The following is a 60,948-nucleotide window of genomic DNA, read 5'->3' on the forward strand; positions in this document are numbered from 1 at the left end:
CATGGGTTATAGTTTACATTTTTTTAATTTATTTATTTTTAAAAGATTTATTTATTTTCTTTATTTCTTTTCCCTCCCCCCCACCCCAGTTGTCTGTTCTCTGTGTCTATTTTGCTGCGTGTTCTTCTTCGTCTGCTTCTGTTGTTGTCAGTGGCACAGGAATCTGTGTTTCTTTTTGTTGCGTCATCTCACTGTGTGCTCTCCGTGTGTGCAGCACCATTCCTGGGCAGGTTGCACTTTTATTCACGCTGGGTGGCTTTCCATATGGGATGCACTTCTTGCGCATGGGGCTCCCCTACACGGGGACACCCCTGCATGGCACGGCACTCCCTGTGCGCATCAGCACTGCACATAGGCCAGCTCCACACGGGTCAAGGAAGCCCAGGGTCTGAACCGTGGACCTTGCATGTGGTAGACAGACGCCCTTACTACTGGACCAAGTCTGCTTCCCATATAGTTTACATTTTAGTTTACACTCTCTCCCACTCAATTATGTAGGTTATGGCTGTATATATAATGACCCGTATCTGTTGTAGCAATGTTACTCAGAACAATTCAAAATCCTGAAAATGCCCCCTTATTACACCTCTTTGTCCCTTTCCCTGACTTCAGCACCGCCAGTGGCCACTATCTCCACATCAATGATATAATTTCTTCCATTGCTAGAATCACAATATGTCTCTAGTAGAATACCAATAAGTCCACCCTAGTCCACATTTTATTCCCCAATCCTGAGGATTCTGGATGGTGATGCCCACTCCACCTCTAACTGAGAGGGGGCTTCAATCCCATATAGCTGCTGTATGGGACTCTCTTGCTTGCAGCTGTAGATTCTCTCGTTTCCTTGGTGTGGTGGTTGTCCATCCTCACCTCATTAGTTGTCCTGGTTGAGTTCAATGAACCGGAGAGTCAGTATTGCAGCTCTGCTGAGGCTCAGGGCCCACCTGGCACCTGTACAGCCTAGAGACTCAAGTCTCTTAGACTTATACCTACCAACTCCAGCACCAAATATAGGTTCAAATAAAAGGGACAGAAGAGGCCTGTGTAGAGAAGTACATCTGGGCCCAACTCTGTTACTCTCAGGAGCACAAACTCCAAAGTAGGGTCAACTGGGGAGGCACCAACCTCTGGAGCTATCTGCCATAACCGTAGGACCTAGGTGTCCCAGAGTTCTCAGGAGCCCTACCACTTGGGATAGTATTTACTTTGGCAGTCTATGAGATCCTTCTGAGATGTGCAAAGCATCACCTCTGGGAAGACCTCCTGACTCATTTTGAAGTCTCTTAGTCATATAAAGTCATTTGTCTTTACCTTTTCCCTTTTTTATTCAAGGTATTTTTCCAGTTGTGTTGCTTGTTGGTGTTTGGTAGTAATCTCTTGGTGCCAGGGAGGACTAGCAGTTTACTATTCAGAGGATTTGCTATAGAAAATGGTAGAATGGTACCAGTTAAGACACAGTCATTGTGAAACTAGGCACTGTTTTGTGAGATTTATTGCCTACTCTGCACCAAAGATGATATGAGCTGCTTTTTCTCCCCAAATAAAATTCGTGGGTATGGGAACCATGAGTCAAGATGGGAGCATCACCTCTGACTACTTTATTTAGTGACTCACTCTCAATATCATTGTTTCCTTTGGCTTACACTCTGAACTCTGCCATTCTAGAGAGAGTATTATTTAAAAAAATTCTTCTACCAAGGAAAAATTAATGATGTCATTGATTTGAAAGTTAAGACTTATATTTGGTCATTTCAAGTTTCTCATGCCTCTAGGAAAACATACGTAAAACCCAGTAGATTGCCTGGTGAATTTGTTTGCACTGCAAGGCTCAGTGAAATGGGTAAACAGGACACCATTGGCACCCAAGCAGGCAGGACTGCCAGAGCTCAGACCCATGAAGAATTCAGACATGGGTCATTCCACTGGGTAAGGAGCTTTGTCCAACTGAGGTGCTTGCAAATGGCACAGGGAGCCTGGAATCAATGATGGAAGAGAGAAGTCATTCGTGAGATTGTATAGTCAGTGATAGAAATGAGAACAAAAGCCTCTAATTGTATTTTCTTTTTTCCATGTTACATGATTGAAAGGCCTTTTTCTCCTCTCTTTACTTTTCCTCTTTCTTCCCATCCCATTGTGTACAGAGAATAGCAGTAGTTACACATTACTGTTAGTCTATAAGTTGAAAAATACAGGTTTACTCTAGAAATAGATGAGCAACAAAATATGGCCTTTGCCTGAGAGAATATCTGATGAAGTTAGAGAGAATAAACCAACCCAAGGAAAAAAAAACCAACAATAGAAACGTACAAGGATACAGCAAGGACTCTCATGAAATCATTGGTCCCCAAACAAAAAGAGCTTACTAAAAGGTCAAGAAGGGGCTTTAGACAGGTGCAGTGACCTGAGCTTGAGGGAGGAATCATTTTTTGCATGGAAAGAATGAAGCAAAAGAGCAAAAGCTGGAGGAAGTTGCAAGATTTATGCAGGAAGAATTAGGAGTGAAGCAACAGGGCTTATGTTTAAGAGCCCAACTTCAGGTTGGTGCTTTTCTTCCTGGAGAAAGACCAAATTGTAAGAGACCCAAAATATCCTTATCCTTTCTCTGTGCAAGAAGCATGTTTGCAAAGTCATCAAGTTCTCTGAAACATCTTTTTAATATACTTGAAAAGCACATTCTTTTCTTCTCTGCATTTTAATACCACATAATCTATTTTAAAGTCCTCTAGACTCCTAAAGAAAATCTCTTGTCACTCTCAGTTGCTAATACTGTCTCATGAGGAGGAGGTTTTATTCAAACCTAATAAAAATGCAAAAGAACAAACAATAATGTTCTGCTTTCCATTGCATTTCCTTTCACCCAAAGTTCTTAAAGCGCTTTGAAAATATTAATTCTATCTCAAAATAGCTGTAATATAATATGATTATAACATTGTTGCTTTTTTTTAATCAATGAGAATAAAGCCAAGCATGATGTAACTATTGACTCAAATAAGTGAGGTTCCAAGTTCCAGACCAAGAGCCACTACATTGCTCTACAAGCCAGAGCAAAGAAAGAAAAAGAAGTTAAGGATACAGATCTGGTACATAAAAACAGGCAGATCCTAAGATTTTTTTCTCCCCCTTAGAATATAAAAGACCCACTTAATATTCAGTGTTTCTTCATCTATGAAACAGGTATAATATCTTTGGCCTGAAGGCAAGAAGAGGCAATGACTGAGGGATATATGTGTGTCACTTAGTCACCTTAAGGAAGGGCATAAAAAGAATGTTTCCTATTTTCCCAAATGATTTTTCTTTTGCCGACAAGCTCTTTTACAAACACGACAAATTTTGGCAAGATATATTTTTCCCCAATAAAAAGGAAATGAGCTGTATTTGCCTGAACTAGAAATACAATTTGTCTCTTTTACCATTACTTCTATCTATAATTTAAAATCAGCTCACACCCTCTAATTTCCAGGAGTAATGATAGGGCAATTAAAGCCCCACTCCTCTATGAAAAGGCTTCCTTTGCATCCATAGTTCCCAAGCGTTTTAATCTGAGTTTGTTTACAGAGCTCTCTTAAATTTTCAGAACAGTTTCACAGTTGGCAGAAGGCAGGAGGGTAGGTAGACTTCACACTGTAGCAGCAATTCTTCCCAGCAATGACAGTGTTAAAATGAGTAAATGAGGTCTTTTTAAAATAAAGAACTCTACGAAAGTGACCAGTTAATGAAGGGCAGTCAAATCCCTTCATCCCTTGGCTAATTCACTTGCCCCCTTTTTTGACCTAAAATAAGCCATCTAATCCAAAACATGAGATTTTTTCCTGGGCTGATGAAGCCACAATTTGTCACTCAGATCATTTAGTGCTACCTATTGCCATAAGTCACTCTAATGTAGTGCAAAGTCATGGTTATGACATTTAGGGTTTTTGGGTAACCAATTTTAGTGAGGAATAATTTCTCCTGTTCAGTTAATACCTGTTGGTGTAGAAAGGTAATCCAAATGTCACTGCTCCACCTCTTTATTGTGGAAAAAGAATAATGGACAACATCTGCTTTGAATATGTTTCTGGGGAAAAAGGCTTGAGGTCTCTCCTTTAATCACAGAATGATCGTGAGAACTGAGAGAGTATTCAGAGGCCCATGTACCTCCAATATTCACATTGTCAACAGCAAAAGCCGAGAAACTCTGAGTATAAAAGATTGCACCACCATACCTGCACACATGCATATACACTTTTGCTCAAAAAGGGAGAAAATCATCCAGAGTAGGAAACAGCACACAATATATTTGTTTATTGCTGTGCTTTAATTAGCAGTGTCTATAAGAGGAGATTTTATGGATATGTTTTGTTCCTTTGAGCTTTAGCTTTGTAGACAGAGCTGGTGGGAAGCCCTGCAGGACACTCATAAATGGACAAATTTACAATCTAGCCTCTGTAAAGTGCCCCAAGCTGCATCTCATCCAAGTTGCCTTTGTGCTCAGCTCACCAGGGGGGTTGGGGTCAGAGCTGATGACAGCCTCCAACGCATACCACTTGCCTCCCTCCAATGAGGATCCGGCTTTTTCCATTTATCGGAAGGCTGAAGGCTTGTTTTGATTTCTTAGCTTCTTGTTTTGCTGAGATGTCTAGATATTTATTTTTTCTCCTTGTAGAAGCATAGACCCAGACTTCTCTAGATTCAGAAACAGAAAAATAAACAGAAAATAAAGCAATACAATGTGATCCCCTCTGGGTTCTTACATCTGCTTTTTCCTGTTGTGTTTTTAATTTGGTCATTCCTCTCTACAAATTTGCAATGGACCAACGTTTAAAGTAAACAAATACAAACTGGCCTTCTTTTAAATATTAAGTCACCTACTGTAATATTCAGCTCTTTTTAGTAAAAAAAAGTATTAGATATATACTGAATATAAAGCCAAACTTTCTTATGTCTATGTAAAAGCAGAAAGTAATCAGTTGTTTAAACTGATAGAAATTATCAAGAAAATTTTGAGAAGATCTCTATTTTCTCTACTTTACATTGGGTCCATTATTCATTGATGGTCAGGGTTATGTAGGTTAGACCACCCCCCAAAATAAATAAATAAATAACTCTCAGTGGCTTAAAGCAATAAATTTACTTATTAGCTTATTTTCCGTTTCATCATAGTTTGTTATGGTTCAGATGGCTGCTCTAGGTGGCTCCCCAGGATATGTGGAAGAGGATGTTACTAATTGTGTCATAAAAATTCTATGAATTCAAATGCACTTAGATTTTATCATGTGATCTTTTATTTGTATACGGACCCTACAAAACTCTGACCACTTTATATTTTTCTTTGGATACTGTGGTTTTTGTGTTTCTTTTTTTCTAGCAGGATGTTTTCCTCTAGATGGTATATTCCATATATTTATATATATAAGATATAAACATACATGAATATAAAGTATACATAACAGAGGAAAACAGCATTTCTCTATCATCATTTCCCAAAGTTTCTTTTAACTTTTATTAATTTCTATGTTTATATGTTTTTGATTAATTTTTAAAAAGCATACTTTACTTACAGAGCCTCCAATCCCATGTCCTCTTCACATAAGTAATACAAATTTTTTTCTGAAAAAGAAATAATTTATAAAGTAAAAATGAGCAGCATGGGAAAAAATAAGAATATGCCATAACTGAAGAACCGTCCTGAGTTGGGTTGAACATCACTTGAAGGGTTCATGGAGAATGCTGAAACCTAGTTTCAGAGATGTCTTTTGGATTTTGAAGTTCTGTGTTGTGCTGTTTTGAAAATAGTCTGGAAATAAGCAGAATGGCCTGAATCTTTACCATAGTCTGGGTACTTTGCCAGCTCCCATAACATTGATCCACAGATGTTTCTGGGTTTTTTGTTTGTCTCTTGTTTTCTGTCAGCCAAAGGGGTGCTGATGCGAAGTACCAAAAATCTGTTGGCTTTTATAAAAGGTATTTATTTGGAGTAGAAGCTTATAGTCACAGGGCCCTAAAGAGTCCAACTTAAGGTTTCGTCCTTACCAAACTATGTTGTCATGTGTTGAAGCAGGAAGGTTGAAGCAAGGGGTGACATGTGCAAGGGTTCAGCCTTCCTTCTTCCTCTTAAGGCTCCATGGTCCCAGCTTCTCCTCTCAGCTGTAGCCTGGCATAAGGCTCATCTCTCTTCCCAGGGCTCATTTCTTTCCTGGCTTAGCTGCTTTGTTCTCTTCACAAGGTCAGCTGTAGACTACCAGGTTCATCTCTCTTTCCAGGACGTCTGCCATGTCTATTGAACTGTTCTATTCTTCTGTGTTCTTCTCCTTTGTCTCTCCTTCCATGTGAGAGTCTGTTTTATCAAACCAAGGGGACAGGGACTCAATGCTGAGTCGCACTCTAATGGTTGAATCAAAACCCTAATCTTATTATAATTTAATCAGATGTCTCAGCTGAATCAAATACAATCACAGAATACAAAACCCCAGAGGAACAGACCAGTTTACAAACATAATCAATCTCTCCTTTTTGGAATTCATAAATAATATCAAACTGCCACAGATGGCAACATACTATAATAAAAAGAGTTCAAAACTCTCTTCCACCACAGAGATATAAGCCAGCTACCCAATCACTCAGATTCTTTTTCCACCTACAAACTCAGAGGAGCTATTGTGATTTCAAAAGCAGATTCCTTGTAAGTCTTACCTTAAATATTATCATCTTACTTGAAAGACATCCTTATATACTTCCTGAACCCAACAATATTGGGTTCTATATTTCTATAGTTCTACACCAACCAAGACAGTGTTATCTCCATACCAATGTACAGAATGTATTTACAGAAACTTAGAGACTCTGGTCACATCAAAATCAATGACAAGGTGTTGGACACAATGTGGAAAAATCTATTTTGAGAGTTCATTGGGACAATAAAAGATGTCCACTAGCATGTTTCACCTTGTGCATATACCACTTGAACTGGCAACCAACTTTTTTAGTTTTGGCTGATCCCAGGTAGAGATGGAATATTTCCATCTACCCAGATCCTAGCCTATTCAAACCTAATCTTGCCCTACATTATCAATACTAACATCTCTACCTATTTGCAACTGTCTAGCCTCAATGAATGCCACCCAGAGAAAACAGATAAAGACAGCAGACAGGTGGTTAAACTCCTAAGCCAGAGGTGCCAGAGGGTATAAATTATATAGCTGACTCAAATAACAGTTATTTTAATGCCATCACCCCATGAAACACCATTAGAAACCCAACATAGTCTACAGAGACTGACATTATAACATCTTTACTTAGGTGTCTAGATGGCAAAAGTTGCCCAGTATCCTGAGGGTACCATCTGATGAGTTTTATTTGCAGTTCTTTCCTACACACACAATACCCATTACACAACTAACCTCTACTCCTTTCTTCCTCCCTTTCACTTCTCTCTACAAATTATCAAGGTAAAGCGCAAGACATTCCATCACCATGATATGGATTGATCATATATCATTATAATTTACTGGGGTAGAATTCTAAAGATGGAGATTTCAAAAGAATAACTTTCACCAAATACGTGGGAGTAGAGCCTTCTCTTCACACAGATAGTGTTAACAAGGTCCAGAGCCATTCACAAAGAAGAAGGCCTGTATATATGTCTTCTTCCCTTATGAATATTCCTTCATGCTGCTTATAAACTAGAGAGACAAATTGCTTTGTATCTCTTCTCTCTCCTCTTTGACATAGTGACTAGCCTGCTAACCAGGATGCTTCCCCAGTTTGAGAAAGATCTGGGCCTAGGAGAATAGGCTAGTTCTGTTCAAGGCGCTAGGGGAATTATGCTGTCTGTTTCTTTCACTCTACTCCCTCTACATCTATGGGATGTGCTGTAAAATATATATTGTTGTCTATACCATGTGAATGAAAACTCCTTCTGATCCTCTCTTTTCAGAAATGAATGCAATTCACCAGATTAATGTCTATTTACCGTGTGTCTGAGGCTGTGCTGGTAAACTGCAGGAGAAATACCACACCCAAGAGAGTTGCTACAATTGGAATTACTAATTGGCTGAGTTTGTGGTATCCACTATCATCCATCAGAATCCATGTGCTTTTCTACATGGTCCAGAGTAGGGAATTTTTAATAGAGATATGATAGTTAGCATCAACCGTGCATTCATTAGGCTTTTAAGGGCAGTTTTAATTTCTGTCATTTCCTCCAGGATGTGATATGGTGTTTTGTTTTGTCTTGTTTTTACTGTCCAAACTTGTTTTTTATTAATATATTTGAACTTTACAAGATTGTCCTAAAATACTATAAACAGAGCCTTTAGATAGTGAGAAAAGAGTAATTTAAAGATATTAACCAGATTAAAGTATGTAAAAAATCCAAAGATAAATACATTAAATTAATAACGATGCTAATGGTATTTTTATTGGGAGCTAGTCAGATAGGTATTCTCTGCTTAGTAACTACCAAAATTCTGGACACACAGAAGTATAGCAAGTATGTAGCATAATTGACATTGTTTGCACAGACATTCTAGATGCCTCAGAACATTCTTAGCAGTTAAGGAAAAGCTTAAGAGCCAAGTTCCCAGATGCCAGCCAAGGGTCAACCTTGCAAGCAGGCCCTTCTAAGGCAGCAGCCTTTCTTTTTTGCACATCAGGGCAAAAGCTTCTTCACCACTTACCATGTGACAATGTTTCCTCTTTGTATGACCATGCAGACTTGGCAAACTCTCATTGGAAAAATATTGTACAATGAGGCTTAGATGTTTTTCTATTGCTTCAAGAAAATTAAAGCAGTTGTTTCAATGAGAAGGAATAATATCTTGCTATGAAATGAGAAAATTTTGATGTTTGCTACTTTTCAAACTCTCATTTAGAGTCTAGCAAATGTCCAATTCTCAAGAATAGTCATGAGAAAGGAGGAATTAACATGCTAAGTCAATTACTATGTATATAAAAGTGGTAGGCCAGTTGTCTCAAAGTAGAAAATTTATGACTAGGCCAAGTGCATGGAGTCTAATTAACTACACATGAACATATTTCTGCCTTTTCCTCTAAATGTTGTAAAGGAAAGAGTTCTCCAATTCATTTCAATGTAAATGTATCAATTCCAGGTAATTCAGTCTCTTCTGGTACAAAAGTCTGACTATAATTCAAATTCTTCAAGATAATTCAAAGTTCAAATTTCCCGTTATAACATTTCTGCTTCTCAGTCTCTCCTCCTTCTCAAGGTGGTATCTGGATATCCTCGTGTAAGATCAAGTTCTCCATCATTGTGGTATGACTGGTGAGGCATCATCCCTGTCCCTTCAATGCTGCTGCCACTGAAGTAGAAACCTCCTGCTTAGGTATTTTGAACAGTGTGGTAACACCATTGCTGAAATCTGTAATTCTTACAACAGGCTAAGGTAGTGAGTTCCATGTGCAATATGTCTGCTTTGCCCTGGACCCAGGCCAAATGGGATAATGACCGTTTTCCATGAACTATTATGGAGTGATTCCAAGGTCTACAAGGATACTTTAGCCAAATCTAACTATGCCACCATCTTAATCTGGCAGTGTAAGAAAAGTTACTTGTTTCAATCAGAGAAAGAACTAACTTGGATCCACAAATAACCATGATTATTTAGCACTATATTTTAAGCCAATATTGTTTTTAACACGTGCTATTTAGCAAAGAAGATAAAAAGAAGAATGAAATCATGCAGAGACACAAAGAGAAATTTTTACTTAAAACTCTTCACATTTATGCCACTTTCCCCGGGAAAGTTTAATTCCAAATTCTACTTAGCTATTTTCCAAGGCAGAAAATGACAGAAGCGTGACTGAGGGAGAAAAAGATTAATACATTGATACATCCCATCCCTCCCTCCCTCCTTCTTGCTCATCTTCCACCTGCAAATCTGTCTTCATTGGAAGCTAAGAGAAGACAAGGGCATCTGAGGCTAAAAGGCCCTTTCACAGTCTTCAATAAAGAAGTCTTTACATCCTTCACATTTTTAAAACCATCATTGTTGAGAGGAAGATAAAGGAACAAACTACCTTTTTATCATATGGGGTAAATAATGGCCAATGTTTAATAAAAGAGACTTTCCACGTAATTATTTTACCTCATTTTTTGGTGTAGAGGTCAATTTCCATCTGATAATCAGTAGATTGGCCATCTACAGGGGGCAGAAGTCATCTAGAGAAAAAAGAAAGGTGGATCAGGAGCATCTGCAATTTAAAATGCTCTCGAGTAAATAGATAAGCTTTGGATGAATGGCTGAAAGTTTTTAAGGCTCGGTCTGTTAATATTTTGGAAACTCAGACAGGCTATGTGAGACCCTCTTCAGTCAGACGCTATCAAGCCATTCTCAAGACTCTAGAGCTTTTTTAAAAACACCATCAAATTATCCAGTTGTAAAACCTACATAGATCACAAGATTAAAATAATAGAGTAAGAGAGTGGTCTTGAATCCTGTATAATCTACCCTCTAGGAAGTGGAAAATGGCAGAAATATTTTGGTCACAGAAAGGTCCTCACCTAAGCCTCAAAAATAAAATTTTGTACTATATTTTATGTGAACAAAGAACTGCTATAGGTGAGTTGGTGCCCTGAGTCCCAAGAAGGGCATGAAGAATAGCCTAGGGAATATAGGAATAAGGCTCTGTTATAGACTGAATTGTATTGGTCAAAAAGGCATGTTCAGGGAAGTGGACTTGGCCCAACAGGTAGGGCATCTGCCTACCACATGGAAGGTCCAAAGTTCAAACCCAGGGCCTCCTTGACCTGTGTGGAGCTGGCCCATGCGCAGTGCTGATGCATACAAGGAGTGCTCTGCCATGCAGGGGTATCCCCCACGTAGGGGAGCCCCACATGCAAGGAGAGTGCCCCATAAGGAAAGCCACCCAGCCTGAAAGGAAGTTCAACCTGCCCAGGAGTGGTGGACGCAGCAAAATGATGCAACAAGGATAGACACAGATTCCTGATGCCGCTGACAATACAACAATAGAAGCGGGCACAGAAGAACACACAGTGAATGGACACAGAGAAGAGACAACTGGAATGGGGGGGGGGGCGGGCGGGGAGAGATATAAATAAATTAAATAAACCTTTAAAAAATATATATTAAAAAAAGACATGTTCAAGTCCAAACTCCCAGTCTTGTGAATATAATCTTATTTGGAAATAAAATCTTTGAAGAAGTTATTAATTAAAAGAGGAAGCCATACTAGATTAAGGTGAACCCTAATCTAATTAGACTGGAACCCTTATAAGGAGAGGAAATTTGGACACAGACGAGAGAAAGAGACAGAGAAAGACTGCCATGTAATAGAGGCAGAAATTGAGTTATGCCACCCCAAGCCAAGAACACCTTGGATTGCCTGCCCCCTCCTCCCCCCCAAATAGGAGAGAGGCATGGAACAGATTCTTCCTTCTAGTAGAAAGCAGGACCCTGCCGATACCTTGATTTCAGATTTCTAACCTCCAGAACTGAGACAATAAATTTCTTTTGTTTAAGTCAGCTAGTCTGTGGGATTTTGCTACAGCAAACCCGGCAAACGAAGACAGGCTTCCAGTCCTTCCTGCTCTAAATCCTCCCTCCTGAAGCCCATTCTTTTTAAAATAGTTTTAATGTACAAAATGTATAACATCCCTAGAGAGGCAGAAGGCCAGTGGCTCTTCTTACCTGGCAGGGATCTCCTTTCTGTACCCTTCTGCCTCATCCATCCTCTTCAAGGCTTTTTGGCCTGAAACTCCCAGCTCAAAGTTGAAGAGAAGAGGAAAAGAGGAAATTTCCCCCATTTCAAATCATGAACATAAATTGCTAATCAGCTCGTGGAGGAAATAAGGCAAAGCACGTCGTTTGGTGATTACAAAGCAGACAAAGAACATGCTTGTCTAATTGGGAAAAATACATGTTCCCTTGGAAGAGTGGCAAAAAAAAATGGGGGGGGGGGTTGGTCAATGACATAAGGAATATCGTGACTATCAGTCGGGAGAGAAAACAGTACAGTTATGAAATAGCATCAGCACTCATCCACCAAGGTGGTGACTTCAGAATTCCAACACTTGATGTGTTCTCTACTCCCCAGTCTGCCTGCCCCCTCAGCCCTCTGGACTCTACGTTGGGGGCCCTTCTGATCCTAACCGTGGAGCAAAACAGCTCTAAGAGCTCTGGGCAGCTCTGAGCTCAAGGCATTAAACTGCCATGCTGCATTTGGGCCTTAATTCCTGACAGTGGGTCCCACGAATTTCCAAGATTAGAGTCACTGACCTGAGACTGAACCCTTAATTGAGCCCGCCTGAGTATTGTTTTTTTGTTTTTTTTTTTGTATAGAGAAACTGTTTAACTACAACGGGAAGGGAAAATGAGAAGATGGGTGGGCAAAGAATTTAAGGAGTGCCTATAACATCTTAGATACTTTACATATCTTACTTAATCTTCATAAAAATACTGAACTTGACATTGTTTTATGCATTTTACATGCAAGAAACAGAGGCTCATTGAGAGATGAAGCCAAGCTTCCGATTCAGAACTCCAAACACAATCCTGTACTTTTCAGGACACCAATTTGCCTCCCTCTTATATTACCACAATTCTCATTTTCCTTCCAGGTTTTTTACGACATTCTCCTCACTCAAAAAGTGAGGAGATTGGAGTTAATTACCTCAAAGTTACTTCCCAACTGTTTCAAGGCTGAGGCTGGAGGACAGTCACATTCGTTCAACACTTGGAAACACCCTCCCCCCTCATTCTGGGAGGAGACAAAGCTGGGATCCGTGGGGGAGCTGGTCACGGGCTGCGAAACCAGGCAAGTGTGAATTCTAATCCTGGTGCTGACATTGACTTCCTCCTAATCCTCAGAGTCACTTTGTTTCTGAGTTTCCATCTATGCAACAAGGTTAATAGGACTCATCAATCTCCCAGGAGGGGGGGTTCACGTCTGTTCAGCATTTGTAAGGAGCTAAAGCCTCATCTCTGAGGCCTTGCCCCGGATTTACATGGAGGTGCCCAAAGAAACAAAAATCACGAATTCTGTAAAGCAAATTGTTGAAAACTGCACTTTTTTTTCCCAAAAATAATAGCATGTATTCTTCAAAGCTTGCTCTATTATCTAGAATATAAAACTCATTTTGAAAAGCAGTAGTTCATTAGATCAGACATTGAGGGCAAAATACATAGCTAAAGTCTAGTATTTTGAACATCTAGGTCACCAGATTATGAGAAGGCACACAGTAATAGGGGTTCTTGAATAATACCAGACATTTTGGACTTCTACAACCATAGGAAGGAAGGAAGGAGAGGAGGGAGGGAGGAAAAAATCTAATATCTTTTCATCCTTTTTAAAAAATGTTATCTTTATCAACAGAATGGTAGGTTTAGTTGGAACCCAGAATAATCTTGTGCATCCTCATTTAACTGATCAGTGTTTTTTGTTCTGGGAAAAATGGAATCTCAGTATCTACAGATGTGCTCAGAGTTTGAAAGTATAGTGGAAACCTCCAGTTCCTATACATTGTCTGTGTAGTTAAACAATTTGCCGGGTAAGCGTCATGTTCCATTCCTTTGTATAGATAATATTGTTTTCACATATGAATATACATCTATATGCATATGTTGATATCAAATATACTCCCAGACTATACTTGTTTAAACATCGAAAAGTTTTTCCTGACCTGCTATGATGGGGGAGCATGGAGAGCCTGAGTGAGCCAGATGTACACCTGGTCTGTAGTTCCTGTATCCTACAAATAATGGGAAGAGAAATGTTCTGCTGGTGCTCTCTGTCGCCTTCTATCACCAGACATTGATCACTTCCCGACTTCCCGTAGGAACTCTGAAAGTCTTCCAGATGAGGTGTTTTGTGTTTTTTTTCCCCTAAATCCTTAACTGAATTTGTAATTACATTTCTCAGCCTGTGATAAGCCAAAGGACTTCTTTTTCCCACCCTGGACTCCAATCTGACATCACATTAGCTATATAAACCACAGAGTTAAGCAAACAAAAGAATTTTTCATTTTCTCTTTCATTCAATAAAGCTCCATTTTCTGCAACCCTAGAACCTTTTGACCTGTGTCCTAATGGCACTGGTCACTCAAGGGCAGAAGTTCAGCCTCAGGTTAAGTCTGCGTGTGTTTCTGTTAAAGAGGGGGCCTTTCTGCTCTCACTTCCTGTTGTCCCCGCCTGCACAATGCAATAGCTCTTCTGAGATTACGCCTGCTAGTTTGCTCCATCGTCTGGAAGATAGGTTCAAAAAAGAAGTCTGTTTTCCCCTTCTCCTTCCCCAAGTTGCACAACCCTTTCTGTCTTGGCTGCAGCTGAGCTGACTTTAGCCCAGTCTTATCTTGGGAAAGTTGGGGGAATGCATGCTGTAATGTTGGCAGTTTCCCAGTTTGGATTCCCTACCACCTGTTAATCTATGAAATCTGAAAGTTGCATTAAAATGCAGTTTTGGTTGTTTCGAAGTGTTTGAAACTAATGGAAAACCACACATTTAATAACAGAAGCACCAGGGAAGAAACAAAATATATGGGGAAAGTTTGCACTTAAATAAGAATGTCACACGATTTCCCCTCCATATGATCTGTTTTCTCTTTTACATGTCACTCCCCCTACCTCAGGTACTACTGCCCAACTTCTATCTTGCCATCCTACCACTCTGTTTCCAAAAAAAGCACTCTAGCTCCCACTATTTGGGCAAAGCAGCTGCCTGGTTATGGGACATGCTACTGCATGCATTTATGTATGTACTCTTTCATTCATCCAACCATTCATCACTGGAAAGGCAGAGGGGGTTGCATGAGAAAAGGTCCAAGCTCTAGAGCATGGATAAATGTGGATACTATAAGTAGTTCAGTATGACTGCAACATAGGGTGGGACAAAGACAGGGACCTGGGCTGGAAGGGAGGTAGTGTTCACTGACCACTCACAATGAGGAGCTGTGGGAAAGGCCCTAGAGCTCTGCATCTTCCCTAGGCCTTCTCTGTGCTACACAAGCCATGTGGGCCATCACTGTATACACCACATACAAGTGTCCTCCAGAGGCCCCAGTTCTCTCACAATCAACTGGCCCCAAAAGAGACCATAAAAAGGATATTTAATTTGGTAACTCTCCAGAAATACTGATTTATTCTCCTTGCTGTTTCCCTCTCCCGACCCCCCACCCCCATGCCCATACATAGACCCTGAGACCTAGCAATGGGCATGTGATTAACTACTTGACCTCTGCTCAGCTATGTGGACAGATACGTTTATGCAATTCTTCCTTCCTTCTTTTCCATTTTTGCCAGGACTCCAGGCTATTTGTGTTTCTCTGTTGCACAATCTCTTGTTTTGCTTCCCCCATATGGTGTGACAGATCACTACAACAGATGATTATAGATGGCCCCATGTAGGAAGACTGCCCTATGGAGGCAGATTAATAATCATCCTGGAGCAGTGCCACATTCTGTTTTCCAGGGGCTAAACCCCAATGCTACTGAGGACAATATAAAAGACCCGTACTCACTTAATTGTGCAATGTTATACTTCCCCGTGCCAGCTGGCGATCAAATTATGAGATGAAACAAGAGGATTTACAATCCTTGAAATTGTATCTGAGCCTGTGTTGTCACAAAGGCACTCCTTACCATATGGCTTTGCAAGGTTCCAAGAAACCCATCAGGGCATCATGTCACTTGAGTCCCAAGGGTTAATTTCATCTTGTCTGTTTACTTCCTATTACAGCAAGAAACAAGATTCAGTGGAATGCTATCATTCCCTTTATTATTCTTTCTTTTAATCTATATCTTCTTCAAACCTAACTGGGTGTCTCCCCTTAAAAAATATAATTCTTCCCAGTCAGGCTTAGCATTTCCTCCTGTATATCTTTCTTCATACACCTGTTTCTTGTTCTTTATCTGAACTCTCAGACTTTCCTTGCCTAGGATTACTGTCATTGAACTCATTTTATTTTACTGTAAGCATTTCCAGAACTTTTTTTCCTAGAAACAATAAAAAATACCAGGCTTGAATGTTTTTCCCAATTTTAACTTAAGGCTCTTTGCCAAAATAGGAGTTGGGGGCATAGCTGTATTTATAGCTTTGTCTCAATGTCAACAGGAAAATAAACTTGTTATGTATCTCTCCCCAAAAGTTCTTCTCTACCTGTTTCCAGAATTCAGAAGCCAAAACTGACTCATTCAAAATGTAAATGGTTGATCTCAGGTTTTTAGAGGGTGTTATAGAAAAATCAATAAGTTAAATTTTAGGTACAAATCGTTACCATGGATTCATGAAAGGACATGTTGAAGAAAAGGAAGACAATGGCCAGTCTGGAGAAGAGTAAACACCTTTAACTGGATTTCATGGGTAAGTGTTGCTGAAAGGTAGAGCTGTTCAGAGAATAAGTACTTTTAGTAAGCAAAGAGATTTAAAGGGCAGGGGGGAGAAGAGATGAGAAATTAGAGGTCAAAGTCATGAATCATGAGTTGAACAATTCAGTCTGTCAGTAGAAGAGGAACGTGAAAAGACTATTGAAATTTAAATATTTTTTGATATAATTAAATAATTATTTGAAAACTAAGTTTCTCACAAAAGGACTATATTACAGTATATAATATATAGATATGTGTATCTAAAAAGATATATAGAGAAAATAGAAAAGTTTATTTTTTCAGAAACCCAAAGAAGGACTCCAGCCAGTATAAGCAGGTAGAAACAGAATTAACTAGTTGTACCCTACTGCCCATACCCTAATGCCTATGTCTTAGTGCAGAAGAAGATACACATCATAGACATATGTCATGATTAAAAGCACAGGATAAAGACAGAGTCACTGGGCTCAAATCCTGGTTCTGCCATTTACTATTTGAGTAACTTGGGGAAGCTACTTAATCTCTCTATGCTTCAGTTTCCTCATCTATAAAATGGCGATTGTAATAAGAACAGTACTTTCCAAACAATGATTTTCAGAACCAAGAGCACTTAGTGCATACTTACTTCAAGTAGTAAGCACTACGTAAGAATTTATTATCATTGTTGCTATTGTTATTAACATTGGACAGAACCAAGAAGCAAGAAGGAAATGTTACTATTTACCGTTGTAAATTCAGGTGGTTTAAGGCTAGTGATAGAACTCTACTTGAAGTGCATTGGGGAGAAAAAGAACCAAAGGGACAATGAAAGAATGGGGATGCCTTAAAAACAGTTTCTGCACACTTCAAAAAATTCCTATGGCTGGATACAACCATACCCTTTATCCCCACATTCATAGCACCTCAACTCCCTGTAACAGATGCTATAAATATAATTCACAGCACACATTCAAGGCTATATTTCTGCCACACTTCCAGAAATCACCTGGGATACTATCTGGTTTGTAATCGAATTTTTGAAAACTAAATTAGGCCCTAGTGACTACCACAGTATTGGCTCGACTCAGTAGAGTGACTCCATTAAGTGTCTAATATGGCTTTTCCTTTGGAAGAAAGGCAAAGATGAATACAACATAGACACAAATGACTCTAATACTACATGGTACAAGAAAATAAAGAAAGATTATATTTGGTTTGGAAATGCAGAGTAGACTTCACAAAGCACATGGTGCTTCAATTAGGGCTTAAAATGTAGGTAATATTTATAAAATAATATCTGCTATAAGGTTCTTTATGATTGTGAAAGTAATATGAATTAATTGTGGAAAAATACAGAAAAGTGCAGAGAAGGAAGTAAATTCATCCATCATCTCACTATAAGGCAGACAAGATTTTGATAAGCAAATATGGGCAGAAAAGTTAATGTGAAGGCAACAGCCCTAGCAAAGTCAGAAAGAAGGAAGCATGAAGTAAATTCCAGAAACATATGGTCTACCACACAAGCACAGCTAAAAACTGGAAAAGAGAAAATGAAGAAGGGATTGGGCAGACATGATGAATGCTAAGGTTGGTAGACTAAAAGGAGGGTGTTGGGGGCTTCTGGAGGACAATATTTGATGGAAGCAGTACTTTAGGAAGATGAATCTGGCAATGTTCTATAAGAAGGATTGCATGGTGGAAAGACAAGTCTGCTAAAGTTTTTACAACAGTCCAAGTGGGCTCATGAGAATGGAAATTGAATTATAGTAGATACTCAATGGAAAAATACAGAAAGATGTGATGTCAATACATGACTCTGGAGAGATATGATAACCCTCTACAAGCTTGTAGCAAAGTTAATTCTCTGACCATCACCCAAACAGATTTTCAAACAGATATGAGCAAGAAAGGCCCTGGATACTTAGATGGCTATAAAAAAGTTTCTTCAATAAATATGAGATAGGATTGTCTAAGGTATGATGCCATCACAAACAACCTCCCAATCTCAGTGTCTTAGAACAAAATTGACTTCCATCGAGGGTTACTGGGGTTTCTGCTCCATGTCTCATTACGCAGTTACCCTGACTGAGAGGTTCCATCCTCGCCCATACTGCCACATTCACTGCAGCTTGGGGGAAAAGAATGTGGTGAATCTTGCACTGGCTCTTCAAGAGCTCACTCACATTTCATTGGCTAAAGTGAATTCACCTAGCCATACATGACTTCAAGTGAGGTGGTGGGAAAATAAAATCCTCCCATGTGCCTGGAGAAGGAAGAACTAGAATATTTCTGAGCAGCCCTAATGGCATATTTTCTTCAGAGGTTTTACTTATAAAATTCAAAGATCAGTTTTATGTTTTCCCAGTCAAAGAAATATTTAAACTATTTAGAAGCAAGGACAATGAGTATAAAAGAAGAAACAGCCTTCTGCATCAGGTTTAAAGATAATATATAAAAAGTAATCACTTAAAAATGTTAACAAATGAAAAAAATTTAAGAGGAGGTTCACGAACACAGCCAGCTAAAGAAATTGCAAAAGTGGTTAAAATAATTTAGAGATATTTCCATCAACAATTGTTAAAATAAAAATGAAGTTCTCATACTTAAAGAAAGAAACCAGGGAAGCAGATTTGGCTCAAAAAATAGAGCGTCCATCTACCACATGGGAGGTCCAAGGTTCAAACCCAGGACCTCCTGACCCATGTGATGAGCTGACCTGCACACAAAGAGTGTCGTGCCATGCAGGGGTGTCCCCCTTGTAGGGGAGCCCCACGTGCAAGAAGTGCACCCCACGTGCAAGGAGTGTGCCCCATAAGGAGAGCCACCCAGCGCAAAAAAAAGTACAGCCTGCCCAAGAATGGCACTGCACACACGGAGAGCTGACGCAGCAGGGTGACTCAACAAAAAGAGACACAGATTCCCGATGCCGCTGACAAGAATACAAGTGGACACAGAACACACAGAGAGCAGACAACTGGGTTGGGGGCAGTGAGGGGAGAGAAATAAGTAAAAAATAAATGTTAAAAAAAAAAAAAAGGAAGAAGCCAGATTTCTTAGTTGCTCTCCTTTACAGAAACTTCCAAAGTACGAACTAGGATGGCAAATACATACACATTTTGTTCCACATTGACAATTTTCATAGTGTGAAAGCAAAAAGTTTAGGAGTCAGTTCACAAGGTAACCTTGTTCATGCCATTTCATGTCTCTAACCCCAATTTTCTCACTGTATTCAAGTTTTGAAACATGTATGCAACTATGTACAAAGCATCATATGAGAAGCTCTGAAGGATTCATAAGTGAATGAAGTTTCAGCATCTGTAAAGTTGGAAAGTCAGATAAGGAGACCTGTTCTGTATGTCCCAACTCTACCTGCCATGATACTATAATCAGCATCCAGTCAACTGGATCCCCAATCCCAATAATGCTGCGGGTCAGCCAAAATTATTCAAGTGTTGCTGCAAGTAGTCTGTGGACTATTGAACTATGAAGAATTTTAAGATCCACTACCACTGGCCTGGCAATCATTTTGCTTTTTCCAGGTGAATAAAGAGGTGAAGAAAACATGATAAAGAGTGATTGATTTCCTATCCTGCCTAAGAAATTAATTGCATATGAGAAGGGAAAAAATGGAAGTGCCATATATTACAATAATCAGGAGATATATTACCTGTCTAATTTTAATCAACTTTTCACTTATATGAATAGAAATTTAAGGATTGATTGATTAATTCTTTTTCAGTTTATATGTTTTCAAGTGATTTGTGATTTTTTTAAAAATGTCTTTCTCCTTTTCTTTTAGGAACTCCTGGCAAGTTGACATACATATGGTGAACATATGGCCTTCTTCTAATTGATTTAATTCAAAAGAGGACCCAGGGGAAAGCTCTGAGCACTATCTGTTGGAGAGCTTTGGGGAATGTTTATTTCAGAGTGAAGGGTATAAGTGAGATACCATATAAGCAGTGCAAATGAAGCAAATGGGAGAATACCTACACACGGTGGGAAGCATCAATGGTATAAATCGTCAGGATAAGTTTAACTCAAAATCTCTGGATTGGCAGAACAATATAAAAATATTTACCTAAAATAAGAAGAAGGAGAAGATCATAATGCTTATTTCAAGAGATTAGAGGAAAAAAATAGCCCCTTGCACTGAATATCCCCCACTTGTAAAACTGTCACTCCCCAGGTGAAACTGCCTTACCTAATTAGCCAGCACCACCTATTTAGAGATCAATTTGCTACATTCCAGAATGAGTTTATGTTTGCCTAATGCATCTTCCACCTGATAGAGATAATTCTGCAGCTAAACTCCTGCAGAAAAGATGGGGCAATGACTGCATTCCTACCCTACAGACAGCTATAAATAAAGCCATGTGTCCATTGTCTGTTTGCTCAATGGCTCCTGGATGATAGTAATTCAGCAGCAACAAAAGCAAAACCAAATTGAGTTCACTCTCTTTATTATCCTCCCTGGTTTGGCTCTAACAATAACATCTAAATACCTTGTCATTAGCTGATGACGACCTTATTGATTTGGAGCACTTTTATATCGTTAATATAGGGAAACAGGACTGAATAATAAAAATGTAACACCTGGTCATGCCCCTTTCAATGTTTTTGAGTTTTGCCCAAAGCCCAGTTTGCTCAGTCCTTCTGAGCCATGCATGGGAAATGTGAATAAAGCATGGTGCAGAAGCTGTTTAAGATGCAAATTCCCTACACTAATTTCTAAATGCCTAGATCATTCTTACCTTTTTCTTTTTATTCCCCACCAACAAATCAACTGGTACTTGAGCCTTCGTAGTTACTACAATTAGTTGCATAATTTGAATAGAAATTATACACTTAAAATTTCTGCATGGTCATGGTATAAATAACTCCTCAATTTAAGAATAGGAATACTGTAGACTTAGAATAGCGGTCTCTTCTGGATATCTTGGGCATCACCCTTCTTTGTGAATAGAAGCAGAATTGGAATCCAAATTTTTTAAGGCTTTTCACAGAATTCCCTCCAGAGCCATTTCAGTCTTTTCCCATGAACTTGTCTTTAGTCAATAGACAAGGTAATAATCTACTGCAAAATTTTCAGGACTGGATAGTTTCAAATATTCTTTTTCATAGGCCCTATCAGCACACTCAGGATCATCAAACCATGTGTCCTATTCTGTGTTTGAAAGTGTGACCCCAGGACACATTGGCAACAATTGAGCAGCATATGTTGACCAGGGTGCCACCTCTACCAGTGGCTGTGGTGTTGCACAGTATCTTGAAGGGAGCAGAAACACACTGTCCAGCAGAGCAAGACTGATGAGACTACAAGGGAATTCAACCCATACAAACCAGTGATTTTGCTTAAAATATCCCCTTTACTAAGGAAAGACCATTTCAGGTAAATATTTGCACAGGGAACAATTTACGTTCTCTCTTCCCCGTAAATGTCTCAACCTTTCATCAAACATCCACTTGTCACCTGCATAGATTGCAGGTGTTGAAGCCAGCTCTGTGACCCTGAAGAGCATTTTTGTCATTTCTGAGTGACCTATGCATCCAAAAATGTGCCCTACATCTACAAGCTGTTGAGCTTCTGAAATTTTCTCAAATGAACACAAAGCATATGACATGCAGCTGGCTCACATATCACCCCTAGTGTCAGAAAACTGCACTCTGAAGTGTTCTGGTTTTTCTCTCAGAAGACACCTGTCATGCTGGTTATGCAGTGAGGAAAGCATGGAGCTGGGATATCAACGACTCGGTCCTCTGTCTGACCTGGCCACCAGGACATGTGGATATAGGCAAGTTTCTTTGTTCCTAAGCCTCTGTTTCCTCACTTACAAGGTGAGGAGATTTGATTACATGAGATGTAAGATCATTCCCTAGTTCAAACACCTGTGATTATATGATTTTACTATCAGATGGCATGGTGGTAAATTACTTCAAGATGTAAGATGTTCTTTGGAATTCCATAGGTTATTAGATACCTTAGAGAATATTACTTTGCAGAAAATTATTTTTAGTACATTTTTAGTTAGAAAATCAACACACCTGCCCTCCGCTCTAACAAATCAATGATATTGTAAAAGATAAACCGAGGCAATTTGAAAGTTTTGTTCAAGTTTACTTAGGCAACAAATGATTCATGAATGGGGCAATGCCAAATTAAAAGTGGTAAGGAGCTCTGCCAAAGAACTAGAAAGGGAAAGCTTACATAAGGAAAACATAGAAATAAGTGAGGAAAATCTTCCTGTTGGTATCTAAGCTGCACTGACTTATTAGGCTGTTTCCAGAGGAAAGCATCTTCCAAAGGTGTCTGTTTCTGATTGGCTGCTGTTAAAGCTCCATTACCTGGTACAGCAGGCATTTACAGAAGGGGTGTTCCTCCCAAGCGCCAATGATGCTACTTGGGTTTGTGGTCAGAGATTGGCCAAGGCTAATCATCCCAGTCTAATGGCATCCCTTTTTTTTTTTTTTTTTAACAATTTCCCCTCTTTTGATCATCCTCTTAGCTCTAAGCAATTGACAAAACTTGGGTTTAGTGACACTCTCTGTCAACACTGCTTTATTCATATTTTGTCTCATTGTACAAGTCACAGGAGACAATGTCAAATTCATTAGTGGTATCCATGCTTTGTCATTCTTCTTGTTTCTGACTAATATGATGGTTTAAAGAAGGATAATTCCAAAAGACTGAAGGAGACTCCTTAGCCAAGGTCCCCACTTTCCAAAACATTTGTTGCTGGTTTGAAAAAAAAGGAGTTGGAAACAGGGAATTTTGTAGCCAGGTGGTCCATTCAGTAATTTTGTGCAATTGAGTTTCTACACTAGAAGTGCTTATCCAAGCCCCTGTCTCCCCGTTAAGGCAGTAAATACTCCAGGCTATTGAGTTGTCCAACACTGCTTGAACAAGAAGTCAAGAGACATTTGTTGGGCAGTGTGGTGGTTTGAAGCTGCATGAAATTTGCAATATATTTGAAATATATTTCCAGAAAAATATGTTTTCAAATTTAATCCATTCCTGTGGGTGTAAACCCATTGTAAGTAGGACCTTTTGATGAGAGTACTTCAGTCAAGGTGGGTCCCATGTCAGTTAGAATGGGTCTTAATCCTATTACTGGAGGCCTTTACAAGAGAATGAAATTCAGACACAGAGAGAGAAAGCCGTAGAAGCAAGAAGGTAAAATCAACAAAATTCCAAAGAGAAGGGAGAGACCAACAGATGTTACCATGTGCCTTACCAGGTGGTAGAGGAGCCAAGGATCACCAGCAGCCAGTCTTTGGGAAGAAAGCATCACCTTGATGATGCTTTGATTTGGACATTTTCCCTGTGTCAAAACTGTAAGTGTATTAATTCCCATCGCTAAGCCAAACCATTTCATGGTATTAGCTAGAGCAGCCTAGGAAACTAAAATGGGCAGCTATGGCTTTAGTGCAGAGGTTCTTAACCTTTTTAGTTCCATGGACCCCTTTGCCAGTCAGGTAAAACCATGAACCTCATAAGTCCAAGCTATACGGTACATTATTTAATAAATATATCACACCTGCACTAACACATGTCCACAAAAATAATGTTCTGAATTTTCAATTCAAGCTCACGGACTTCCTGGTTAAGAACCCCTGCTTTAGTGGTTTCATCAGCAAGTGCACCTAGGGTTGCAGATAAATTTCTAATCATGGCTTCACTAACATTAATTCCCATCTAAGGGAGAAGAGACCTGCCAAAGGAAACTAATTCTGAATTATAGATGCCCCCAGGTAAATTTCATTTTACTGATTATGAAAATGTAAAGGAGGATGCCAGTACTCAGTTTCTGATTTATTATATGTGGATAAAGGGGTTGTGAGGAGATCAAGTGCACACTGCTGAGTCATTTGCCAACTATTAAGGCAATTCAGTGCCCAGGCAAATAGGGTATTTGTTTTTATAGATCCTTCCCAAGTAAAAATTTAGCCTGGTGGAGTACATGTAATTCCAGGCAGGGTAGTATTGTTTATAGATAGATGCCAAAAGGCTTTCCTGCTACTTTTAAGTTGTCTTTTCCTTAATTTACCCTTGCCAATTACTGCAACCTTTTAACTGCTTTCTGGAGCTCTGAGAAAGATGGCTGTGCCAGATTTTTCTTGTTATTCAAAAATTAGGGGGGAAGGGGGGAGAACTCCAATCCTCAAACCCTTTTTATAACCACAGGATTTCAGTTGAGAGAAGAATGAATAATCAGGGATTTTCTGAGAATAATTGCTATGGACTTCAGAAAACCTAGAGTAAGCGAACACAGAATCCAGGTGGGTAGCCATTGCTGGGAATACTATCATCTGAACTTATTATCATGGGTATGTGGCTTTGGGAGTACAAATAAAGAGTTGACCAAAGTGTATTTGCCTTTTAAATTTTTCATACAATTGGGGTTTGGGTCCTGTAGTTTGACATGAGCAGTTAAGAAAATTTGTTGCTCAGGGATACAACAGGCTTACAGAAAGAATTCCTCATTCTGTCAAGGTATCTGTATAATTTTCTAGACCCATCATATCTAAAATAAGCTTACAGGCCCAAGAGAGGTTCAAACAAAGTAAATGTGATCTTGAGTGTAGTGTCCATACTAGACTTGCAATTATTTGTATAGTTTGATGAAAAGAAACTGAAGCATAATTAGTAATTGGGTGGCCAAATGGTCCCAGAGATCATGGATGGATTTAGTTTTGTTATGACAGATATAACACTCAGATTATTGCTGCAGCTATTGCTTGTGAAATCCTACTAACCACATTACTTTTCCAAGCATAGGTAGGGAATAGGAGAAAAGGGAAGAAGAGTACCTTAAGAGGAAAGTTAAGCATAGTGACAAAAAGGTACTTGATCCATGATCTTGGGAAAGCTGTCTACTTTGTGTTGTCATCAGTTTCTGGGGAACAGAATTCCCTGGCCAGTTTTACCTTAAGATCACTAGTAGATTAACAATTCCAGGAATCTCAAGAAGCCCTCTTAAATTGAAAGCTGTGAACCTAAGGTTCAAGACCTTGAAGTTTGGCTGTGGTGTGAGTAGTGAATAATACATGTTAGGGGCTCAAGGGCAGTCTTTCACTGGTGTCATTTCCAGAAGACCCAGTCTCCAGGCTCCAAGGCATGTGAGAAATCCCCATCACATGGGGGATCACAGAAGGCTTCTTTTGCCTGATGGAAATATTCTTGACATAATGCATTAGAACTTTACAGTATTTGGTTATATCAGAGTTTATTAGAGCAGGTTATGTATGAGGTTCTATCATCAAGGACATTGGTCTTCCTGTCACAATTTTATAAGGAATAAGCTTATCTTTTCCAACAAGAGTTGACCATATAGCCATTAAGGCTAAAGGAAGAACTTTAGGCTAGGGCAATCCTGTGGATTCTTTAATTTTCATTTTTATATACCATACCTTTCCAGATGATTAGAGATGGTAAGAGCAGTTACAGTGCCAGAGTATGTGAAAGACTTTAATAAGTTGCTTAATTAGTCCACCTATGAAGTATATCCCTTGATCACTCAATATTTAATAAGGTAGACCCCAAAACAGGAACATGTTTTCTAATAATTTCTTTGCCACTGTGATAGCATCTGCCTTCCTAGAAGGAAAGGCTTTATTCATGACCAAAACAGACCTACTATAACAAGTACATTTTGGTAACCCATAAAAGAGGGAAATTGAATGAAATTCAACAAATGTTCAAGTAGGCCAGCAGGTGGTAAATTTATGCCATCTGAGACTTAATGGTTTTTCCTGGATGGTGAGTTTGGCAGATAACACTGATTATAAGCCATTCTGGCCACCTTAGAGAAAATGCTTCACCAATATTTTTTATTATCTGAATCATTTTATCAATGATATGGTGGGTGGTGGAATGTAGAGCTTTTCGCAGAGATAAATTTTAAAGGACTCAGGAAGAACCGGGCACTATCTGGGCCCTCCCTGAGCCCTCTCGTTATCCTTTTATTTCTGTTTTTATTGTTCTAAATCAGATGCATAGCACTGTCTGTCAACAAATTATAAATTAATTTTCCTGGATCAATTTTATGGAGTTCATTCAAGAAGCACACCCTAACTTGTTCAGCCACTTGCTGAGTAGCTGATTTCACATGTCATTGAGCTACTGCATTTCTTTGATATTTACGTTCAGTTCTAAGGGTATGAGCCTCAATATTTATGATATCAATTTGTAAGGGCAATAGAACAGTAGACAAGAGTTCATCAGCTTTTGGCTCATTTTTTAAAAAAGTTCTACTAGAGGATAGAAATCCTCCCCATTTCTAGAATACACCAAATTCATAGACCACTCCAAATATGTATCTGCTATCAGTATAAATATTTACTGTTTTGTTATTGGCAATCCGACATGCTCAGGTCAAATCATAACTTGTCAGCTGAACAGACTTAAATTGGGGGAGGCTCTCTTTTTCTTTTCTCTCTCTTTTTTTTTAAAGACTTATTTTTTTTATTTATTTCTCTCCCCTTCCCCCCACCCCCACCCAGTTGTCTGCTCTCTGTGTCCATTTGCTGTGTGTTCTTCTGTGACTGCTTCTATCCTTATCAGCGGCACTGGGAAGCTGTGCTTCTTTTTGTTTCATCATCTTGTTGTGTCAGCTCTCCGTGTGTGCGGCACCATTCTTGGGCAGGCTGCACTTTCTTTTTGCCCTGGGCAGCTCTCCTTACGGGGCACACTCCTTGTGTGTGGAGCTCCCCTAAGTGGGGGACACCCCTGGGTGGCAGGGCACTCCTTGCCCACATCAGCACTGCGCATGGGCCAGCTCCACACGGGTCAAGGAGGCCCAGGGTTTGAACCACGGACCTCCCATGTGGTAGCCAGACGCCCTATCCATTGGGCCAAGTCCACTTCTCTCTCTTTTTCTATTAAATCTCTTTTTCTATTAAATCATATTGAGTTGTTAGAACATATCCTGCCTGATAATTTCCTCCGAAGTCTTTTGCAAATGATCCATCAACATAAAACACTAACTCAGGGGTTTTTTAGCAAAGTGTCCTTTAAGGAGTTGAGAAACTGCATCAACATACTTGTGGTCTTTTCTATTGTCAGGTAGAGGCAACAAGGTATCAGGGTTTAGAAAGTTGAAGCATATGGTGAAAATGTGAAGGAGATAGGAGTAGAATCCCAAAGAAGGTTAGTCTATTGGCAGAAAAATGTTGAATTTGTTCAGAATTGAACAAGCTTTTTACAGAGTGGAGAATCTATAGCTGTAGGTCACTGCCGAACACTAACTCCAAAGAGGTTTCTACCAATTTAGCTGCAGTTTATATAGGCTTAGTCAATGGTCTAGCTGTAGATTAAAATAAGCAGTGGGTCTGTTTCTCCCTACAGGATCTTGCCTGAGGACTTCTAATGCCTGGTTATCATACTTATGAAAAAATAAGGTAAATGGTTTGATATAATTTGTAGGCCCCAATGCTGGGGGCTGCTCTAGGGCCAATTTAAGTCGAAGAAAATTCTGTTCATGGTTGTCCTCCCATGGTAGGGGTTCTAGGATAGAATTGTTAGTAATTTCATAATGGGAAGAGGCCATTAGGGAAAAATTTGCAGCTCAAGACTGACAATATCCAGCAAGTCCAGGGAAACCTCTAAGTTCTCTTTTGGTGGTTGGTCTAGGGAAATTTTGAATAGCTTCTGTACTATCTGAGGAAGATGAAATGCCTTCCCTAATTAAGCCATCTCCTAAGTAATATACCTTTACTTTTGAGAACTGGAGTTTTTCTTTAGAGGTCTTGCGTATTTTGTAAGCCCATTGTTGTAAGAGTTGGCCTCTGAATCCTCTTTAGTGAGGGAACAAAGTAGCAAATCATTTACATATTGAATTAGGATTGAGTTTTTCGGAAATTTCAGGATTGTCATTCATGACATAAGACTTGGGAGAAAATAGGAGGGAGCCTCATTGAACTTCTGTAGCATCACTGCCCAAGTATAGTGCTGGTTTTCCAAGTAAAGGCCAACAAATACTGGCAGTCCTCATTAACTGGAAGACTAAAAAGGCTGAGCAAAGAACTATTACTGTGAATCATTTTGGCCCTGAAGACACATTGATAGCAAAGTGTTGGGGTTTAGAACTCCAGGAAATCTTGGTATTACAATGTTATTTATTGCCTGTAAGTCTTGCACGAACCTCCAAACTTGGCCAATTGACTTTCTAACCATAAGGATAGAGGAGTTAAAGAGGCTTGTGCAGGGAATCCCAAGGCCTTATTTAATCAAGTCTACAATTATTGGAGAAAGTCCCTGAATAGCTTCTGGTTTCAAACAGCAATTTTGAGACAGCTTTGAGGAGTCTATTTGAACTTTTGTAGGTTCAATGCTTTTAATTTTCCCTATTTTAGTTGAGGAAGAGGTCCACAAGGTACTGGGAGCTTCAGAAAGGTCTCAATTTGGGGAGATTTAAAGACCGACCTCATCATGACCAATTTTTGCCTGAAGGCATAAAGTAACTCAGGTTCTGGAAGGTCTGAAAATTCTATAGTTATCTCTTCCCCATAGGAGAATTTGATATGGCTCCCTAGCTTAGAAAGTAAATCTCATCCCAGGTTTATTGGATCTGTGTCACACAAAAGGAAAGCATGTTTTTTCTGTAATAGGCCCAAAAGTCATCTGTATGGTTTTTGATAGAGGAACCTTCTGGACTTGGTTGGAAAACCCCCCAAGAAACATTTTTTTACTCCAAGGGATTTTTGTTTGTTTCATGAGGGTGAGATTCATAATAGAAAGGGTCACTCTAGTTCCTATTAACGCAGTACAGAGTTATCCATCAATCTTAATGTTAGTCTCCCCTTGCTGGTTTAGGGATATTAAAGGAAGAAGTTTACCAGAGGATCCCTTGGAGCCCCTTCAGTATTGGCTTTGATATTGAGCACCAAAGTTTCGAGGGCCTCCTCTAATAGGATAATGGGAACATTCATATGACCTACATGGGTTTGTTGGATATTTAAAAGTGGGCATTCTTTCTTCCAATGTCCAGGCTGTTTGCAATGAAAACAGACATTTCTTGGTACTAGATTTTTCTGATTTGGTCCCCAGAATCTAGGTCAATAAGATGGTGCCGGGGGCAGTCTTGGTTCCTACATTACTGCAGATGCAGAGACATCAATTTATTTGCCTTTTAAGTTTTTTCTTATTCCAAGGCTCTTTGAATATGTTCTGTTAAGTTTATCAATTCAGTCAAGTGGCAGATTTCCAATTTAATTTGCTTTTTTGTTGTTGTTGTTGTTTTTTCAATCATACTACTTGGTTCAGGAGAAAGCCCATTGACAAATTGGAAGATAAAGTGTCTTTTATTTAATCTGGGACTCAACAATTATAGTCTAGAGTGTTATACAATTATATCAAGTCAAACTGTGTAGTCAGTAACTGATTTATCTTTCTGGATAATGGACAAATTTGTCTTTTGAAATAAAATTTTAGATATAGCCTCTAAGAGATCATTGGTTATTCTATGAGCTCTTTTTAATTCATTCTTTGATGTCCACCTCATTGTATCTTTAAGACCCCTTCTAGGATTTTCCTATCTTGCTTTGGTCATCCATTTACAGGCTTCTCCTGGCTCCAAGAGCATGTGTATGAATAGATGTAAATCAATCCAAAGTCACATGCCCCAATTAGTATTCTAAATTCTTCAGTAAATTTTTGAGGATCTTCCCTGGGTTTCAGAAGTTCTTTAATTATACTTTTGAGTTCCACCTTTACCATGGGTTAAAGGTGGCGGTGATTGGCACACTAAGATCTGTGGAGGATCTAACCTTAAGGAGCATGTATCTAATCTGAATGGCTTTCTCTTCTTCCTTATCTTCTAAATAAGAGGATAAATGAGAAAGATGGCTAGTAGATTCAGAGTAATTAGACAAAGGAGAATAAAGAGAAGGGGCTGAAGGCACAGGTAGAGTCAAGCCAGTTTTTCTACAGTCCTCATTGGTTTTCTTGGCTTCTTCTTGCTTAAGTTTTTCATTGGCTTTTAGTAAGGAGCCTCTTCATGAGGTATTTTGGAATCATTAATTCTTTTTGATGCCTCCATAAGCCAATTAAAAAATGTGTTCCATTGTTTTAGGGATATTGGAGATCTTTTCTTTTCTAGAGCTCCTCTCAAATGAATAACCTTTTCTAAACTAAAGCTTCCCCATCATGGCCATTGTAGCTCCAAGCATCTTTAGTATAAATCACCCATTGTTTCTAAGAAAGTACATGATCCCAGTCCATAATTCTTCAACACATGAGTAGCAGGAGTTCCAGAGAGTAGAGAATTATCAGACACCTTAGACAAGGAAGAAAATGATTTAAATCAGATCTTCTATGCCCCTCGCACTTTCTTTCCTTTCCAAAGGGTGAGTGTCTTATCTGAGGTCTGCTCTTGACCCAGTTCAGTTCTAACATGCACAATAAACTTTCTCATATCCAGGAGAAATTTACTTACTTCTGCTGCATGCAGTGAGAAAGCTTGAGTTTAAAATGGCTCTACTGGTTATTCCTTGATCTCAAAGCCCCTTGGAGGTCTCCTTCTGATTCCATTTCTGATGTTAAATTCTGCAAAAGATAAACAATTTTTAAATTTTGTTAAAGTTTATTTGGGCAACATGTGATTCACAAATTGGGTAGCACTAGCCAAAAACAGTAAAGACCTCTGCTAAGGGAATTGAATGGGAAAGCTTACATAGGACAAAAATGGAAGCAAGTTTTGATTGCATATGTAAGCTGCATTGCCTTATTGGGCTGCTCTGGTAGAAAGCTCCTTCCTAACATGTCTATTTCTGATTGGCTAGCATTAAAGGTCCATCTCCTAGTACAGCAAACTTTTACAGAAAGGCTTCCTCTCCCAAGAATGGATCATATTTCATGAACTTGTCAGTCAGTGATTGGCCAAGGTTAGTTAGGCCAGTCTAATGGCTTCCTCTATTTTAACAATACATTATGAACATCATAAACTACTGCGTGTCTTTTTACATGTGCAAGCATTCTATTGACAGTGCACAGGGCTTTTGTATACAAACATGCTCATTTGATTCAGCAGATCTATAATAGATGTAAGCTGGTGCAAGAGATTAGAGGAATTTATTTTATGATAACGAAGAATTGGAGAGAGATCGAAAATGGCTATTTCATCTGCTTGAAGCCAAGACTGAAGGAACTTTTCCTCTGAATGAGTGGAATTCATTATCCAACCCAGACAAGTGGCAAGATGCAGAGAAATGGCTTTGGAAGCCTCAAAGATAATTTCCTGGAACTTTCAGAACCACCTCAGAAGAAGGTGATTTACTGCCTCAGACCAAAAAAAAGTTGACCCTTCCTGACCAGCAGCTCTGGTTTAAAACCCACCACCCCAACGGGTGCTATCTACTGAAACACCAGGCAGACGTACCATGACATTCTTGACTTACAGGAAAAATAACAATATAAGAACTAATATTTGCATGACAACTTAACACTTAACAAAGCAATGTAACCTGCGCGATTCAAACGTCACCCAATAAAACTTAAAAAAAAATTTGCATGGAGCAGGTGTTTTCTTTTGTTTTGCTTTGCTTTGTTTCCTTTAAATTTTTTCTTAGCACAGGAAATACTAAGGGCACATAACAGATGGTAAAATCCAATTTTATCCCAAATCACAGAGCCTGACATGCTAGAAGCTTTCAAAATATTTTCCAAATTCAGTAACAATGAGTTATACAACCTGCACCTGTAAATCCAGGGCATGAACTGGAAACAGGCAGCCATCCGTCTACATTCCTTTCAGAGCTGTAAAACTGTTTTGGGACATGCTGAGGAGGAGCCTAGTCATGTTTCAGTGTAGAAAATACTTTCTAACATGAGAAAATATAGGTGGCAAACAGATGCGGAAAGCCATACTTCACTCCTCAAAAGATGTTATTTTGTCAGGAGAAGCTTTTTAATCCCCCACAGCTCTAGTGATATTTGCCTTCATTAGGGCCCATAGTCTCTCACCAGACTTTTGCCCAGCTCAGTAGACCCTCCTGGTAAACGAGGTCTTGCTACTCAGAAGAGACCCTGTAGGCAAGTCCCCTTACTCTACCATCCTTTCCCCCTAGCCATTCCCAAGTTTCTGTCTTGTCAATCATCCACCCAAGACAGTCTCCACATTCTGCCTTTCCTCTCTAGAATGTGACATCACAGTTGGCTTGGGTAAGTCCTGGTTTAGCCTGCAATCCTGGCATAATTATTAATACCACAGCTTTTCACTCTCAAAAGTGCCCCATTTTGGGGACAACTTGTACGGTGACCCTCTCTATCCTGCCTTCTTCCCTTCCTCCTTCAGCAATAAAATAAAATACTACCTCTGTATGAATGGCTACCAAACTATTCCTCCAGCCCTGCTCTCCCTTCCAAGCTTCAGGCAACCCTTTCCATTTCAGTGCTGCATTTCTATTTGGGGGTCCTTCTGAATTGTTCAACTCAACAAATAAATCAACTCACTTGCCTCTTTTCCATATACAGGTCAATTGCTCTTCTTGGCATTATTTTTTCTGTTAAAGACAGGAAATAAAGCTCAATATCTTAAAGATATTTTTACAATGGAATCACATTTCATTTCCTATATTTTCTTTTATGTCAAGACGTTTCAAACTCATCTTTTATTTTCCTTTCCATTAGAAGCATCTTTAGCACTAATCTCCTCTTTCCCAGACTCTTACACGTGCTTGTGCACAAATATTCAAAAATTCACTTATTCCAAAGAACTAGCTTTCAAGGCTTTGCATACTATGATCTCGATTTGACTTGACGATCTTTTTCAACTCTAATATTCCATGATTTTATGATTCTACATATCCTTTCTTATTTCTTAGTAGTAATCAACCTTGCCTTCTAGGACTCAGATGAATTATTCTACTTATAAGACTGGTTATGTTCTGAGAACAATCTGTAATTCCTTACCTTTGTGTCTTACCTGTGCAGTTTCTTTTTTTAAATTATTTAATTTAATTTATGTTATTTTTAAAAACACTCCCCTTTCCCCACTACTTCATTACCCTGGTAACCGCTAATCTGCTTTCTATCTGCAAATTTGTTATTTCTAGATATCTCTTATAAATGATACAATACAATTTTTGTCCTTGTGTGCCTTGCTTATTTCAGTGAACATAGTATTTGCAAAGTCCTTCCAAAATATAGCATGTCTCATGATTTCATTCTATCTTATGACCAAATAATATTCCATCGTGTGTATGTACCACATTTTGTTTATCCATTCCTCGGTTAATGGACACTTAGGTTGTTTCCAGCTTTTGGCCATTGTGGATATGCTGCGATAAACAATAATGTACAAGCATGTAATTCAGACCCTGTTTCTACTCACTTTGGGTATATACCTAGAAGCAATATTGCCAGATCATGTGATAATTCTGTATTTAACATTTTTATGAATTTCCATATTACTTTCTATAGTGGCTACATTATTTTGCATCCCACCAGCAATGCACTAGACTTTCAATTCCTGTGCATCATCTCCAATACTTGTTATTTTCTGTTTGTTTGCTTGTTTGTTTTAAATAGCCATCTCATTGTGCTTTTGATTTGCATTTACTTAATGGCTAAAGCTGTTGACCATATTTTCTTGTGTTTTAATGACCATTTGTGTATCTTCTTTGGAAAAATGTCTCTTCAAGTCCTTTGCCCATATTTAAATCGGATTGTTGCATTGTAAAATTTCTTTACATATTTTGGATATTAAACCCTTATGTGATATATGGTTTGAAACTATTTTCTCCTATTCCATAGGTTGTCTTTTCACATTCTTCATAATTTCCTCTAAAGCACAAAACTTTCTTTTAATGAAATCCAAGTTATCTATTGTATCTTTCATTGCTTGTACTTTTGATATGAGAACTAAAAATCCATTGCCTAATCCCAGATCATGAAGATTTGCCCCTTTGGTATCATCTAAGAGTTTTCTAGTTTTAGCCCTGATACTTAGGTCCTTGACCCATTTTGAGTGATTCTTGTATATAATGTGAGGTAGGAATCTAATTTCATCTTTCTGGATATAGATATCCAGTTTTCACACCACCATTTGTTAAATAGGCTATTCTTTCTCCACTGCATATACTCAGCACCTTGTCAAAAATCAATTGGCCAGAGCTGCGTGTCTCTCTTTCTGGGCTTTCAGTTCTGTTCCATCAATCTATTTGTATATCTTTGCACCAGTGTCACACTATTTGGATATAGTTTTACTTCTTCCTTTCCAATTTGTATACTTTTTCCTTTTTTTTTTTTTCCCCTTACCTAATTGCTCTGACCTGTGCCATTTCCTTCAGTCTAGAATATTCTCTTCTCCATTTTTATTGTTGAACAATTTTACTCTAACTTAAATGGGGAAGTCACTGAAAGGTTATAGAGGAGAACTGATAAGATCCAGCATAACAGGTCTACTATGGCTGTGACTGAAAATAGACCACAAGAAGCAATGAGCAGAAAAAGGAAGACCTAGTAGGAAGCTATTGCAGCAATATGTTGATATCGCTCCACAGATCTTCCTCAGATCCAAAAATGTACCTGAAACCTAGGGTAAGCTCAGTCTCTTATATTTTTCTCTCTGCTCTCTCTGACCACTCTTTTCCTCTTCTCCTACTTGCTCTTTATAGAGTGAGGGATGTGACACATCTGCATGCCCAGTCGTCTCTGCCCTGCACAGGCTGTAGCGTTTTATTCACCAGAGTTGAGGCATCCCATACAAGCCTCAAGTGGTTCAAGTCTTAAGGTTAGCCTCTATTTTGGCCCCAGGAGCCCCTACTTTATTCCCAAAATCCTTGAGGCTTTAGCGGTTTTCCTTTCTTCCTAGCAGATAACCTCACTACCTTACCTGGTAGCCATCAGTCTGCAAGTTAAACTCCAAAGCAATGCACAGTGTTAAAAGCTCCCCATTTCCTCGATATCCTCCAAAATAAAAGTATAGACAGCAATGAACAGGCGGGATAACAAAACAACAAAATGTGGAAATTACTGAAGTTCCAGAAATTCCATAGCACACATCTTTTTTTAAAAAAAATGTTATTTTAGAAGGTTTGGGTTGGTTCTAGAAATCATCTTAAAAGTTGGTCCATCCAAATCTGATGGATTTAGATGCTTTTACTAAGTCTCCAAACACCCTATTTACTGCAGAAAAAAACATTTTAAAAAAAACTCCAAATGACACTTTAAAAATCTGTCAATTTTAATTAAGAATATTGTACTTTGTGCATGATTTGACATATGGGCCCTACATACAACAACTTACCTTGTTGATAATATTAGAATGATAGTTGAATAGGATAGGTTCTGTGAACTCATAAGTCCAGAGGAAATAAATGCAGCAACATTATCAAGGTAGTATTTGCCAGAGCACTGGAGTCAATTTTATAATATAGATGAATAAAGATATTCTTTCAAGTAATATCCTGTCCCTAGAACTGACTATTTCAGGCCTTTTCCCATTATGAGATTAATTTATTAAAAATTATTTTTTGCATCTGAGCTTAGATCTATACAAATTTATTCACTCATCATTCAACATTTAACAAATCTGAGTTCCTAATATATGCCAATTTGTACTAGGCTCAAGGGAATCAATAGTAAACAAGACAGAAAATGTCCATGATTTCGTGTGTGTGTGTGTGTGTATGTGTGTGTGTCTCGGGGTGGGAAAACAGGGGAATGTACCATAAAATAAACAAGTCAACACATAAATAAGACAATATAATCTAGAATAAGTTCTATGGAAACAAATATCTGTGCAGAAGGATAGAGTATGGTATCCTAAGGTTGATATTAATAATAATTAGCATTAACATTTATTGAGTGCTAAGTATGCAATAGACACCATTCTAAGTTTAAGTGTATGCATATTCATTTAATCTTTACAATGCCCTATGAAATACATACTTAGTAGTATCTTACTCCTATTTAACATACCAGAAGTCAGAGGCACAGAAAATTTATTTAACTTACTTGATGTTGGCTTTATTGTTGGGTGGCAGACCTGGGAATTGCTCCCAACCTGTCCATTTCCAGAGTCTGGGCATCTTCCTGCCTATCAGTTATAAATGTAACCCAACATGACTGAGAGGGGAAAATGTAGTAAAATGGAATTATCTTAATGGATGCCATAAGTATGTTTCTGTCTCGCCCATATAGACCGGGAAATAATTTCCTGTGGTAGCTGATACACTATTCTCTTCTCCTGGAGCATAAAATGAGAAAGGAAGAAAAACAGGTGGATGAAGGTAGACTTGAAAAATTCACTGTATCCAAGGAACACTTTCTGGCATTAAAAAAAGAGTTCACTTTTGTTTTTAAGTAGCAATAATTTTAAATCAATTGACATAGTTTTTATCTAGTCATTTCATAGTAACATTGTGAACAGCTTAGGAGAGTTTATAAGTGATAGACAAATACATAAACCTAAATGATTGAAAAGAATAAAAAGTCTTAGTGCACTTCAATGTAATAATCACTAGCTGTCTATTGTATTAATGATGACAGGAAAAGAATTCACTGCTCTTTGAACGGCATAGTCAACTAACTTCACATATAACACATTACATTAGTGTCTTTTTCCATTTAGCTTTATTTCTTTGCCTAACATGCAGTGACCTCTTTTTCTTGTTTTGAAATGAATCGTTTTCCTTATGCACAAAAAAACTGATTTTGAATTATTGCTTACTTATTCTCTAAAAATGCTTCTATAGATTTGGAAAAATATTTGCTCCTAACACAACATGAGACAGTTTGATTAGTATCTGCACTTTGAGCTCTACTGATGATAGGTGCAATATAAAATACAAGGAAGTATATCATTATTATTGCCATTATATTTCAGTGGATATATGTAACTTTGAAAATACCAAAAATATTGTTGAATAATTTAAATATTGCTTTTTAAATACTGGTAATGAAGGTATAGGTTTAATTAGAATGCAGAAACAATAAAATTTAGAAATAGATTCAGGGGTATGGTTCTGAGAAGTCTACACTTCAATGGGCAGTCAATAAATTTTATTTAAACAGTGTTTTAAAAGTTGCAATCAATAATAATACACAGAATATATTTATATTTCATTTAATTTTACAGTCTTCTTTTACACAATGGGAGCAACTCTTCCATTCTTAAATATTCCACCTAAAACATCATAGTTTGGTTCCTAAGCCAAAGACTCTCAGGCTAATCTTACATATTTATATGATGATTTTACAGGCTGAAGGTTAGTCTTGAAAATTAATGTGATAGCATAGAAAATGTGTAAGCATTCAGGCATATACATATACCTTCCAGGAGCATGTGAATAAGCAATAACTTACATTACAAGGAGAAGAAGATTTTTGAAATATAAGGATACGAGAATATCATAAGTCAAAATAATCACTCCAGTATGTCAACAAGTCCAGAGTCTGGTGCATGCCAGTGGCAACCCTTATGTCCCATAAATATAGTAAATAGATGTGTGCATTCAGACCCACAGGCACGCACCGGTACCCCAGACTGTTGTGGAGATAGGCAACCCTTTATGTCTGCTCTGACTTTGGCTCTTGCAGCTGCTGTTTTCTCAGTGTTGTCTCCGGGGCAGTTTCCTGTTGCCATAGTTGATGGCCTGCCCACGCCTGCCTGGGCCTTTCAAGTGTCAACACTCCCAAGCCTGCTGCAGTGGTCAAATGCTTGTTAATGAGATATAGCAGCTGGGTAGGGGGGAACCACTGAGACGGATAAAGGAATGCCGCTGGTGCAGGAAGCGATGCCTTTTGAATCTTTTCAGCAGGGTGAAAGCTTTCGAATCAAAGAGGGTATGTTGTATTCATTAATAAACCCAAGTTCCCATGCAATCACATTAAAGCCAGCAGTTTAACTTTGCATCAGACAGGTGAATTTCCCCCCAGATTTTACCCTGAAAGACAATGAATGAGAAAACAAGGCTTTAGCTTGGGACAAAGCAGCACTTCCTCATATGTGGGTCTAACCAGACTGTTAAACCAAGCAAGGGTTGCTGCATTCTTTTTCAATTTATCCTTTTGTCCATTTATTTGTGTGTGTGTGCACACGCACGTGTGCATGGTTCAAAGCTCATAGCAACCACTCCTGCTCCCTTCTTTTCAGTTGTTCAATGTGATCATTTCTTTTCTTTCTTTTTCTTTTCTTTTTTTTTTTTACCTTTTAAACCTGAGTTTCAAAAACAGAATTAACAATTTAACAACCCCTTGTGAGGAAAAAATACATAGGCATGGCTGTCAGCCCACATGGCCTCTGTTTCAGATGGACTAGAGCTACCTGCCAGCACCTCGCCCCCCACCGGTAGCTGAGGTGGTTTCTCCAGGGAGCTGTGGAAGTGGACAGTGTTATGAGACAACTCCAACAGCAGGGAGAAGCCAAAAGGAAGCAAATAAACAAACATTGAAAGGCGCTACCTGGAAGGGGGTGCTGAAGATAGTGTTGAGGATAGTATTGTTACGTTTAAGTGCATTTGCTAGAAAGCTGGACTTTTGGGGAATGAAAATAGCCACAGTAAATCATATCATAGATGGATTATCTATTTTAAGGTTGTTTGAGAGAATCAAGAATTAAAGACTTCATTTTTCATGAGGGGTAGGTAACTTGGACCAACTGAGAAATAAAGCTGTTCTTTATCTCAGCTGTCTCCACTTTTTAAATCATCTTATAACTTAACTCATAATTCACCAATGCTATCTAAACACTACAAAGCAAAGACAGCCTCCACTTATTATCCTGATGACATTTTTACTGCAAAGAAGACTAAATTATCTAAGGAAATACAGAAGCAGGATAGGAGGGATATATTCTTCAAGGCACTACAGTTTTCAAAATATCCACAAATTGATTTATTTTAGGAACCAATTCTTATAAGGCCTTTATGGTAGAAGAAATGGAAATGTCATTTATTGGATGCTTGTAATATGTTAATTGCCAAGGTAGACACTTTAAATTTACATATACATAATGTACATGGAAAATCTATGTGGTAGTTTTACAAAGCTAGCTTACTAATAGGACCCTTAGTTGTGGAGAGATTGTAGCAACAACCCAAAGCCACAATGTGATAGTTAAATTTTTAAAATAAGAATGCTCTTTGATCTGCCTGCACTTTTTGTCTAGTCACAGTGCCTCCCTGGCTGGGCTGATTTTCACCATATCATCCTGACCTAGCAGGTGAGGGCTGATAAAAAATGAACAACCTGTTCCTCTTCCAGAATATTCAGTGCTGTATGTGAATATGTGTGTGTGTGTTGTGTATATGTGTGTTGGGGAGTGGGCAGTGAATTATTACTGAACCATCCAAAAATCCTAAAGAAAAATGCCACAGTGAGCATCCATGAAACCTGTGTTTCTATTAGCTATAAACTGGAAGTATCTGCGGGGTATGCTATATTTACTTACACAATTTAAAAGACACCCAGCAATATGCCTCTTTATGCACTCCATGATGGGATTAGGGTGGCTGGAGAATTGAAGATGAGGGAGAATCAGGTCCGTAAAAGGTTGGCAATTATATTCTACAGAGAGGATATCCCATCTCCTGAGTGCCCCTCGTCCTCCCAGCCTGACTTGTAGTGGGGATCTAAGGGAATTCTGCCCAGAAAAAGTCTGCCTAAAGATGGTAATCCATAGCTACTTAAAAGACATGCTCAAATGGTTGGTTTTTGAGAACCTCATCTTCTGCCTTCACCCCGAGTCCTGAGCACATCCAAGCGGCCACCGGGCCCTGCCTTTCCAGCCAGAGAGGGGGGTCAAACAGCAAACAGTCTGGCTCACCTGGGGCTGCCGGCCCTGCCCTGCCCTGCTGGAACTCACCTATCTCAAGAGCATCCAGTCCAACCCCCCAGGATGGTGACGCGGTGTGCCCACCAGCAGTCTACCACCCCCACCCCTCCGGGTGGAACACAGGAGCACATCTCCGAGCTGTCTGTGTGTGCAGCTCAGTCTTGTACTCTTTGGCCCGATTCCTCTGCCTTTGAATTCACGGAATCTTTGTAGTTACTTAGAAAGGCCCAGCCTGGAACAATGCAAAGCAAAATAAAAACTTCATTCCCCAGAGCACACGTGAGCTTAATGTAAGTTTGGCATTTGATATATTACTATGTTTTGTTTTGTTTTTTCTGCCTCCCCATGCCCTGCTACCACTTTACACCGTATTCTTTGTTTCTTTTGCTTTTTTTCTTTTTGACTAAGAAGGTTTTGACTTAAAACTGAAAAAAATTCTAAGTGACAAGTAAGTAGCCCCTTCTCAAATAAAACCTGCAATAACATGCCTGGATTACATTAAGGAATGCTGGAAGGGATCCTAAAAACCAGTGTTTGAACAGTCAACCTGACAGAATCCTAGGACACCATTGAAAGGACTCCTGTTACCTAACTGACTTAGAGCTAATCAGTGTAATCCGCATGACAATACCTTGTCTGACTCCAGGAACCTGCTGCCCTACCCAGCTGGAGTGGGGAAGGCCCCGGGGAGCCCACTGGGAGCGTCCCCAGCCTCTGCCGCAGTTATTTGACAGATGCTTCCTTACCTCTGGCGCTGCTTTTGAAAAACGTGGACCAAGAGGTTGCATAGAGGGAAATAACTTAGATTTATTAAGGTAAGCTTAATGTGGAGACAATAACAGAGAAAGCCACAGAAAGAGATCAACCGCTAATGTCCAAATCCCAGGAAACAAAAGAGCCGTGACAGTAAGTTTCTTGGCAGGAAAACTAGACTGGTCTAGAATGAAGTTTGGGGAAAATGTTTGAACCAGTCCCAACAGAATGAAAAATGTATCTAAATGACCCCTTTGATAGTTCCCCCTTGAACAGAGTGAAGACCAAATGATGGGTGAACTGGGGAATGGTTAAACCTTTTAAGGGTAACATACTTTCCTGTGGCTCCTTAGTCCATTTCTGAGACTTTGTCTCAAGACTCTTTCAAATATAAGAATGCAAAAATAGATTATCCGTGGCACCGGATCTGCCACCTCCAGCTTCTGGGTTGTATCAGCAGTTACCACAATACCTGTCTCAGCACAGTACCGGTAACTGTCTCTGTTTTTCAAATCTCCCTCCCACTCAGTAAATGTATCTCCCGATGTCTCCAGTCAACATTTAAAAATAAAAGAACACTTCTCTAGTGGGGTTGAAATTGTTTAATCAAAAGAAATGTACATACATTTACTCCCTGGCTCTGCTTCATTTCAGAGCTGGCTCTTGCCTATGAGAAGGAGAGCTGATAACATAGAATGCCACTCTCGTGTATATTTATATCCTGAGGACACAACTTAGGAAAATAAAGAGTGCTCTAGAGGAGAGAGAAAGCGAGGGAAAAGTTGAGAATTAGAGGTATAGTCTATGGTTTCTACATAATTTTGAATAAGTTTTCAAGTTTCATGTTGACTGAACAAGCAGATGGAAAATAATCTTCAATGGCTTGATTAGCAAGATGGCCCTGTTGACCATCAGTGTAGGCTGTGGTTAGATTACTCTTTCTTATCTCTGGTTCAAAGCTCTACTTCAAAGGACTATTATCAACTATTCAAGTGAACAGCAAAGCCTCCCAATACCTTAGAGCACTCAAGAGTGAGGAAAATCTGAAAGCATTCTTTCTTGGGGTAAAAGTAAGTTTATTGCATGTTGAGGAAAAGAGAACATGGCCGCTATTCTAGTCACAGTCCTAGAGTACCAATAGGTGAATAGGAACAGAATAAGTCCCAGGGTAGTTAAGGAACTTAATCAGAAATCAGAATACCTGAATGTTTGGATGACTCTGGGTTTAGCATTTTCTAAGCTGGAAAATTCTAAACATTGTATCACAACTTAAACCCTTAAATTTGTTCCAGTAATTGTCTTAATGATTCATTCATTCAAAGACTATTTCTTTTTTTTTTTTAAGATTTATTTATTTCTCTCCCCTCCCCCGCCCCCCCCCAGTTGTCTGTTCTTTGTGTCCATTCACTGTGTGTACTTCTGTGACCGCTTCTGTCCTTATCAGTGGCACCAGGAATCTGTGTTTCTTTTTGTTGCGCCATCTTGTGTCAGCTTTCCGTGTGTGTGGCGCCATTCTTGGGCAGGCTGCACTTTCTTTCGCACTGGGCACCTCTCCATAAGGGGTGTACTCCTTGTGCGTGGGGCTCCCCTACGTGGGGGACACCCCCTGCGTGGGAGAGCACTCCTTGCGCGCATCAGCACTACGCATGAGCTAGCTCCACACGGGTCAAGGACGCCAGGGGTTTGAACCGCCGACCTTCCATGTGGTAGCAGGATGCCCTATCCGTTGGGCCAAGTCCACTTCCCAAAGACTATTTCTTGAGCTACTTTTATAGGCTAAACATTGTTAAGGTGTTGGTAGAGCAGCAAAGAAACAAAATAGATGAGAATCTTGCCAGCATGGAGTTTACATCAGAGATTATTACTATTTTGCAGTATAATTACTGCAGATGGGGCTTTATCAATCATTCTGGCCATTTTTCTCTAACAATTTACAGTAAATATATAATATTGAGGTCTTATGACTAATCTAATCTATAGGGAAAAGAGACCTGTGATTTAGTACCTATTAGCCACAGCTTAATTGGATAGTGCTTGTGTTTTGTGGGCATTTGTATATTTGGGTGGGAGACGGGAAGCATCTTAGAGTATGGGATTCAGAAATAATCACAGAAAAGGGAGTTGTTCTGGGGAAGGGGTTTTCCTAGAGGCACTCTATATTCTTCCCCCTAAAGTCACAGGGTTGCCTGAGGAGGAAAAAAATTTTTTGGAGCTCCTTGGGATTTCCTGTAAGAGTCAAGCGGTCACAATTCACTAAACTCAAGGCATAGGAGAATAGCATCAAGAACACTCACAGAAAAGGTATAATAAGGAACAAGTTAAAGGATTTAAGAGAGACCTATGCATTACAAAGGAAAGACTGAATCTGGCATTTAACGATTTATTAAGCACAATTTTTCTGAATATTGTTTGGCGCATAGAAATAGACCAAGTACTGCCTAATAATGATAAAAGTTGAATTCAAAGAGTAGTAAAGCAATATCCTTTAAAACATATGAACTATAACTACTTATATTTTATATGAGCTTTGTAGCAATAATAAAACAATGATTGGGACAAATCCTTATCTTTAAAGATAAAGATTAAAGGGCTATATACAGTACACTGTATTTTCAAGTGCAAGAACAACAAGGAAGTTCTCTGAAGAAAATGCCCATCTGTTTGAAGCACTTTCATTCAAGTCTTCACTTCTATTGGACTCTTCCATCTGCCGTGGCCTGAAAGTTGTGTGGTATTTTATTTTTCAACATATTCTTTTGAGGTATCTAATACTTTCCCCCAGTAATATGGACAGTTTGTAACTTATTTGATTAGGTAAACTATTTTCTGTTTTAGGTCAATATCTATGTATTTATTTTATGCCCTGCTCCTCCAATACAGCACATCAAAAAGAAACAAAACAAAACAAGCAAAGCACCAGCAGACCTATCTTAGACTAATCCCAAAGGAAGAAGTCTATCAAGTTTCAGTACAGATGATTTTCAGTTTTTCATACTTTATTTCGATTTCAGCTGTTTTATTTCCAAATAAAAATTTATGACTATTACCAGGGTTGCAACATCAAAAGGCTATACCTCATTTAAAATTCTTTAACAGACAGTATGGATGAATCCCTTCTCAACGATTTTTCAGCCATCTGTTTTGGTTCAGTGAGTCTTGCTATTGGCATGTTTTGAAACTTTTGTTCCAAAAGTAATGCTACTTTTTTCTCCTTCAGTTTGGGTCAATGTAGTAAAGGGAAAATTGATTCTTTCGTCATACAATAGAAATAACTAGGGCAGCGGACTTGGCCCCGTGGTTAGGGCGTCCGTCTACCACATGGGAGGTCCGCGGTTCAAACCCCAGGGCCTCTTTCGCCTGTGTGGAGCTGGCCCATGCGCAGTGCTGATGCGTGCAAGGAGTGTTGTGCCACATAGGGGTGTCCCCCACGTAGGGGAGCCCCATGCGCAAGGAGTGTGCCCCGTAAGGAGAGCTGCCCAGCACGAAAGAAAGTGCAGCCTGCCTAAGAATGGCACCATCCACACGGAGAGCTGACACAACAAGATGATGCAACAAAAAGAAACACAGATTCCTGTGCCACTGACAACAACAGAAGCGGACAAAGACACAGCAAATAGACACAGAGAACAGACAACCAGGGTGGGGGGGGAGGGGAGAGAAATAAATAAATAAATCTTAAAAAAAATAACTAAACTAAATAATGCAGATTTTAAAAATCTTATTTGGAAATCATTAAATCACATAAATTTATTTGTGGTGAGTGGTCAAAGGTCTATTTTAAAGTCCCAAGTCTTCTATTCTGTATGATATTTTAGGGGATTATAGAGGTCTAGTGGATAGAGTAGCATCATTTCAATTTATGTTGAGAATGAGGAAACACAAACGTTGGGTCCATTTGACTGAAATGTGGCAGATGCAATCCACTGTCTCCCCAGTGGATTGAGCCATGAGTAATATAAACCATGAAGATGATTGATGTCATCAGATTAGTCATGCCAAAGTGTAATTTACCAATCATATATAGGCACCAGCTAAAATCCATATTGCCTCAGCTTTCCCAGAACCTTATAGATTCTTGGAAGGCAATGTTGAATACAGGTATACCTTATTAGGAAAATAGATTAACCAAACTTTCCAAAATAAATTACTTTAAGATCATTTGAAGTATAATAGGATTATCCCCACAAGTTACCTGTCAAGTACAAGCTACTTGTGGCAATACAAGGGTTGTTTGGTTTGCAAAAACTAGAATTATACTAAATATTTCTATGGCACATTCATTGTATAAAGCAGATGGTATATGACTTAAAATCCCTCCTCCAGTACAATTCAACAACTTTTATTGAATGTTAGGTAGAATAGAACTGATTTGAGAATAATCGAGTTTTAAAACCCATTTCCCACAAAGTAATGGAGAGCAAAGGATAACCAATCTGTCAACAGCAATAACAAATCATAACGACTCTGAACTCAACCATCATCACATTTGCAAAATTCTCAAATATAGGCTGTCCAAGCTCCTACACCATTTTTTAATATAAATAATGTTGACTATGGTATATGAATCATTCAACAGTCAACAATTCAAGTTTGACCTTTCACTTTCTTATCTAGAGAAAATTTCATTTTTAAGTATCCAAGAATATTTAGAGCATTCAAAGTATTTTAAGAGAACTTTTGTCACATTTCCCAAGTTCAATAGCTAACAGTTGCTGCCACCTATAGGCCCAATCTCAAGATAAAAGGCAGGAACTTGAACAGAAGGCTTGGAACAGAAGTTTCAAATGCACAGTTCAACTAAGCCATTTTTTCGCCATAGGAAAAACTCTTGGTACCCATAGATTGTTGATGTGGCTCTCTGAAAAAAATGGAATTAGGGATAACAAATTTCATTGGCTTAATCAACCACAATCTCTTTAAATTATCTCATGAAGGGCAGGAACTTTAAAGCAGCAGCCTCTCCATACAAAAAGCAACCAAAGGAAGCAACATGAATCCAGTTAGCTAGGGCTTCAGTCATATCTTGTTGCCGCCTTTCTCCACCCCTCCTCCCCTTCCAGCCCCCGCCGTCCTTCCCGCCAGTCCCGCCCATATTGCCAACCCACAATCTGCCCTCTTCCCCAGTAACTGCTTACCTCAGGTCTATCCATCAGCTTCAGCCTGTCCATAGCCGCCCCTTAGCCAACCCTCCCTTCATCACGCCCCTCCCTCTACCCAACCCTATATAGCTAAGTGTACTTCCGTAATAAAGCAGACCTGTTCTTGCGCTCAAGCGGTCTCTGTGGTTTTTCCCCAACCGCGCGTCCCCCACGCCTGGAGAACCGGTGCTCCCTCTTGGGGCACCCCCCGCTGGTGGTTCGGCAGGAGCAAGCCCCCCCGACTCTTGGGCCTGAGCGAGGACGAAACCCTCTCGCTCAGCTACAATATCTAACTGTGATTGCCATGGCCATGAGATCAATGTAAAAATAAGTGACATGGAGATATTTTCTTTTGTGCCTATTATCATATGTGTATCATATGTCAGAGATCCGAATTTCTTTGGATGGACTCTCTCCCTTTTGTAGTTTTTTTAAAAGAAAGTGTTCCTTGTATCAAATAAAGTAAAAGGAGAAGATTTAAAAGCTGGATCATGAAACAACTCAGTTAAATGCCAGCCTCAGTAGCTTTGTATCAGTAAAATGGAGATAATAATTACTACCTTCAAATGTTATGTTTAAAGTTTAGAAGGCATTGTGGATGGATAGATAGATACATACATACATACATATATATGCACATGTACATGTATATATAAGTATATTTAATAATATATATTTAATGAATAGCATAGGGCAGTATATATTAGCCCTGTTACACCCACTAATTTTATGATCATACACAAGCCAATTCATAATTGGACCTTTGCTTCTTTATTTGTAAAGAGAAGCATTTGGAATAAAATAATTTCTAGATTCCTTCTAGGGTGAACATATAAGGCATTTGAGTTTGTCGTTCTCTCATCCCACACAGTTTGTTCCATTTCTGTATCTGGGTTGTTCTTACGATGGATAAACAGTTGAGGCTCAGTGTCCTTCAGTCATGTGTTCTCTCTGAATTCCAGGGCACTTGGAGCCTAGAAGAGGAAGCAAGTCTTTATAGCTAATAACCACTTTATTGTCCATATAATAGAATTGTCCCATTGAACCAACTCTGTGACTTTGAAAAACTTACTTACATTCTCAAATTCCTCATGTTTAAAGAAGAAATAATAATACTTTAAAAGTAATAAGATTAGAATTGATAAGGTATACAAATGGCCTACTGTGTATGTGTCTAAACCAAAGCAGGTACTCAAACATTAATCCTTAATATTGCCTGTGCTGTCAACTGAACTTGAGTAATTTTTGGAATGTAATTTCACTTACTTGTTTTTTCTTCCAGTAGTCACCTGGTCTATGTGTACACACAATTTGCCAAAAGACATACATATATATACATATGTAACATCTTTTATGAAGCTATATACATTAAAGCAAGTCATTATAGTTAACAAAATATTTTGTTGAAAAGAAATAAAAATCTTCTCAACCAATCCAAGCTATAAAGTTGCCATACCTGTGAGTTCTTAGGCTTACTCCACAAAGCTTTATGGATTTCACCTCTTAGATAAACACTTCAAACTCCAAATGTTTATTCAGCATACATGTCTGCTGGGCTTCCAAAAGTCTAATATACAATCAAGATAAATAGTCTTAAAATGTCTTTTTTTCCCCTATATCCAAATTCTAGTAAAGCTCAAGCAAAAAGTCTGAGCTTGCTCCTTTATACACACCATCTAGTGTCTTCCCTGCACTCCACCTTCTATTACATCCCAGTCTGCATTGTTCTTGGTGTAGCATTCATTCAAAATCTTCCTAATATATTTTAAAATGTATTTCTGCAGGGTTTTTGAACTAAAAATGCTTGGGGCCAATAAAAACAAAAGCAATAAACATACTTATCAAACAACACTAATTCAAGGACGTGAAACCATAACCAAAAACAACCCTAACGTCGCTTATTCTTTTGGCACAATTCCAAAATCTTTTTATTTATATCTTCCTCTCTTTTCTTCCACTCCAAAACTTAAAGTAGAATCTTCCCAGAAGTCCATGAAAAAAAGAAAAAGAATGAAAACAAAAGTTAGCTAAACTTTCTGCAAACCTTGAAAAATGAGCAGTTCTGGTTCATTTCAAGTTTTTTGGCAAAGATCCAGGATCACATAGGAACCAAAATCACATACCCACAGTGAAGAATGAAGAGCATATATGTAGGATATACTTAAGTGGAGAGCTGAACAACTATCATATCAATCTAATCAAAGAGGGAGCTACCTTTGGTAGTCAGATAAAATCAGAAATTTTCCTCATCTATTACTCAAGTAATTGTGACTACCATAACACCAACATCTAAGATAATAAAGTAATACAGCAAAGTTTCAAACTGACTAATGTTAAATAGCTAGATAATAAAGCTTGGAATATTCTAATGTTAGCATGAATTGTAAATAGAGGAAAAAAAGAAAAAGTTGGAAATAAAAAAAGGATAGTCATATGTTTATAGATCTAGCTCTTTATTTACAAATAAAACCAAGTATGACCAGTTATTTAGTAAATATGAATAGAATAAAAGAGATAAATCAAATGATAGAAAGGGACATTTATTAAACTTTCAATCAGTATCTTGTTAGACATGGTTGGCTGACTCGCTCCCCATTCATGACTCCTCCCTTATATGCCAATGATTCATCTAAAGTGCCCATGTGACCCAATTGTGGACAGTGATATCTAAGCAGCAGTCATTGGGTAAGAATTTCAGGAAACTTTTAAAAATATATAGAGATATGTTTAGATATATAAAAAATATATATTAAATTCGGTCTTTTATCTTTCTCTCCTCTTCTTGATTGGAACATGAAAATTTGCTGAAAAGTGTAGTGGCTCTCTTGTGATTATGAAAGGATAAGCATGAAGAAAGAGAGCTCCATTGTAAAGATAGAAGGATTAAAAAAAAAAAAAAAGGAAAAGAGCCTGTTTACTAGACCCACTCCAGTCTGTCTAGTCCCGACTTCTTGCTCTAAAAGACAAATAAACTCCTTTGTGTTTAAGCTACTATAGTTTGATTTTCTATTACTCATGGCTAAACATATTTACAAGTCATACAATGGCCGCAAAGAAATTTTAAAAAGATAGTTAATACATAAAACAAGAACAGGTTATTATGAAAAAGGAACAAGTAGGAACCTTGAAAAAATTATTGTGATTTCAACATAAAATTGGCAAATTTAAAAAAATAACAGAAGAGCTAAAGAATAGAGTGAAATCCATTTCTTGGATTGCAAAAAAAAAAAAAAAAAAGCAGAGGAAATATAACAGAAAAGTCCATAGAAATGGGAAATAAATCCAGAAGGCATGAAATCTGGTCCAATAAGATCTCCAGAGACTTGGAAGGAAACAAATGGGAAGATATAGTCAAAGAAATTGAGGGAACTTTTTTTCTCTGAGTTGAAGAAAAGCATGAGTGTCAAATAATTGATCAGGATCACCAAATGTCAAACAGAAATGAATAGAAAATATATCTGTACCTTGGCACATTATAAAGAAGTACAGAATTCTAAGAATACTGAATAGGTCTAATAAGCTTCCCAGAAGAAAATATATAAAGATTGTATCTCCAAAATAAACTGCATCAGACTTTGATAATCAACAGAAGATATTATTAGAAAATTTCACATTGCTTTTAAAGTTCTGTAGGCAAATGATTTTCTTTGTAGAATTTTACATTCAGCCAAACTATCATTTGAGTGTGAGGGTGTAATAAATAATAGTACCCCATTTTTTAATGTTGACCACTGTATTAGTCAGCCAAAGGGGTAATAATACAAAGTATCAGAAATCTGTCAGCTTTTATAAAGGGTATTTTTTGGGGGGTAGAAGCTTACAGTTACCAGGCCATAAAGCATAAGTTACTTCCCTCACCAAAGTCTGTTGCCATGTATTGGAGCAAGATGGCTGCCAGTCTCTGTAAGGATTCAGCCTCCCTCTTCCTCCTAAGGTTCCTTGGTTCAGCTCCTTCAGGCTTTGTCTCTCTCCCTGGGGCTTGATTCTTTCTAGGCTCAGCTGCTCTGTTCTCTCCACAAGGTCAGCAGTAGACTATCAGGCTCTCTTTCTTCCCAGGGCCTCTGCCATGTCTATGGAGCCATCTCTATTCTTCGGTATTCCTCGGTGTGTTTACTTTACAGGGGTCCAACAACAAAGAACTCCAACTCTCTTTTTTCTCATGTTTTTCTCCTATTGATGTGTCCCAATCAAAGCTCTAATCATAATTTAATCAAGTAAAAGCGAAATCTCTGAATTTAATACAATCTAACACACTCTGAAGAACAGACCAGTTTACAAACATAATTCAAGATCTATTTTTGGAATTCATAAACAATGCCAAACTGCTACATCCACTAAACATTTCGAAACTTCACCCCTTTCTCTTTTCCTCTTGTCCCACATCTACACAAAAAGGTCCACAAGTTTCTTCCCTGAAACTCTCAGAAAGTTCAAATTCCCACCTGGATCTTACCTCCTGACCACAGTATAAGCAAAAATCCTTGTCCCTCCCTTCACTCAAGCCATTTCTGACTGACTTAGGTGCCTACCGTCCTATTCCCAGAAAGTCTCAACATGTGAGTAATAAATCTCTTTGCAACCTCTTGGTATGGCATCACAGTTTCAGCATTTGAACCAATTTTCAGTGGAAGATTGATTCTGACCACTGTGGGATGACCACAATACAGAAGGCAAAATAAATATATTTCCTAATGTGCAGACCTCAGAAACCTTTCTGAAAAAAAAAAAAAATCTTTTGAAGATATTATCCAGAAAAAAATGCAAAAGGGTTCACAAGAAAACATCCATCTAAAAAAAGGAATGTAATTCAAGACACAGAGGACTTAATCCATGATTGCAGTGAAAATATCCTGGGATCTCTATGCCATGTCAGAAATGAGTCAGACCCTATTAGAACAGTAAGTCAGAACTCCAAAAAGACAGAATTGCTAGAAGAACTTCAAGACAAATAGCATGATGATGAATAAACTTCTTAATGCCATAATAAAACATGTTTCTTATACCAAGAAGAACAAAATGAGAGAATTAGAAAAGGGGAAAATATATAAATAAAAAAGTTATAACTCAAACATTAAGCAGACTAAAATGAGAAATGATTTTGAACAATTGAAGACATGAAATTTAAAAAAAGAATCCATTTGTTAGTGGTACTTATTGATGCAGTTATATTTCTTTCTCTATGTGTCAAATCATATTATATATTTTATGTATAATAATATACACATAATTACTGTATTATGAACATTTCATTACTTTTAAATTTTAGAATCAATTTGTAAACAAATCACAGAAAGCTTACTTATAGTTTCAGATTATAATTATTAAATATTTTAACAATAAAAAAGAATGACTTATCTAAGAGACACCTGAGATGAAATTGGGGAGAATGAGAAGAGAGAAGGGTAAAGTCACTAATATTCTCTTTTATGAGTGAGAAATCGAAAGATATGGTACACATTTGAAGGACCAAGAAATAGAGGATTAAGTATATTATTTAAAGTTAAGGTTAAAAAAAAAGGAACTAAACATAATGTAATCAATAAAACCTAGGAGAAGAGAAAAAAGGTGAAAAAGGAAAGAATACTTTAAATTCTTTCTCTTGAGAAGAGTTAAAAATAGTTGTCTCTAGTGAGGGGAACTGGAAAGAGAGAAATGGTTGGAAGTACAAACTTTCACTTTATTTTCTTCTATAAAATTTGCATTATATAGATACATTTATTTATATTTACTCCTAGATCATCCACTCACTGGCTCTGTGACTTAAGTTTAGCAAATTATTTAACTTCTCTGTTCTATTAGTGGGAATACTAATTGTATCTATCTTATAGATCATCCTGAGAATTATATCGGTTTGTATTTGTAAAGGGTAGAAAGCAGAGCTTAACATATAGTAAGCACTGTATACATACAAGTGAGTGCTGATATAAATTTGAAACTAAAAGAAGCCACATGAAGAGAAACATGCCCTAGGCGATGTGTTATCGATGTGTTTCCCCAGGATAAAAGTGGATAGCTCTACTATTTGAGTCATAGCTCAACAGTAGCTAACAGTAAACCTATCCAATCAGCTGAAAGAGCACCATAGCACCACAGTCCATTATCCTCTTTTCCTGGCCTAACTCCTGTATTTTGTCAGATACCTGTATGTTTCCTAGCATATCTGCATTTAGAATGATGGACAGCAAACCAAACGATCAGGAAGAGGGAAATTGTTTTGTTAACAGTTTTGTAAACATGAGTAAGTGGCTCTTTCCTCATTAACTGTAGACATCAAACATATAGTTGAAAACAGCTCCCTAACAAGAACTACATTACAGGCAACTAGCAATGTGGATAATCAGAGAGTTACACTAAGTATAATTCAGTTCTCGGGAAGCCATCATGATTATGGGCCAACTTTCCAGCTTCCTTTATATCTCCACAGGACATAATAGAAGAGAACTTAGCAGAATACCAAAAAAATATATAAATTATGTTTTTTTCTCTTTTCAAAGTTCAGTAGGAAGCAAAGCAAAAGCCCGGTCATTATAATCTGGATCTGTGACTCATATGTTCCAAATATTGATTACCCAACATTAGCTAAACTTCCCTGTTTAAATGATCCTGGTTTTCATTAAGGATGACAAAGGATGAAAGATCTGTGTGACTCACTATTCAGTTATTTAATGAGAATCCTCTTAGCTGGATGTGGATGTATTATTCAGTAGATTTTAGTACTCCAATCATCATATTGGTTTTGGAGGCAGGTTGCAGTTCCTTGGGACACAGTCCAGCCTTAGAAGGACTGGCGTAGCTTAGAGGTCTCTAAAGCAACAAGTAAGATAGGGAAAATTTATTGCCTTAAAATCACCCAAAAGCCCAAAATTTGTTCTTTGAGAATACTGTTAAAGTTGATCTTTTTAAACAAGCAAGATTGAAGAACTAGAGACAAAATTCTATCATGAACATAGGAGGCAAAAATCCTTAACAAAATGTTAGCATATTGCATCCATTGACATAAAAAATGAACAATATATCATTATAACATTGGGTTTACTTCAGGAATGAAAAGTTAGTTTAACGTTCAAAATGTATTGTTACATATCATATTAGCAAAAAAAAAAAAAAAAAAGAAAGAAAAATGATTATCTCAATAAATGCCAAAATAGAAGAGCATTTGATATCCATTCTTGATTTAAAAATCTTTCAGCAAACTGGAAATATTTACAAAAAGCAGGATATCTACAAAAAACTCACAGCAAACAAAGAATAACTACAAAACTAAAGATATATACCAAAAATTAATTGTTTAAACCTTCAACAAACAGCTTATATTTTGGTGATATAGCAAAAACTTTCCCCTGATATCTGGTATGAGGTAGAAGGTATATGTTTTAGTTTCCAAGCTACCAAGAGCCATATACCAGAAATAGGTTGGCTTTTCCAATGTGGATTTATTAGCTTAAAAGCTTACAATTCTAGACCATGAAAATGTCCAAATCAAGGCATCAGGTAACACTCTTTCCCCAAAGACTGGCTGCCAGCATCCCTGGAGTCCTCTATCAAATAGCATATGGTGGTGTTTCCCTTCTTCTCTGGGTCTTGTCACTCTCAGTCTCCTGGTTTCCTTGGCTTCCTCCTCCAGCTTCTCTCTGTTTCTCTCTGTGTCTGTGGCTTTCTCTTTCTGTATTCATCCCATTTATAAAGGACTTCAGTAAGAGGATTAAGACCCACCCTTGGTCATGCCCCACTGAAGTAATCTAATCAAAAGTTTCACCTACAATAGGTTTACACCCACAGCAGTGGATTAACTCTGAGGACATGATTTTTTTAAAATAAATAAATGAATGTAGTGATTTTATTTTTAAAACTTTATGAGGGAAGCAGACTTGGCCCAGTGGTTAGAGAGCATACATCTACCATATGGGGGTGGTCTGTGCTTCAAAGCCCAGGCCTCCTTGACCCATGTGGAGCTGGCCCACGTGCAGTGCGGATGTGCGCAAGGAGTGCCCTGCCACGCAGGGCTGTCCCCGCGTAGGGGAGCCCCACACGCAAGGAGTGCACCCCATAAGGAGAGCCGCCCAGCACCAAAGAAAGTGCAGCCTGCCGAAGAATGGTGCAGCCCACACGGAGAGCTGACATAACAAGATGACGCAACAAAAAGAAACACAGATTCCCGTGCCGCTGGCAACAACAGAAGCGGACAAAGAAGAAGATGCAGCAAATAAACACAGAGAACAGACAACTGGGACTGGGGGTGTGCGGAGGGAGATAAATAAATAAATCTTTAAAAAAAAAACTTTATGAAAGAAAATCCCAGTACTACTGATCTAAGAGAACTTGAGCAATTAGCCTTCCTATGTCTTAACTTCCCCCAGAGATAATTTCATCTGTACCATTGGTTTAATAAAAACAATAACCAGGATAAATTTTGTTGTGAATTATAAGTTAGAGAACTCTGGTAAAAACAAATCTCATTCCCTGGGACATGGTAAGTACTAATGAAATGTGACCTTATTCACTATTTTACTTCCAATATTTGAGCAGAGCTAGAATGTGCTATTAGATTCAATTTTTTTCTCCACTGCTTTCAAACATTCTTTTTAAGACACAGTTCTTAGTTATCCTGCTCTTTGCCTCTGAATGGTCCCTGCATCCCTGCATGCCCCAAACCAAGCACAATTCTTCAAGGGCCCTCTGACCAGCTAAACTGGCCCATTCATGAAACAATGGTTCTCCCCAGTCCCCCAAGAGTAAAATAATTTTAGGAGGTGACTTACAACCAAATGATCAACTAATAAAAATACCCTTTAACTTTTTTTTTTAATTATTAATATGCCAATGCTAAAACCTTCTCTCTCTTCTTTACATACAATCTTTCTGGATCCAGCATCAGGCTTTTACATGTATACTAGCAACATCTGCAAAGATTTAATTAATTATTCTAGGCAATCAGATCAATACCTTTGTGTAAATTTTCTATGTAAGTAAAATAATATGGATTTTCAATACTGGAAAAGAATCCAAAATTGGATTCAGACAAGGCCCTCTTTCCTCTGGTCACTATTCTAGTTTGCCAAAGGGCTGCCAATACAAAGTACCTGAAATGTACTTTGGGGATTTATCTGGGGTAAAAGCTTATTGTTCCAAGGTAGTGAAAAGTCTAACTCAAGTCACCATTAAGAGGTGCTTTCTCACAAGTCAGCTGCCTTGTGGGGAAGCAAAATGACTGCTGATCTCTGCCAAGCTCACGCTTTTCTGCAGCTTTAGGCAAACCTGGTATAGGTCTTGTTTCTTACAGGGCCTCCTCTCTCGGTTTTGGCACCTCCACTTTCTTCCCAAGTTCAACTGTAAGCTATAAGGCATATGGCTCATCTCTTCCTGGGCCTCAGCTCTTTGAGCCTTTCGTGGCTCAGCTGTGGGCCAAATTGAAGTCCTTCCTCTCATCATTGCAGGATCAAATATGGCAGCTTCCTTTATCTCTGTCTGTGTCTGTCTCTCTGTGTCTCCATTAAAGTAGGGCCCAGCAAGAGGGCAGAGACCCAAGCTGGCTCATGCCTCATGGACATAGTCCAATCAAAAGCCCTAATATGACCTTATCAAGTAATCTAACCAAAGCACCCTCAACCAAATTTAATGCAATCAAAAAGTATCACACCCACAGGAATAGATTAGTTTAAAAACATAATCTCTCTGTTTTTGGAATTCATAAAATAATCTCAAACTACAACAGTCACAGTTGGAAATCAGCGCTGATTTTAAATAAGGAGGGCACTTGAATTGTATGAAAGAAATCTTTCAGCCTTCTTTACTTCTGAACTCATTGTAAACTTCTTCAAGAAGCTAAAGTAGATGATAAGGACTCTAGTGACCAACTTCATACTAGTTTGCCCCTGTGCTGCAACCATCAACACTTGTTAGAGACTTGCAATTTATTTTTATTATTACTTTGAGGAGACTTTTCCAAAGTTAAATCTGATTGGCAGCAACCGTGTCAGATACCATCTTGCATACCTGCAATATCCTTTCTCAGCACTTGGTGAAGGCACATTACAGAGAGGGACAAAAGCCCATTTACCCAATCCAGGATTAAGAATCATGGCTGCAAAAAGATGGTTTGCTCTATTCACATCTAAGAAGGGTTCCAGGTAGGACCTTCTTAAACATGAAGCACAAAATGGAGCCTAAAAAGTATTGATGGAATATGTATGCTATAAAGAAAAATTATTGTCATTTCACAATGTATTTTATAGTAGATAGGAATCTGAAACTGACATTACTATTGGCAATCACAGAAAGACACATCAACATCTTATAGGACCTTTGCTTTTAGCAAACTAAAATGCAAGCCTAAACTATGACATTTTAGATAGTGCTTTATTGACACTAAATTTTTGCAACAAGTTTTAATCAATTAAGTCTGCACAGAGACCCCTAGATTTTAGAATCTAGAGCATGGCATTTGCTATTATCAAACCACAAAATCATATGGCTTTTTAAAAGTAATTCTTCCATGTAATATGTTCAATGAGAGAGTATTCATTGAACTTTGGAGTTGATTTTAACCTTGTTGCAATTTTTCCTGAGACTGAACTCCTGATTTAGAAGTGTACAAATAAATAGTAAAAAAAAAAAAAAAAAAAAGAGCTGGAGGTGCTTCTGCAATCAATGAGGCTGCTCACTTGTGGTAATCCTAATGAACACCATGTCTTCCTGGCAATTATTCATTTACACCTCTGTATCCTCAATGAGACCGTTAGGTCTTTTTAACTAGGGACTTGGTCTTGTTCATTTTACATAAACAGGACCTAGCACAAGTACCTGCACATAGCACTCAATATAAAACTGCAGAATAAATGAGCTCCCCACAACCACAAGGCTTAACTGTGCAGATGCTGGAATCAGGCAGCTTGGCCCCAAATCTTGCCTCTTAAGCAAATTACTTAAGTTCTCCAACCTTCGCTTGCCTCATCTGTACATCAGAGACAATATAATATCTATACCATCAGATTGTAGTGAAAGTTAAAGAAGACAGCAACTGAAAAATGCCTAGCATATTTTAAGTAGTCAATAAATGCTCATTACTAGTAAGCACCTTATTGGTAAAGCTTATTTTGACTTCTACTTCTTTCTAGTCTTGAAATGCTGAATACTTAGAAGATGTTGAAAAAAGGTTTAATGAATAAGTGAACAGAATGAAGCTATTGTGTAATGAAGTCAACATGAAGAGGATTTGGAGTAAGAAGAACTGATTTTGAGTTCTAGTTCCAAAATTTTAGCAGAATATTTAATCATTCTATTTCTCAGTTTCTTTACTCATAAAATGAAAATCGTAATATATACTACACAGAGTTAAGTGAGGAAATTTTTGTAAAATGAAATGCATAAATAAAAATTATTATCATTTTTATTATCATTGTTACTCAATGGTAAAACAATCCATTCAAGTAGTAATCAAACAAACAAATTTGTATGATGGGTAGGAAGACATAATGAAATATGAACTATTTCACATTTTCATCTTTCAACTAGGTATATTGTTGTCCCATAAGTACAGACAGAAAAAAATACGACAATGTGGACAAAAGATTTGTTCATCCAAATAAATTTAAGCCACTGGGGGAAACAAAGTCTGTAATAACTAATTTTCCTTAACATGAATTCTTTATCATGACAATGTCATTATTTTCTAAGAGAAAAACAGTTTGTGATCTCCAATGAAATATTTTAATAGATCCAGAACTAGGGAAACAGGAAACAAAAGCTACTGATTTTTAGCTTTGGAAAAAACCTCTTCATTATCATTAGGCATTTATTATTTCTTTTATCTGTTAAATTACATTGATGATTAAACCTAAAATTATATCTCAGTTGAAAATATGTAAATATAAAATGTAAGTAAAATACTGTCAGATTATAAAAATAATAATTCAACAAGCATTTCATAGTACCAGAAAAAGAACATTAATTTGTTTTAGAGTCCAGCCAAAGATAATCATTTTAAGGTTTGACTCCAAAGCTTACAACATTTTATAAAGTAAATTTTGTATTTACTTAATGCATTAGGCATGATTATATGTTACCTTGGAAATTCTTCAGTTAGTGAGTTTGTTCAGTGTCTATGCAGCTTAAACGTGCTATTGGACATCTTTAAAAGTGTGATGGATGGGTATCCAAATAAGGAGCAGCCTGCTGGCAGTGAGCCAACCATAAACTACCCTGAAGTGGCTCACCTATCTTGATTTTGAGAATTTTGTGTGAAAAATAATCCAAAGTAAAACTGTTCTTTATCTAAATGAATAATAAACTTGTAAATGAACTTAAAGTAGAAAAAAAAGCTTCAGAGAAACATATTATTTATATTTTAAAACATAATTTATATCTAAGAATTTATCTATGAACCTTACTGTTCCTTGATGGTTTTATAAAGTGATCATGTGCACTGTAGCAGTTTGATAAAATTAATGAATTCCAAAAAAGAAATATTAGATTGTGCTTATAATCTTATCTGTACCTGGGCATGATTGAGTTATGATTAGTCCCTACCCCTTGGTGGGTGGGGACTCACAGATAAAAGGCATGGCAAAGAACAGAGTTGAGGGCTTTTAATGTTGAAGTTTTGTTATTGGAATTTGATGCTGAAGACTCAAACTGGAGCCCCAGGAAGTCAGCACACAGAGGAAAGAGAACCCAGCCCCAGTAAGGAAGGAACGTTGAAGCCAGAGAAAAGCAAGCCCCAGGAACGTAGGAACCCAGGAAGCCTGAACCCTCACAGATATCAGCAGCCATCTAGCTCCAAATAGACTTTGGTGAGGGAAGTAACTTATGCTTTATGGCCTGGTATCTGTACGCTCCTACCCCAAATAAATACCCTTTATAAAAATCAATCAATTTCTGGTATTTTGCATCAGCACCCCTTTGGCTGACTAACAACATGCACCAAAATGCATTCCGTAATGGGGTGTTCTAGCTGACACTGTTCTCCCAAGTTTCTTTTTTCCCCTATGAAACATTATTCATGGATGTACTGAAAAACACTCATTTTAAAGGACATGTAGGCATTTCTGTTTCTCTAGAGGTAGAGCCTTGAATTCTGCTTTGGAGAAAATAGTTTCTTTTTTCCTTTCTTCCTCTCTCCCTCCCACCCTCCTCCCTTCCTTCCTTCTATAAACACACCTTTGGAATAGCTGACGTGAAAGTCAATCCTCTTATAGAATTGCCAAATGTTAGTTAAGAAGTGAAGTATACTATCTTTCAAAGGGTAGGGTTTACTTGTGGCTAGAAATGTATCTCTGCATGTATCTTCTAGTAAAACGCCTTCTTTCCTAGGCCTATAGAAGTGTAGATAGGAAAGACATGATCTCAAGTATTCTTCTTGTGAAGGAGGTGAGTTGGCCCCAACCAGTTCAAAGCAAGAGGGAGAAGCTAACACCTACCATGGAGAAGTCAGCCAGAAGCTGAGCAAAGAGACACCCCCAAGAAAGCCTCTGAAGGGATCTGGGCCTGAGGATTCTGAGAACAGCCATTTCTAGTATCCAGTGTTGAGTCTGTCATACAAATTCCCATTTATGATTCTCTAAATATTCAGCAAAGTTGCAGGCTTATAAACTGCAGTAGGGAATTCAGGGAAAAGCTTGGTCAACTCTTGGAGAGAAATAACACAAGAGGGTGGTGGCAATCTGTAAGCTGTGTACTCCAGGACCCAAATGACTTCTAGAAGAAAGGGGGTGCCCAAAGGTGTCCCTGGGCACAAGGGATATCCAGGATGGATTTGGGGGGAGAGGGGGGTGGAGCATTCCATACATTACCAGAAACCCTTGATGAGGGGCAACTGGAAAGATGAGACCTTTTATAGACAAGCTGAGACCTTTTATAGTCAAGCATTGTAGGTGGCTCCTACCCATTAGCACTTTGGTTGTAAAAGCAAGAACGGCATTATTTAGTTGCTGCAGACTGATGAAGCCTGGGCTTCATCTGGGTTATAGTTCCAGACTTGAACTTCCCTGAACTGTTTGGGAGGGGGCTTTTTCAAAGTGTGGTGTGTGTTTGCCTAACAGACTTTCTTTTACCCTCCAAGAATGATAATACCAGCATGGAATCATTTTGAGCATGGAAAAAGGAATCCTTTTTTACCTGACTTTGCAAACAATTCTTTTTGGGGGGCTGATTTTTTAGATTTAAGCCTAGTAGTGCTAGTCCATTATCCTAAGCAGTACTTCCCCCGATTTTTCCAATCATGGTAACCGCTAAAAAAATGGTTATATTTGTATGGCATGCTGGGGTAAATATTAACACAAGAGACTGATTACATTGGAAATGACTAACTCCGTCTACCACAGGCCCAAGCCCTGGGGTTGAGGGGTTCCAAATCTTGGTTAACAATTTGGAAGTTCTGTGTCTGAAGTATTCAACACTAGCCTCATGTGGCTGTTGTGCACTTAAAACATAGCTAGGCAAAATTGAAAAGCACTTCAAGTACAAACCAGACTTCTAAGGCTTAGTATGACAAAATAAATTAAAATCTCTCATCAACAATTTAATGTAGATTACATGTTGAAATGATCAGATTTTGGACATACTGGGTTAAGTAAAATATATTATTAAGCTTTATTCTTCTTGTTTTCACTTTTTTAAGGTGACTATAAGAAAAATTTTAATTACATATGTTGCTCACTATATAATTTTTTGCATTCCTCAGGACTAAAGTATTGTCCCCCATTGATATGCAAATACTTCTGCTCTAACTATAGGAACCCACTGTACTCTTCAAGGATAATCTGTCAACCTGTGACAAGTTTTCTAACTTGCTGCCTCCCTTATTCCCCACCTTCACTTCTTTCTCTCTCCCTTTAAGTCACTCCAATCTTAAAATAAAGCTTTCCCTTGATCTTGTCCCTCCTCATTGTTGTCTCCATGTCTCCATCTACTTTCTCATTCAACTCATTGGTTGCGGGTCCACCTCTGGTTCACTCACTGAAATCAGTTCACTGGAAATGACTCTCTTTG

General features: G+C 38.3%; 1 long non-coding RNA gene across 1 annotated transcript; it reads right to left on the reverse strand.

The window, feature by feature from the left end:
- Positions 1-46,725: 46,725 nt before the first annotated feature.
- On the reverse strand, positions 46,726-47,941 carry LOC139436492 (uncharacterized). Its single transcript, XR_011645754.1, has 3 exons — positions 47,857-47,941; positions 47,420-47,530; positions 46,726-46,937 (listed from the first exon to the last, which is right to left on the reverse strand). It is a non-coding gene; the product is annotated as an uncharacterized lncRNA (long non-coding RNA).
- Between the last annotated feature and the right edge of the window lie 13,007 nt (positions 47,942-60,948).

The sequence above is a fragment of the Dasypus novemcinctus genome, chromosome 15 (genome assembly GCF_030445035.2).
Source record: "Dasypus novemcinctus isolate mDasNov1 chromosome 15, mDasNov1.1.hap2, whole genome shotgun sequence".
Classification (NCBI taxonomy): domain Eukaryota; kingdom Metazoa; phylum Chordata; class Mammalia; order Cingulata; family Dasypodidae; genus Dasypus; species Dasypus novemcinctus.